We start from the raw sequence: 71,801 nt of genomic DNA, 5'->3' as shown, positions 1-71,801 counted from the left end.
CTTCCACTGTTTGACTGTGTGTTTTCTTGCATTTCTTTAAGGGATGCACTCATTTCCTCTTTAAGCATTTCTATAATCAAAGCTATTTTTAGGGTCCTTGTCTTCTGCTTCAGCTAAACTGCAGTTCTCAGAGCTTGCTGTGGTAGGGCTGCTGGCCTCCAGTGAAGATATATCACCCTGGTTGTTACTCACTGAATTTTCACACTGCCATCTGGGCATCTAGTTTGGGAATTATTGTAATTCCAAGTGCTTATATCTGTAGTAGGAATAATAAAGACCCAGAGTCAGATATAGGGGCAAAGCTGAAGATCAGAGAAGCAGAGCAGGAAGCCAATAGAGAGACCTTTTCCCTCTACTGACTGAAGGAGCGATCCTCAGACTGCCTAGACTACACTGTCTCCATCAAATTTCAGACTCCACACTCCAGAGAGTTCCTGTCTCTCCCCCTTTATATTCCTCTCAGCACCCAGTCATTTTGCTTCTGTCTCCACCTCCATAGTGCTGGGATTAAAGGTGTATGATTCCCAAACACTGGGATGAAGGGTGTGAGCCATCACCACTTGGATCTGTTTCTGGGTCGCTCTTGTGTAGCCCATGGTAACCTTGAACTCACAGAGATCCCTCTGCCTCTGTCTTCTAAATCCTGGGATTAAAGGTGTGTACCACCACTCCCTGGCCTCTAGAGGCCTAGCTTTGCACTCTGATCTTAAGACAAGCTTTTTTTTATTGAAACACAAATAAAATATCACTACAGATATCTGTTCTTGTCTTTGGTTGGTTGGTAGTCTACCCTTTGATTTCTGTTGCTCCCTCAGACTCCTTAGAGAGTGTGGAAGCCTTGTGTTGCCTGAAAGGGGTTACTTCTGGGAACCTGCTTAGTGTGGCCACTGAGCATTATGAGTACTGTGTATTTTCAGATATTGGGAGCTGATACTTAGGACTGGGGAAAGGCTAGAAGGGAAGCTGAAGGGATTCACAAGAGAAATAAAAACAGGGTGTTCCACAGGATCTGCTTAGTTTCCTAGGAATGGGAGCAGAGAGTGAGGGGAGGTTGCATAGGTGGTCTTCTACACAGATGGGATTAGATGGGGGTGGGTGTTTGGAGGAAGGAGGGAGAGGTAAAGACCTTCAGTTAGCTTACCTGCTTGCCCGGCTGGAGCAAGCTCAGGTTCCCAGGGAGTTCCTGTTGGAGCTGGGGCTGGGACAAAGCAGTGAGTGCAGAAGGAAGCTTGGAGGAAGAGCTGCAATGGGCCCACCTGCTTCCCTGGCCTGAGTCCCCAACTCTTTTATTTTCGTGTGTATTAACACAAGGAATGCCTCTCCTCCTTTAGAGACTTGTGTACAAAATATTGTGCTCCTGCTGGCATTTGAGCCAATGACCTTGGACTTTCATCAGTTTGCTTGTTTGTTTGGGGGAACACATCTTGACTCACACAGAGGATCACAGGCGAGGCCCACTGAGCTCCATTCTATCTGAATTTTGATTCTTTAGCCTGAATGTTGCCCCAGGCAGTCTCATATATCAGATATTTCTCTAAAGTCATGGCATTTTGACCCTTTAAAGTTTATCTCAAAAGGAATATTAATGCAGTTTGTTTGTTGACTTTACATGTTGAATAACCAGCAGAGAGAGAGGAGAGAAGAGAGAGAGAAGAGAGAGAGGAGAGAGGGGAGAGAGACTCTTTATCCACCTATTAATAACGAAGCATTAGCCCATGTATTAGCTCAGTAATGCATCCCACTTCTAGAGATCACTGAGATTCCCACCCTGCTGAGCAGAGGCCTGTGTTTCTCCTTCCTGGACCTATTTCCACCCACAGCAATGTCCTTGACAAGAGTTTAAAATGAATGGATTTTATACATTTAGAAAAAGGTCAGAAGATGGAAGAGAATGAGACAAACATAGCTGAGAGCTGAAGACCAAACACTTTGGAAAACCCTCTCTCTACCTGAGCACATGTGGAAATTTCCAGCCTAGAAGCCCAGGAGGACATTTCACAAAGTTCTTTTCTTCTTTCAATGCAAACCCTTCCCAAAGCTACAAGTACTAAGCCTAGATCATCTACTTTCCAACTAAAGCTTCCCTGAGACCTTAGCGATAGGTTTTACCTTCACAGTCCTTCACAGGGAAGTTGATCAGCAGATTCTGCCTGTTCGTGTCATCCTTTCCCTCTGATCTGTAGCCAGTCTAGCTCAGAGCATGTTCCTTGTCTGCAGTTTACACAGATATTCCTAACTCTGCTGCCTCCTCCTGCCATCGGTAGTTGGGAATATTTCCGAGGACCCAGGTTTGTTCCCTTCAGGCTAGCAGTGGCAGGAATGGCTCAGTGTAAGAGTATTTGCTGCTCTGCCAGAGGACCTGAGTTTGATTCCCAGCATCCACATCAGTGGTTCACAGCCCCTTGTAACTCCAGCTCCAGGAGACTAGTTATCCGCCGCTGATGTCTGCTGGGATAGAGGCAGGGATACTGATGTGAGTGATGGCGAGAGAGGGTGGGGGAGAAGTCTGCATCATCTGCTGGAGATGAGGGAGAGCAGGGGAGGCCACAGCAGGTGCTCTGCTACAGAGCTGGGGGTGAGTCAGAGGAGAGCTTTAATTTCAAACGTTAAAAAAGAACTATTATATAAAAAGAAAGACAGGAAAGTAAAAGAGAAGTGATACAAACTAGCTTCATGTGTGTATCTGTGTGTGTGTTGTGTGTGTATCTGTGTGTATGCAAGTGTGTGTATCTGTGTGTATGCAAGTGTGTGTATCTGTGTGTGCATGTGCGTGTATGTCTATATGTGTCTCTGTGTTTGTCTGTGTATATGTGTGTCGCTGTCTGTGTGTCTCTGACTATGTGTCTGTGTGTCTGTGTCTGTGTGTCTGTGTGTCCCTATGGAAGCTAGATGAGGATATCTGAGGCTATGCCGCAGGAGTTACAGACTGTGGGAGCATTGCAGTGTGAGTGCTGGAAACTAAATTCTGGTCCTCTACAGAAACACTCTCAACCCCTGAACCATTTTTTCCAGGCCTGGCTTGGTTATTTGTATATGACTGGAAATCGAAGGAAATAATTTTAATTATATATATATATATATATCTTACATATATATGTCTTACATATAGATGGATATAGAATGGAGAAAAAATAGATACAGGAGGCAAGATACAAACACAATATTTTTATGTAGGAAGTTGCCTAAAACAATGAATGTCCTCTGATAATCCATGGGAACAGGAACAAGAGTTGATGGTAACTTCCCACTCAGTGTGAGTTGAGAGTTAGCACTGGTTTATTTTCTGTTTAATATAAAAAGTACATGACCCCACATGACTAGGAGCAGGGGAATGGACAGCCCAGGGAGTGTTGCTGCTAGTGTGTGAGCTTCATCAGTAGGAAAAGTCATGAAACTGCTTCACAAGGTTGATTATCAATCAGGCGAATTTGTCATCTAGTCAATGGTGTCCCTGTAAATCCTAGATAGATGGCCTACTCAGTATCGGGGCTCTTGTCGGTCAGGCAGCTACTGTGACAAGGTGTCACAGAAAAGTGCCAAATGTAATTCTTTAGCAGTTCTGTAAGACAGGCATTTTCTCTTCATTCCATAGGAAAATGGAAACGCAGATCTCGAAAGTTTAACTCATCTATCTCCTGATGGAACGTGGAAGAACTCAGATCAGAGCATGGCTGTGGCCAGCACGCTGAATCTCACATCTGCCCTAGAAAGTGGAAGGTTACAGTTAGGAACACTGCGTACCCCTTTCGTTTTGAGAAGCCACAGTCCAGTTTTAATGATGCAAGGCTGATGCTGGGCTGGTGTGCAACATCTTCCTTTTTAAGAATTTTTAATTGATCTGTAATAACCATACATATTCATGAGGTCTGCTGTGGTGCTTTAATATACGCATACAATGTGTAGCAATCAAATTAGAGTAATTTGCATATCCATTACTTCAAACATTTATGTAATATCTCTACACATTTCAGGTCCCCGTCTGCCCAGCATTCACATCATATCTTCATATCTTGTGATATTTACATCATATTTTGTTCTAAGGACTCTCAGAAATCAGTTGTAGCATCCAGAAAATTAAGTCAAACTATGCTGACAGGATATAAGCATGGCAATTTATCAACTGCTTCATAATAGAGACCAGAAATCTCACTATCACGAAGGGTATTTTGTTAAGATCTGGCTCAGTATGGGAGCAATTAGCCAACAGAGTGCAAATAAAGCCTCTGATTACTCTCGGGGATAGACGGTGACTTGTTGCAAAGGCGCTCACGGAGAAGCTGGTGGCTGCATTGGATCCTGCACAGGGAGCCTGCTGTACTGCTTTCTACATGCGCTCCGCCCTAAACAGTATTTCAAACTTTGCACAGTGGGCTATGGGTCTCAGGAGCAGGAATCCATGTCCTGTCAATGGTGTCCAAGGGAGGAAGATGTCCTAAGAGGACACCTTCAAAAGATCAGTATGTAGGTTTACCATGGTGTGAGCTGTTCTTAACAACTAGAGACTGTGAGCTATTAAAATGAAGTCAGATGACCTCTGAGAGTGGGAATATACACAACTTTGGTTAATTTTTTTCTTATAAAGTTAAAAATCCACCTACCCAATTGCCCAGCAATTTCGTTCATTTATCCTTGAGAAACAAAAACATGTTTACAAAAAGTTGGGCAAAAGGGTTCATAGAGACTTTATTCTGAATGGCCATCAAAACTGGAAAGCATTCAAATTCCCAAGACGAGCTGCAAGGATAAACAAATTTGAATCACAATCTTCTAATAGGACAATATGAAAAATGAAAGCACACTCATGCTAACCACATGAAAGAATCCCAAATGCATTGTGCTGAATGAATGTATGTAAAAATAAACAAAGAAATATGTAATGAAATAAATATTTAAACAATTTAAAGTCATAGCATAGGTGTCTATTCTGGCAATAGAAATTCGAACAGCAATTCTCTGTGGAAATGAGAAAACAGTTGGGAAGAGGCCAGGAAGCTTTCTTAGGTGACGTAAATGTCAAAATTGTACACTGAAAATGTATAAATTATTCTCCAGTGAGACCTGTTTTATTCAGGTAACAGAAGACCAAACTCTGCCCTCCTCCTCCCCCTCTTCTTCTTGTTCTCATGTTTCAGACCACCAGTGATGGTGAATCATGTAGTCAGTCTTCACTGGGAGAACACCACTAACATGGGGACCAGGGGCAATGGGCGACCTTTGGTGTCTTATACAAACACGCGGTCAATCTCTGATTCTGATGTGGCTCAACAATATATGAAGCACTACTAATTAATGAAGTCATTCCCTACGCCAGGCCCTCGTATTAAATTGATACTGAACACAGGTTTGAAAGTTCTTCCCTTAGAAATCCAGACCTAAGACACAAACACTAAAGGAAGAACGCAAGGTTTAATTGGGAGTGCTAACAACTCAGGAGACAGACTGGTGTCTCACCCTTCCCCTTCAGATGTTTAGGGAGGAGGGGGAATTATGTAAGGACCAGAGAAAGAAATAGAAAGTGTAAAGTTTTTCCGGCCTGATAAGCCTCTCCGCCAACACAACAACCCAAATCAGACCAAATTAAACCAAATTAGAAAAAGCCCAGGTTTAATGAATGCCAGTGCTTTCAGGTGGCTCTTCAGCCCCCCCCTAGAGGAATATAAGAAAACCACGGAAATGAGGAAAGAGAACCAGAAAGACCTGGAGGCAGTTTAAATAGCCTGTGGGAGTGGTCTTGACCCTCTCTGGGGAGGGGTCACAGATTGGCAGACTTTCTCGGAGGTGGAGCTTGGACTGTCGCAACTCCCGGGGAAGGGGCTTGGGATGGAGCTTTCAACTCAAACATTCCAAAATGAGTATCAGGGGCTGGAGTGACTCTTCCAACCAAACATTCCAGACTCCTTGGATAAAGGGGTGTCAGAGAGCTGAGGTGATGCTTCTAACCAAACAGAAAGGAGTGTTGCCCAGGGCTTAAGAGAGATATCTGTGGACAAATGGAGATGATGAATGGCACGCTCTGGGGACATCCCTTTATTGAGTGCATGGGACCTTCTAGTTTCATATTGTATATGATTATTAGACAGAGTTCCTAAAATCAATCCAGAAAAACAAGCAAGATCATCTTGGCTGGCAAAGACATTTTCTAAGACTGAAAATGAGAAAAATAGGAAATAGGCTAAAATGGAGTTGCTGGCAGCAGCCTCTTACAGAGGAGCCAGGAAGTATGTCTCTTATGAGTTCAGGGGACAGCTCTGTGGTGGTTTGAAAGAAAATGGCACCTAAAGGGAATGGCACTATTAGGAGGTGTGGTTTTGTTGAAGGAAGTATATCATTGTGGGGGCGGGCTTGGAGGTCTCTTTTGCTCAAGCTTCCTTCACTGTGACAATCAGTTGATTTCCTGTTGCCTGCAAGCCAAACCATATCTACCACATCTGCCTCCATGCCACCATGCTCCCCAACATGATGATAATGAAGTAAACCTCTGAAACTGTAAGCAATCTGCCCCAATAAATGTTTTCTTGTCTCTTCAGAGCAATGAAAATCCTGGGACAGAAGTTAAGTGCCAGGAACGGAGTATTGTTGTGATAAGCCTGACCATGTGTTTGTTTGGAGGAATTTGGACTTTGGTACTTCAGGTTTGGGAAGCAGTAGAATGCTTTAAGCACTGCAGAATGACTCATACAAGTAGGAAGACAGAGGTTATTTGAACTGTCAGGAGCTCACTCAAGAGGTTTCAGAGGAGAAAATGTTTACTATATTGCTTAGAGATCATTCTTGTGATATTTCAGTGAAGAAAGTGATTGCCTTTAGCCCTTGTCTGATGCTAAAGTGAAGAGTTTGGATTAATTCCGTTGGCAGAAGAAATCTCAAAACAGCCTTGTATAGACTCTGTCATGTGGCTATTAGTGGTTAATTCTAAAGCAGATTTATAATGGAAAGGAGCAAGCTGAGCAGGGTAATTTATAAAGAGTAAATTTTGAGGAGAAAAAGAGCACCAGAAAGTAGAATAGAGCTAGATCCCTTCTAAGAAGAACTGTAATAAAGGGAGTGGTGACCTCAGGGCAAGATCACACCCAGCTAAATTTTCAAATTTGTGGAAAGAAACTAAAGAAAATCTTCTTTAATCCCAGCACTGGGAAGGCAGAGGCTGGTGGATCTCTGAGCCTGAGGCCAGCCTGGTCTACAGAGCATGTTTCAGGACAGCCAAGTTTAGGCAGTGAAGGAAACCATCTATAAAACAGAAAGCTGACGAAGATGTAATTGAATGAGAAGGCTGTATTCCAGTCCCAACAAGCAGCAGAACTGGGCAGCTTCAGCTATGTGGTCCTGGCTTTAGGGTTAAGGAGAGAAGAAAGGAGTTATGTAATAAAGCCTCTGAGGCCAGGCATGTGTCAGGGGTGTCACTGAATGGGGGCCTAGTAGAGAGGCCATCACATGAAGCTGTGAAATTGAAGCCTGGATTGTCTTGGGGAACCCAAGATGTCAGAGATGCCAGAGTTGTGGGACACCTGCTGAGGAGAGCTGCTAACAGGAAGTGGAACCAGCCCAAGAGAAAAGTGTGGTGCAGTCAACAAATCTGAAAGGAGTTGGAGATCTGAAGAGTGTTTGAACATCAGACATGGAGACGTAGAGCTTGGAGTTTGCCCGGTTGGTTTTCGGTCTTGCTTTGTGTTTGGATGGAAATTTCATCCTAGTCCCTAGCACCCACATATCCAAAGAGTCTGAAATGTTTGGATGGAACCCTTACCACAGAACCTGGCTTCCATATGTCCAAAGAGTCTAGAATGTTTGGGTGGTACCTTCAACCCAAGCCCCCTTCCTGGAGTTGCCTCAATCCAGACTTCAGTTCTGAGAAAGCCCTCCAAATGATGACTCCTCCCCCAAAGACGCTCAAGACCACTCCCACAGGGTATTGAAATGGCCCCCCTCCCCCGGAGAACAGACTTGTGGTTTTCTGGTCTTCGTTTCCCATCTCCTCTCTAGGGGACTGGAAAACAATCCGGGAGTGTGGTATCCATTAAACCTGGGCTTTTTCTAATTTGTTTTGATTTGGTCTGATTTGGATTATTGTGTTGGTGGAGAGACTTTTTGGGGTGCAGAAACTTTTCACTTTGGTCCAGTATTTCCTCACTATGCTCCTTCCCTGTGTTTTGGAATGGTAATGTCATTATATGTTACAAGAATGTGATCTGATTTTTTTATTTTGATTTTAAAGCTGATTACAGTTAAGAGATTGCCATGTGTGTCTCAGAAGAGACTTTGAACTTTGGACTTTGAAACAACTTTGAGACTGTGATAGACTACAAGGACTTTGGAAGTTGGACTGAATGTATTTTTGCATTATGATATGGCTATAAGCCTTTGGGGGCCAGGGAGTGGAATGTGGTGGTTTGAAAGAAAATGGTCCCTAAAGGGAGTGGCACTATTAGGGGATATGGCCTTGCTGGAGGAAGCTGTCACTATGGGAGTGGGCTTTGAGGTCTATTTTGCTCAGCCTTCCCTCAGTATGACAGTCAGTTGACTTCCTGTTGCTTGCAAGCCAAGATGTATCTATGGCCACACCTGCCTGCACGCCACTATGTCCCACCATGATAATGGACTGAACCTCTGATACTGTAAATGAGCAATTAAAATTAAAATTAAAAACAATTAAATGTTTTCTTTATAAGAGTTGCCGTGGCTATTCACAGCAATGAAAACCCTAACTAAGACAAGTCCTGAGCATATTCAGAGACATTTGGGAGGAAAACTAGATGCAGTGTCAAGGGTTAGGCGTGCACTTGGAGGCAGGCACTTTACAGAGCCAACATGGGTTTTGAATATCAAATAGAACAATAGGCTTATGTTTGAACACTTGGTTCCAGTGGATGGCACTGTTTGGGAAACTGGAGATGGATTGCTTTGTTGGACTCCTAACAGGATGAGTGAGATTGTCGCTGACTCTTTTCTGTGCTCATGGGATCCTTTTCTTCATACTGAGTTGCCTTGTCCAGCCTGAATATGTGTTGACAGAGATTTCTGTCCCACCTGGTCCCATAGCTGTTCAGTTCCAAAGAAACACACAGAGCCTTACATTAATTATAAACTGGTTGGCCTATTAGCTCAGGCTTCTTATTAATTCTTTTTTTTTTTTTTTTTTTTTTTTTTTTTTTTTTTTTTTTGGTTTTTCGAGACAGGGTTTCTCTGTGGCTTTGGAGCCTGTCCTGGAACTAGCTCTGTAGACCAGGCTGGTCTCGAACTCACAGAGATCCGCCTGCCTCTGCCTCCCGAGTGCTGGGATTAAAGGCGTGCGCCACCACCGCCCGGCGTTAATTCTTATAACTTACATTAGCCCATAATTCTTGTCTGTGTTAGCCACATGGCTTGGTACCTTTTATCAGTGAGACAGTCTCATCTTGCTTCCTCTGTGTCTGGGTGATGACTGCAGACTGACTCGTTCCTCTTCCCAGAATTCTCCTGTTCTGGTTGTCCTGCCTATACTTCCTGCCTGGCTACTGGCAAATCAGCATTTTATTAAAGTAATACAAGTGACAATCTTTACAAGGTACAAGACCATTGTCCCACAGCAGATATGAGGTCTTTCTGTGCCTACCCTTGTTAACAACGTGTTTGTTGATAACACTGGGAGACTTACTCTTTTCTAAAGGGAAACAGAGGAGTCATAGATCTGGGGAAGAAGGGAATTGAGGGACTACTGGGAGGAGGGAAGCAGGGGAAGTTATAGTCAGGATATATTGTATGAGAGAAGAATAAAGAAAAACAAGGTGTGATAGTCTTTATGATCACCAACAATAACATATGAAAGCATTTCTTTGACTCCCTCAGCAATTATTCTACAGAGCAATTCACAGCAGGTTAAATACACCACACTTAGTCAAACGAACCTTCCTAATGTAAGTGACACAGAAAATTAGGATTTAATGCCCTAGAGAATCCAGGATAATTATTCTGAAAAAACAGTGTACTGTGGGTGTCTATTAAAGACAGGATGTCTGCTTTCAATGGTTCCAAGATGAGTTTGAACTTCATCAGCAGAATTAATGTGAAATAAACACAGCAGGGTGTGTGTGTGTGTGTGTGTGTGTAGAAAAGAACAAACCACTCCTTGTGCAACTAGGACTGCATCTACAGAAATGCAGATATGGAGTACAAATTGAACTGAAAAATCCCACTTCTGATGAGCAGAATTGGCCCAAGATGTTTCATTCCTAAGTTCCGCAAGGTGCTAATTTTCTAATCATACACACATGGGCTCCCATCTCCCATCCCTGCACTGAGACAAGAACATCCTGATGGAAAGAGACCCAAACCCATCTTCCTTAACCCATAAAATTTTACAATTATCTTGTAAAAATTAAACAGACCTTTTCTCTGGGGTACCATCATTTCCATGCAGGTCCATAGTTTGGAAACAGACACTGCCCAATTTCCCAGACCTTTGTCCACAGCTACGATGAAGATTTTTCTCAGTTGCCCAGGTTTCATAGCCACATGTGCCCCCAACCAACCCCTCCTTTAAAGATGTTCTTCGACCTTCCAGAACTTTAATTGAAGGCATCTGGCATGCACCAAGATATCTTTTAACCTCCCAGATCGCCGTGCTGTAGCTTTGGATTTATGCTGACCCCTCCGTGCATCTCCAGCATAGATCTGTCTCTATGACCCCGGAGCCCTGCCCACAGAGAGAAGGGTCCGACATGACTCATAATCCAGAGAAACTCTGGAACCAAATTTCAGAGCAGCCACTAATTCAACCCAAGTTATTAGGAGTGCAGTCAGGCATCACAAAATGACTTCTCCCATCTCTTGGTGGCCTGCTTCTGTCAACAGAGTAAAGTCAATCCAGGATAAAATACCACTGCCCACTGATTCTCCTGTTGGCAGGCAAAGTAGTCACAAGCCATCTGGGTGGCCAATTTTGTAACTGAAACAGGTTTGTCTCTTAGTAAGTACAAAGTCCATAAGTTCAGCGAGGGAAGCCACAACATCCATAGGTGACTGAACCTCAGCCTATCCATCTAGTTGCCAGCAGAACTAGCTCTCATTTAAGGCGCGTTTTCTGCTACCACGCACAGGGCAGGCCCTTTACATATTCTCTCCTTGCTGAGCTGTGAGGCAGTCTGCTGTCTCTACACAGGATTCCTAGTACAATGTGACGCTGCTGCTTCTTAACGAAAGAACTTTCTTTCCTGCTCTAAGCATTGGCTCCTGACACTTGATTTGCATTTAGTTGAGTTTGATCCTGGATCCTCACAACCTCTTGATAAACCCACACTCACTCTCACTCCAAAATGCCAATGGCTTTCACATCAATGGATTTGAGGAAGGCTCAGTACGAGGTCCAGATGCCTCATTTCTTTCCAGACTGATCTGGCTATGTAGTGAACTCAGCAGCTAGAGGACAATTTTGACTCTCTAAGATAAGGAGACATAGGGCGATCTATATCAAAAGTCATTGTCTGTACCCAAGATCTCCAGCAGTCCCTCTCTAGTCTTTCTCCCTATATGTCCTTGTAGCTCATGCCATGCCTCTGGCCCTACCGATAGATAGCATAGCCACAGTTGAAGGTCCATAGCCCCTAATGCAAACTATTAGAACTATTAGAACTATGCAAACTTCTCTTGATGTGACTTAGCCTTATCCATGACTGATTGCCTTCAAAGGTCAAGTGTCACTCTAAGCTTCATGGTCTTAAGGCATGAGCAACCAAGTCCAGAGTTCATCCTGACTTGCAAATCTATCTCAAGCGAGACACACCACAGAACAGAAGCAGAAAGATCATGAGGACCAGACGGTCCCTCATCCATATTTATTGAATTGCCCAGGACTCCATCATTTCATGATGGGCAACTGCTTCCTGCCTGGGTCACAACTGCTTAGGATGCATCTCCTCATCACTCAAACTACACAGGCACATTGCTCAACAGGTAGTAATGGCTGCCTGAGAAAGACAAACACCACTTCTCAGTTGCATCCTAAGCACACTCAAATCCTATTAACCTGGTCTGTAGAACCCAGATGGATCCAAGACTGGCTTGTTTTGTCATGGATCAATTCTCTAGAACTTAAGAGGTATTGTCAAGTTGCCACTCCAAATGGCTCTATCTGTGACTCTATAGCTAGCCACTAAGATTAATTCCCTTAGGTGAGGGCAGTGGATACTGATATAAAATGTTCCATCTTGGAAGAAAGATGGCCCTTGGCTCAGTTCAATGACCCTATTCCTAAAGTTTCTAGGATAGTAAATAGTTCAAATTTGGGAGTCTCCCATGAGAATTCCCTCTTCTCTATCTGCCACCAGTGCTTACATACATCAGCTCATTTGCTTCTTATGCCAGTTAGATTTTTGTCCACTTGGCACAAGCTAGAGTCATCTGAGAAGAGAGACTGAACTGAGGAAACATCTAATCAGGTGGCCTCTAGGCAAGGCTGTGTGGCATTTTCTTGATGAATGACTGAGGTAGGAGGACCCAATCCCCTGAGGACAGATGGTTCTGTGCTGTATTCAAAAATCAGGGCAAGCAAGCCACAAGGAGCAAGCCAGTAAGCAGCATTTCTCTGTGGCTACTCCCTTAGGTCCTGTCTCCAGGTTCCTGCCTTAGCATCCCTCAGCTATGGATTAGAATTTTTGAAGCCAGAATGAACACTTTCTTCCCCGCAGTAGACAGAAAACAAACTGGGACCCTTCTCATCACAGTGCAAAAAGTTTCGTGAAGAAATGAGACACAAAGAATTCAAGTAATGTGTAAAGGTCACTAAACATTTGATATAAATTGAAGCTTAAGAGTCATCTTCCCAGGCTGGAGAAAAGGATCAGAGGTTGAAGCACTGGCTGCTCTTCCAGAGGTCCTGAGTTCAAGTCTCAGCAACCACATATATGGTGGCTCACAATCATCTAGAATGAGATCTGATGCCCTCTTCTGGCATGTAGGCGTGCAGGCAGGCAAAACATAATAAATAAACCTTTTTATTTAAAAAAAAAATCATCTTTCCATAAGCTGCTTTATGGAACAAAAGACTGTGGTCCAAGAGGTAATGGGAGATGTCAATCAAAACACTGCCTACAGTCCAGGTAATCAGGTATCAGAGCCAACAGCCCGTATACTCCAGAGCTCTTTACAAAAGGCTGAAATTGCTGCGGGAAATTCCCGGATTAACAGCAGGCTGCTTTGAAAGCATTTTTAAGATAGGATTGCCATCTAGTGGTCAGAAAGTTATCATTTCCCCTCCAAGCAGATAAAGGGGAAAGCAGGTAAAGTAGGGAAAGTTTGGGAAAGCCAGCAGGAAGTGTTTCTTTTTCTCGCACACTGCAGAGGCAGAAGAGGGTCAGGTCTCACTGCTATGACCATCAGAAGATCTTGAAGTTTTGCTATGGTCGTGTGGGGGAGCAAGGTAGGTTTAGCGCCCAATTTTGCTTACTAGTGTATGTGTCCGTCACTTTTTTTTTTCCATTGCTATGATAAAATATCTAGCAGAAACAATGTAAGGAGGGGAGGCTTTGTTTGGGATCACTCTCTAAAGGGGGTTACATTCCATTATGGTGGCAGCAGAAGGTGGCTGGTCACGCCGCTGTATCCACAACCAGGAAACAAAATGGTGAATGCTGGCGTCCTCTCTCTCTCTCCCTCTCTCTTCCTATCCCTCTCTCCCTCTCTCCTTTTCTCCCCCTCTCCCCCCTCCCCCTTTCTCTCATTTGGTTTGGTTTTGTTCTGTTCTGCTCTCTTCTGTTTGAACAGGGCTTTACACTATTGCTATACAAACCTTGACCTCACTATGCGGTCCAGGTTGGCCCTGAAATTCTGACAACCCACCTGCCTTGGCCACTGGATTACCAACATTGCAGGCAGGAGCCACACATCCAACTTGTTTTCCCTGTTTGACTGAGTCTGGGGTCACAGATCTCCAGCCTTCTGGACAGATTCCTTCACATCACTTAAGCTTCTGTGGAAGCACCCATATACAGACACACCCCGAAGGGCATCGCCCAGGTGAGCCTAAATCCCATCAAGTTGAAGGTCAAGATTAATCCCAACACTGATAGACGATTATGAGCAGGTTAATTAACCTCATCTATTGTTCTGTGAAATGGGGAAAACAACCACGTGCCCGGTGAGGCAATCAAATAAAACATTTATAGAATGTGTCTGGTGTATTGTAACCACTTAAAATGGTACATACTCCCGTGATACAAAAACAGCTCATAACAACTGGGGTAGAAGAAGAGAGGGAGGACCTGGGCAATCGATGAGTTAATAAATCAATAAATCCTGAAGGAACCCCCCACAGGACTGTTCTGAGGGAATCAGCCTTTCTTTTCTGAATATAGTTTCATTTCCTCTTCAATCTGTCACCCTGCTTCACCAAGTCATGTTGTGCACACATGATTTCGCCCTGTCTCCTGCATTAATTTGATTGTCTAGTTCAGTATGTAGAACTCAACACTGTTCTTCCCTTGCTCTGTCCTGGATCCTCACTACCTTCCTGCCCATAGGAAGCTATTATCTGCTCTCCTATCTGCCTACCACCTCCCAGGCAGAGGCCTCCTTTCTCCAGTGCAGGTTTTTTTTTAAAGCCTCTCCATGTAATCACCCCTATCTTTCCACTAGCCATCTCTGAACAGGTGCTTGAAAGCAAACAAGCAAACTTTATCTCAAAGTTTAATCTTACAACAAATTTCAGGATCCTTGTAACACTGGTAAACAACTAGTTTGGGGAGCAAACATTACAAAACCACTCGAGATCATGTCAAACTCAACTTTGACCTGGACTAGTTATTTAGTACTTCCCTGATAACTGTTTCACTGAAAGGTTAATATTTATTCTTGAATATCATTTACCCCTGCGCTGGGCAGTGAGCCACCATACCAGGCTCTGCATGGCTACCTCTCCATACTGCTATTCCTGGTTATTGGAAGACCTTAGAATCAGGTTTGTCTTGGGTTATTGTCTATGTGCTTGGAACCTGGGGAGAAGACAGCATAGCAGGTGAGATTCTACCTAGGGTTGGCATTTGCGGGAGGCATATTGAGAGCTTGGCAATGAGTGGAACATCGAGATAGGTGGCAGAGATCCCTTCAGGCATTGCCAGAGGAAGCTGTAGCATCAAAAAGTCTGTGGGCAGAAAAGGTTCAGTCTGGTTAATTTAAACTTGGAGATGGTAGAATGTGTTTGGACCCTAGGGACAAATCAATCAAAATATGTTCACGTAAAAGGATTCTGATAACCCATAAGGTCCTTGTCCTTAGATGTGCTTAGGAAATGGAACATTGGCCACACAGTAACAAGACTAGCTTGTTTGGGTTGCACTTAGCTCCCAAATAAATCTACAGATCAATCTGGGAAGATCTAGAAAGAACAGGAACCAAGACAGGGTGCTATTGGCATATAGATAGCCAATAGTTGAATGGAATTGATGACTTGAGGATCAGATCAAAAGGAAAGGTTTTTTTTTTTTATGTTCTTTTGTATTTCCCAGAATACAATCTCCCAAAGCCTTTACTAGGAACCAGTCTGTAATTCTGTATTTTACTAAATCCTTTTGCTCTCACGAGAACCCTGAGGTAGATAGTGATGTCCTGATTTTATACCTCAGTAACTACCAGAACTTGTACAAATGATAGCGGTCAACACCCGAGGTCCCGTTTGAGAAGCAATGGAGATTTCCCCCATATGTCCAGTAGCTTCCCCTAGAAAAGAACTCATATTCATCTCTAAACTGAGATGAAATGCTCCCATCTTCAACCTTGGCTGTGAATGTCTTGAGAGCTGAGACAGAAAAACTACAGTTTTTCAATTTAATTCCCAGTACTTAGGACAGCACTTAGATATCTAGTTTAAAGCTTGTTGCTGTTATAAAAATATATTCTGAACATCAGTGAATTAACACAAAAATGTGTATGTACAAATAATACAGATTTGTTCATTTAAAATTATCTTACATACAAGATTGCCCCTTTCCAAATAGAGATTTGGAAACCCAAATCTCTGCCTTTATCTCAAAGCTGTGGCTTTTGGAAGACGGGGCCCCTTCATGGCTGTCTGTAGCAGCAGAAAAGAAGTGTACTGAATCTTACCAGCGACCTAGCACAAGTCATGCCTGTACCAAGCCTGTTTGGCAGAGCTAGCCATATAATCCCAACTCTTCTTAAACAACTGGGAAATGTTAGTAGTCTAGGAAGCAATAAGTGATACAGATACACTAGTGGAATATTAGTGGATGTATTATAGGACACCCTGGGGGTGAATGTCAGATCTGAAAATAAAGTTCACTTGTACCTTGTTCATAGTCTGAAGGTCATTTTGTACATTGTGGTTTGACCTGCATGCCACTGTGTGACATCGGGAATGGAATAGCATCATGTTGGCTCTCAGTTTTAGGTTTTGGAGCATTTGGGATTTCTAACTCCTCAATCTGTGATGAAGAGAAACCATTTGTGTAACTTCTGTCTGTTTGCACACCCTATCCGGAGCAAACAGAGGCCAGGCAGCGATCTCATGGACACGTCTCCCAGTGGCTTGAGTTTGTGAGAACTGACCAAGTTCACCACGTGCTAAACAGCAGGTGCCCTGTTTCCTCCATTTGCTGGTCCATGTGGCTTCAAGGACAAGAGGAGAAAGTCATTTTTTGAGATCTACAATTAAACTCTTACATCACGTTGTATAGTGAGCATCAAATGCAGTGACATGCAGAAGAAGGTTTTGTAAGGTGTTGAGATGGAGCCGGATGAGTGTTTTTGTTTAGTTGGTAGCTTGGCAACTTGTCTGCTTATCTAGTAGCTTCTACTTCCTGATAGAGTTGTGATGTTGCCAGGTGAAGTGAGATGCTGTATATGACTATGACATTTCAAATATCTAACCAGTGAGTCACATAAAGTGTACATAAAGCGTATGTGTACAAATAAGGTATTCGCCAACACCTTCACTATGAACCGCTTTTGGCAATAGACATTTTCTTCTTTTCAGAGTGATCAGCAGCCAGGAACTGAAGTAAGAACTAGCTACTAGATGTGCGGTTTTGTAAGGAGTCTTTTGTTCTTTCTCTCACTTGCAAAATGGAGGATAATAATATTTTCTTTTGAGAATGGCAAAAAGCATTGAAACACTAGTGAACATTAGCTACTCACACAGTGTGCTGAGTGTCACGGAGCGCTAGGAAAACTGCCACAATGTATTGCCAACATCATCATCGTTGTTGTTGTTGCTGCTGTTGTAAGGAAACCATCATATTGTTCCAAACACACACAATAAAATTCTCTCATTGCTTAACTGAATCAGGAAATCCCCTCAACATCCTAAACATGCTATCTGTGTCTCTAATACCTACAGGAAGCAAACAGTTAACAACATACATGGGCATCAACGCTCTACTTGGGAGATATTCCTTTGGAGCTCAGAACATATTTTTCCCATAGACAAAATGATGTTAAAATAGTGATTGGATTCTAAGTGACAGAAAACACCCACTTGATTAGCAAAGTTTCTGAAAAAGGGCATAGTCGCAATACAAAATGCTACAAAGCAAGGTTGTTGTGTTGGTAGTCATTATTCAACACGGAGAACAATAAAAATTATTTTATACATAATTTATTTCTCATGAATGTTGATTGCAGAGAACAGCAATCTTAATTGCTGACACCACAGAGGGAAGGAGAAGTTAACAGAAAGGTAAGTAAGGACTGCAAAGATGCTCCTGAGAGTGTGTTCTAGGGCTCTGGGGTGAGCGTGTCCCAGAGTTGTGATATGCAAGCCCCTAGAGCAGAATACAAGCATGAATCAGTGAGTTCGTTGCACTGATTCTCTCTGCAGTGCAGAGAGAATTCAGAAACACCCAGCTAGCACACTCTCCGAGGCAGCACACGGTCACAGGACAAGAAAGGAAGTGACACGACAGAGGTGTACAAGACAATGAGCGTGGTTGAGGGTCACTGGGGCGAAGGGGAGAAAGTACCATCTTATAAAACAAATGAGCATCATGGCCTGAGAGGGTCCTGTGCCTTTAACATGAGGGCCTGGAGATTCGACCAGAACTGCTTTTATGGTCTCTGAAACCGCTGACTTAATAGATACCTCTGCATCCTCATTTTCAAAGAAATGTGACATTCTGTTTTCCTGTGCTGGAACACTCCTTCGCTGTTACTACTCTGAGGGCAGACCTGTTACTTATCCAGTCCTTCTCCTGTTAGTTACTCTCCTGTTTTCTTGTCCTGAGGCTTCCCTTGCCTAGTTTCAGGACTATTATCCCTCGTGATCTTGTGACCCACGCTGTTTCCCCAAGGGATCAAGCCCTCAATCATAGGGGGCTTTGTGCCTAAAGCGTGCAGAGCCCCATCCTGCTATCTTCTCCCTAAATAACTCAGCTATGAATTTATTGCTGCTCTTTTACAAGATAACTGCTGTGGATAAAGGCTTTGAAGATCACCCTGCCTTTTGCAACATCTATCCTTGAGGTTGAGACAGAGTTTTAGCCAACCTTGGACCCTATAATCTTCCAAACTGCAGCCTTGATTTTATCTTTGACATTCTAAATCTTGGCCTAAATTCTAAATTCCAAGAGACCAGGTCAAAGGACCTTGAAGGACAGTTCCTGAATTACCACAGAAGCCTTCAGTGAGGTAAACTGTTCCCCTCCACTCTCTCACCCCATGTCTCTCAGTATCCCCATGATTCTAACCTTGTTCCTCACAGAGAACCCCAGAGTTTTCCATCCAAATGCAAAATCTGACACTCCAGTCTCTCAAGTAACAGCAACTCATAAAATCTTCAGAGGCTCTGTCTAGGTTGATTGACCCAGTTCCCAGCGGCAAAAGACGCATGGTCTAGGATATGGATCAGATCCCATTATCACCCTAACAAAACAAGGTCTTCCTCCTCAGGAGAGTCAGCTCCGGTTGGCATCTTGTGTCAGGGATCAGCATTTGAACATCAAACCAAGCAGCAGGTACCCTGAACATCCTTGCTCTTGGATTCCCATGTCGTCACTCATTTCCAACATTTTCTTAAATGTAATTTAACATGTAATTTATTTTACACTAAATTCATATTTCAAAATACTTTAATGACAATGTTGCTCTTTACTGTTGAATTGGAAGTGAGCATCTCTCTTTGGGGGACTAGCAGGAGATAAAGTTCCCAAGTCATTCCCTGCACTATTTTACTGTCTAATCATCCACAAGTTTTCTATTTTCTGAGCCTCAGTCTGTCTGAATCCAAAAGAAAGAGATTAATAGCCCCTTAGCTTTGATGCCTCTGTCTGCTCAACAGAGATGCTGACAGCTCCTAGTAGACAGAAAGATCAGAAGGGTATGTGAAAACAGACAGCTTTGCTTACACTGAAGGATGCTGAGACTAATGTGTCATTGTCAAACAGTTTTCAAATTCCATAATCACCGTACTATAAACAAGTAACAGAACTGCTTCTCTTGGATTATACTCCAGCTCTGTGCAGTTTCTATGCTAGATATGTTCACAAGAACCCGGCCATGGGCATTTAATGTGTAAGATGCCAACCATCAAAATCTGCTGAAATTTTACCCCCCGTCAAAGCAGAGACATGGCTCACAGAGGGATTCTAAATTGAGGTAATTTTCAGTCTACACAGTAATTTGGTGCCGTACTATCCTAAAGCCAAGAGGTATAGTACGTAGATGAGTGGATTCACCAGGAGAATGCACAGAACTCAGCATAGAGTTGAGGATTTGAGTTGTTTTAGTGAAAAGAAGCAAAGGGAAGTTAGGACAGGGAAAGGTCTGGAAAGAAATAAAACAAGTATAAAGATCCAAAAGGTGCATTGAATCCTCTAATGCCATGATGAGATGCACTCGGGATTGGCCTACAGGCTCATGTTGGGGGCTGGTCATATGATCACCTTCCATTCCAAAGTCCTAGGTTCCTAGTAGGAAAGCATGTGTTTAGCATAAATCATTGAAAAAAACAGTTCAGATACACTAAATCTCTCTTATCAGGCCTTGCTGATATAAAAGCTTCTAGCTAGCCATAAACCAAGACCTAACCTTGAAAGCAGGTCTTCTGAGCAATAACATTCTAGGGGGCTGCTATCTTCACTTTTCTATGCACGCAGAATTACGAACAAGAAAATGCAAGTTAGTTGGGTGTTAATTCATCGGCCAAGGGTTTCTGTACTGTTTTTGTTTGTTCGTTTGATACATCAGTGAGTGAGGTAGGTAGGGCTGAGTTAACTATGGCTGCTGAATTTTGTCAGATTAACTCATACTAAGTAGCTTCCCACCCATCCACTGACAAGGTCATCTATGCAAAGTTCTCTAAAGGCCAGTGCCTCTTCCTAACCTCCACCTAAGGCTTCCACTTCCCTGAGACCCTGGTCTTTCACAAAACTTCTCTTCAGCCTCTTAGGTAGGAATTAGGTGGTACTTCTCTGTTGGACTTGCCCAGTCTCTTTCCTTACTCCAATTGCCCTCAGGCCAGTTCTGCCTCATTTCTACCCAAGTCAAGGTATTCAGCACCCCATATTTTCATCTGCCTTATTGGTCCTTTGCCATTCTGGTTGAAGAGTGAGTTTCTGAGAAGTATACCTTCCCCTCAGCCTATAACTTAAAAGTCCTTTGGTTTCTGCCTTTAGGCTTGGGGTAATTTTTACACTATTGTGTCCCGCATTAGGGTTAGCTAGAGCTTTAAAGTTTGCCTTTCCCCTCCTTTCCTTCTAGAATCTTCTCACATGAGAGCCCTGGATGCTGCAACCAACCCCAGAGTCTCAGCATCTTTGCAGCTACTGATCTCACTGCCCTTGTTCCTATTGGAGAAGTTACTGGCACCCCCTAAAGTCTGTACTCTCGGCCCCTCCTTTGTGTTTGTATCAGAAGTACCATGTACTGTTTGCAGGGTTCAGATCATGGATGGCAATAAATGGGAATAAAATGTCTCCTTGGCAAAGAGGTAGAAGGTGGTGACACTTTGGCAACTTCCTAATCACCCAGGCAATAAGTAACTAGAGTCAATTGCTTTCATTACGTTGTCCACACCTTGGGTAATTCAGATATCCTGGGATTCCTGGAAGTTCTCACTTGATCTCAGCTCAGACAGGAGTTTTCAAACAGTGATATGAATGCCAAATAAAAGCAAGGCCACTGAGACGTGAAGCTAATCAGGCTGTTAGGAGGCAGTTCCTGGTCAGGGCAAGTGAGGTGAAATGGGCACCTGGAGACACAAGGAGCGCAAAGAAACTTGCATTTCAGGAAGACCCCAGCCACCTGGAAGGAGATGAGGAGGCACAAGACTCTTGGAGGAGGGTGGTAATCTCTTAAGATGTGGGACAATCTCAATACAATCTCCATGTCAGCCATGGTAGACATTTAGAAGAACGAATAATCAGGTGTTGGGAGTGACCCTGAAAGGATGGAGGTCTTCCGGTTGGGGGGTCAGCAGTAAAGGCATGCAGTTAGAGAACACCAAAATACAGGTGTTACATCTAGACGGCTTCACACTCTGGTCTCCCTTTAGCCTCCCTTTTATGGCCAAAGTGTTCTCACTGGGTTTGTTCGGGTTTTGTCTTTCGAAGGTCCGGAAATGTCTTTCGTGTGCTTGGCAGACTTTAAGGCACATGCACGTGAGCAGCTATCGAAGTCGTCGTGGGACTTTATTGAAGGAGCAGCTGATGAGGGCATCACATACGAGGACAACATCGCCGCATTTAGAAGGTCTTCCCTTTGCCCTTTCTGTTGTCACCCTGATGTGCTTTGCAGGAGAGCTCCTTAGATGGTGACCATTCTAGTGTCTGCCTTTAGCAACACAGCATATACAGGAACTCGGCTGGCTTCTGTCCTGGTTTATTGTGGTGTGGGGATGAGGCATAGGGAGCGGGGGAGATGTTTTGTGGAGAGAATCTGTCTTACAGCTAGGGCAAGTGAGTTATCAGTTCTCTGAGTGCCAGTAACTTTGTGACATGTCAAAATGGAGCAGGACCTGCCTGCGTGCCCAGCAGGGAAACCTGCATGTAGTTCCAGAGCTCTCGAACTCCTAAAACCTCCCCGCCTTGGAGGATGAAAATGTGAAAGATGGAAAAGGTCTCAAGTTTGGAGAAAATAAGATCAAGGGGTGTCTAGGGATGATGGAAGATTGCTTCCGGTGAGAACTGGACTTGCAAACCAAGGGCAGGAGCATATGTCAATTGACAATAGCTAAAGCCAAGTTTCCATTTGCCATAAAACAATGTTTTAGGTGTTATTTGTGAATTAGTCTACCTTCCCTAAAGCAGTATGTAAGTCAAATGAATTAGTCTCCTGGGGCAGCGGGGGGGTGGGGAGGGGGAAGGGATGATAACATGATTGTTTTCTAGGATTTGGATGCTTTCAATTGCCTTGTGATGCCTAAAATTCCTTCCCTCCTTTTCTTTCCCTGTCTAGTCTTTGCTGATAAAGACTAAATTAAGTATCTAAGCACTGAGTGGCAAATCAGCCACAGAAACAGGACTCTTAACAGAGCAAGACAGGCTAAGGGGGACCTCTGGTTCAATGACATCTCAGAAGTTACCTGGTTAATGTGGGGCAAATGGTTGCCTGGCAATTATTCTCCTCCTGAGCCTACACTGGCTTATTCAAGATCAGCCCACTGATCCCACGAAAATCTAAGCTCCAAGTCTGCTTAGGCCTGCATTGGGAATCAGAGTCCCAGCTGCAAAAAGCATCACCATGCTAGAGAATAATCCACCGCATTGTCTAGTGCAGAATCCGCCTCCGCCCCCGATACCTGAGAGATGTGTCAGTGGTGGACACCAGGACCACAATCCAAGGGCAGGAGATCCAGGCCCCCATCTGCATCTCTCCCACAGCTTTTCACTCCATCGCCTGGCCAGATGGAGAGAGGAGCACAGCCAGAGGTAGGAATCATCCCACAGGAAGGCTTCCTTTCCAGGAGGCCACAGGAGGCCACAAGAGACTGGGGGGTGGGGGGACTCACCCAGAAGAAGTGGCAGGAAGCATCAAAACTTCTTACAAAAAGGCCTTAGGGGCATCAATCTTGTTGGAATTAAGTGGGAAATGTCTTTGATCTCAGCTCTTGGAAATAAGAAACAGGAGACTCTCTGTGAGTTCAAGGCCAGCCTGGTACAGAGTGAGCCAAAGCTACACAAAGAAACCCTGTCTTTAAAAAAAAAAAAAGATTGTAAAGGGATTGCTTAAGCCATTACATAACATTGCATGTAGATTGTAAAAATACATGCATTGGCATTAATTTTTGATTACACCAAATTCTCTGGTCAGTGATATACCTTCATAATAAGATTACCCTGCTGGGGAGACACCCTGAAATGAAGACAGCAGGAAGTGAGAAAGAATAGTTCAGTAGCCATGATGTGTATTAATACCTTTCCATTTGACAAACAAAGCCACATAGAAGAGGAGGAATGGGGCTGAGTCTTCTCCCTCTCAGATAGGCATGTCTTCCACTACAAAGCATGGGATTTCGCAGTGGGGCATCTTCCAGGTCTAAATCGCCTCCTTTCCACAAAGGGATTCCTAGGAGGTTTGCTTTCCTGCTCGAAAGTGTAGCACACCCAATGGTAGCTCTGGGGGATTCATTGATGTCTCCTGTTAGAAAATCCTCAATATCATAAACAAGATTTACAGAGTAGCCTATGCAGAAGAGAACACAACACCAGGCCTCTCTATTGACCCAAACCCTGTGGGGAGGTAGAATGAACGGGGCAGTCCCTCCACTCACCGGGAAACCTGGCCAGTGGCTAGTTCAGACAACTCTGCTTTCCAAACTGGGTCCCACCTCCTGCTTTGCAGCTGCTCAGGAAGCCAACGTCTGCTATGTCACCAGCACTTATGCCAGCTGTCCCCTGGAAGACATTGTTGCAGCTGCCCCTAGAGGCCTCCGATGGTTCCAACTCTACGTACAGTCAGATTGGGAGCTCAACAAACAGCTGATTCGAAGAGTAGAAGCCCTGGGTTTCAAAGCTTTGGTGATCACTGTAGATGTACCAGTAGGTGCCAAAAGGCGACAGGACATAAGAAACCAACTCAATTTAGTGGCAAACTTAATGCGGATGGACCTCCGATCACCTGAAGAGGTGAGAAAGATAACAGACTCGGAGGGCATTACTTCTAAGCAGTGTTTACAATAAAAAGAACCCCTTATTGTCCCTCCCTTTTCTTCCTCCTCCTTCCCTCGCTCCTTCCTTCCCTCACCCATCTCTTCCTTTCTCCCTCCTGCCTTCTTTTCCATGAATATTTCCCCCTACCTGCCTTGTTGTGGGGGAGCAGGAGGGGACCTGATACCTGGTTTTAGCTGCCCACAGCTTCCAGGCAGAATTGAAGACCAAATGCGCATCTCTGAAGCTGTTCAGGCTGTCATCAGAGACTTCAGCTAGGCCTGATGTTGGGAGATTGGTATGTGTGTGTGGGGGGGGGGGGAGGGATCTTGGAGAGTTGTGCAGGAACTGGAAAGCACACTAAAGTAGTCATATAATATTTTCTATTTTGTATCTGAAAGTGTTTGTTTGGCACGGAATAGACAGACAAACTGACTCTCGGGAGAGGACCCTGCAGCACAGGTGCACAGCTAGCTTAGTCCAGACAGTTGGGACCCCACTCTGCTCCCTTGAAAACTTCAAACTCCTCCAGAAGCATCAGGGCACTGCAGCACATGTTTTGGAAGCCTCTCAATAAAGGACAACAAGGGACACTTCCTTCATTACATTCTAACTATTGAAAAAGATGTCATGCCCTTGAGAGTGAAAATCAGGGCCACAGCGATAAGGGCCTTTTCAGCCTGTGGGCAGCTATGATTCCTCTGGGTATCCTTGGATTAAGAGATGCGTCAAAATTTAAGGATATCTGCTGCATGCTGAGAGCCAAGGCCAGATAAAAGGCAATGCCTAGTTTAAGGTTCTAATTGCTTTGGTTTTATTAGTTTTCTTAGCTCAACCATAAAATGTCAAAGTCTCTCGGCAGTGGTGGTGCACATTTTTAACCCCAGCACTCAGGAGGAGAGATGGGCAGATCTCTGTAATTTTGAGGCCAGCCTGGTCTACAAAGCAAGTTCCAGGATAGCCAGAGTTGTTACGTGAGAAACCTGTCTCAAAAAAAAAAAAAAAGAAAGAAAGAAAGAAAATCTCAAAATGACCCATACTGTTTTTTTTTCCTTATCCATCTCACATACTAAACTCCACACCCTTTTAAAGTATAGATTTGTCTTATCTGTCATTGTTTCTTCATATCCTAGAATAATTATCAAACAAAGACATTGATTAACGGTCAGTGAACACGTCATTGAAGCAGAATTTCTTTATACAACTTTTGTGAGAAGAAGGAGCTAGAACCAGAGCTGGGTAGCTTTGCTCAGGTCTCACAGCTTACAAATAATATCGCCCCCAGTGCACTGATCTTCTGAGTGGCTCTGGTGGTGTGAGCATTTGGGACTAACATTTATCTTCCCATTCCCTACAGAGAAATTCCACGCTTCCTGCCCCCACATCTTTGCCAACTACATCTTTCTGCTGGAATGACCTCTTCTCGATTCAGAGTATAACTCGATTGCCCATTATCCTCAAGGGGATTTTGACGAAAGAGGATGCAGAGTTAGCAGTGAAACACAATGTCCAAGGCATCATTGTTTCCAACCACGGTGGCAGGCAGCTTGACGAGGTTCCTGCTTCAGTAAGTAGGGTGATTTCCGAGGGGTGTGTCTGAATGCTCTATGCATGGCTACATCAAAGCCCCCTACTAAATCTGCTGCACATTGTCCTCCCTTATCAGGGCTAGTGCTTATAGATTTGAAGGATGGTTAATAACTAATAACAGCCTAATGTACACATGACTATTTTTTTAAAGATTTTATTTATTTATTATGTATACAACATTCTGCCTCCATGTATGCCTACAGGCCAGAAGAGGGCGCCAGATCTCATTACAGATGGTTATGAGCCACCATGTGGTTGCTGGGAATTGAACTCAGGTCCTCTGGAAGAACAGTCAATGCTCTTAACCACTGAGCCATCACTCCAGCCCCCCTATTTTTGTAAATTGTATGTGTCACATACCTAAATTCTGTGGCACTGCTGCAAAATAGATATATCCTAATTTTACAGTTAGGATACAGGAGTTTACAGACATCAGCTAACGTGTAAAGTTCGCAGTAGTGAATGAGATGTTCAAAAGGCATTGAGGCCCCTGTCATCAGCCAGCAGTGATCCGATTAAAGCATATGTGTCTTCATGGATTTTTAGAAATCTCAAGACGTCCTATCTGATACAATGTAGGAAGGAGCAGCACCTCAAGTGGACACAAAAGTGTTTTTCAACATGGATCTGAAATGAACTGATTCACTAGTGCATAGCACACTGACGAATCCTTTATGCAAATCTCTAGCAGCTTACATTAGCCCGCCAATGTGTGTCTGTTCTGCGTGGTACTCGAGAGTGAGAAAATGAGAAAAGGGAAGTAGGGAAGGAGACTTTAAATGGAGATCAGCTGTTAATTTGTCTTTGAAGATCTATTTACACTCTTTTTCCCAAAGGCACTTCTCATTCAACAGAAGGAAAACTTTTTCCTCCCCAATTCCTTTTACCTCTTATAAAAATATCCATGAACAAAAGGAAATGATTTTTTTAAAGAACACCCCTATCAAGATATCTTTCATTGCTCTCCCACTCCATCCCTCCCCCAACCAACCATCCCATTCCCACATCTTCTTATCTCCTGTCCTTTCCCCTTTACCCCCACCCCAGTCCCCAGTGTACCCAGGAGATCTCATCTCTTTCCCCCTCCCAGGATGATCAGTGTGTCCCTCTTAGGGTCCTCCTTGTTATCTAGCTTCTCTGGAGCTATGGATTGTGGTTTGGTTATCCTAAACATCTAGTATCCACTTATGAGTGAGTACATACCATATTTGTTTTCCTGGACCTAGGTTACACCATTCAGGGTGATTTTTTTCTAGTTCTATCCATTTGCCTGAAAATTTCATATTGTCTTTGTTTTTAACAGCTGAGTAATACTCCTTTGTGTAAATGTATCACATTTTCTTTATCCATTCTCTAGTTGAGGGGCATCTAGGTTGTTTTCAGGTTCTGGTTATTATGAATAATGCTGCTATGAACATAGCTGAGCAAGTGTCATTGTGGTATGATTAAGCATCCTTTGGCTATATGCCCAAGTAAGGAATTTCTGGGTCTTAAGGTAGATTGATTCCCAATTTTCTGAGAAACCACCACACTGATTTCCAAAGTGGCTGTACAGTTTGGACTCATACCAGCAGAGGAGGAGTGTTCCCCTGACTCCACATCCTCTCCAGCATAGACTGTCTTCAGTGTTTATGATATTAGTCATTCTGACAGGTGTAAGGCAGTATCTCAGAGTCATTTTGATTTACATTTCCCCGGTAAGGATGCTGAACAATTTCTTAAATGTCTTACAACCATTTGAGATCCTTCTATGTCGGGAACCACCTTTTGGGGGTGACTTCTGCTGTGATCCTAGCCGTAGCTGGTTGGTATATTCCAGGGTAGGAGCTTGAGGATTAGAAATGTTAGGTAAGAGGAAGGGAGATAAGAAAGAAACACAAAGGCCAGCATCAGGAGGGTCATTCGGTGAACACTGAACTCAGGGAATACTCGCCTCATTTACCCACATGCTTGTATATTTCACTCCAAAATGGGAGGGGGAAGGCAACAGGCTTCATGACCATGAAGCAAGGAATAGTCTTGAACTCGCCAACCTTTGGTCCAGATGGAGCAGGTCTACTTCAACACTCAAAATACCAGTTAGCCACACCCTAGGCCAGAATCGCTCGTTTGTAGCCACACCTGTTGTTAATAACATTGAGAGCAAAAATCAGCTCCAGCTCTTTTACCTTCAGACAAGGTGGAATCGGCTCATGTCTTTCGGTCTCCACACTTCTGCTGAGATTTCTCTGTTTAGATCTGTACTCTGCTTTTAAATAGGATTGTTTGGTATTTTGATGTCTAGTTTCTTGAGTTCTTTATGTATTTTGAAGATCAACCCTCTGTCAGGTTGAGGAGTAGATGGGGGTGAGCTAGGGGAGGTGAGAGAGAGGGAGGAATTGTGGTTGGTATATAAAATGGATAAAAAATTAAGAAAAATAATAAATATACGTATGACCATTGATGCAGTGTGAGGAAGGATAGACTGGAATTTGATTTCTTAAATTGGTGCTAGTCTGGTTTTCTCTCTGGAAAAGCAGAATTGAATCAAAATTAAAATGGCTCTAAAGTTATATGCAGAAAATAAATAAAACTAAGGAAATGTTAGTTAAAACTGTTGGAAATCTACATGAGTGTAAGGAATAGAGTTTCAAATTCTATTTCAAATGGAATTTATAGTAGTTTCATCAAGTGACTTTCACTTTCTTCTCTTCATAGGCTTTGTTTCCAGTAAAATAAAAATATAAACACACACAAAAAATAGAAATAATAAAATATCTAATAAAAATAGATCTTTTGCTTTAAAATATATATATTAATATGTTTCATAATTTCCTTCTATTCAGTTGCCATTGTATTAGCCATGTACTTTTATTCATAAGTCTCTCTTCTTTTTAATGTTGTGTTATGTATGGACAATTTATATAATCAACCCCTTATAGTTGAACATCTGTATTAATTCCAGTATTTCCTACTTTGTTTTTTTTGGTTTGGTTTGTTTGTTGTTTGATTGAGATAAGGTTGCACCATGTAGCCCATATTAGTTTTGGATTCTCTGTCTTCCCACCTCTGTTTCCTGAGTGTGGAAATTACAGGCAGGCACCACTATATCTGACTTCGTTTTAAAAAAATATTCTAAACAATACATCGAACACACCTAAAACCTTAAGTGTGTTCTTGATTAATTCTTTAGAAGATAGATTCTAAGATTGGGGAATCCCAAAGCTGCTCTAGCTGGGCTCTGGGGCTTGTGGAGCCAAGTGACTTTAGTTGCCCATCACTCCTTCCCTAGCAGGCCCTGCCTATTGAGAACAGTGGAATGCCAGGCCTGTGTGGAGAAAGGCTTACTCTGCTGGGCCTCTCAGTGAAGCTGGATTGAGGGGTGTAGCTGTGCCTTTCAAGGCAGGAGATGATAATGGGAACAGGGGACTGGAAATGGGCCTTTCACTTCCAGGGTCTGGTGTACAAATCTGGCCCACTGGCTGAGTGAATAGAGCTTCATTGTTAATAATGGGTGGGTTTGGTATCTGCTTTTTTCGATTTCTCCTCATATATTGACTTTCAATGAGCAAAGCATTTGACGCAACTAACCAAGCCAAATCCTCAGTGGAGATTGCCTTGAGATAACACTCCTTTCTCTGAGCAGTGACTCAAGCCAAGAGTGCTGAGCCAACAAGGAGATTAGGTTAAGGACCAGAATGTAGCTTTGGGTTTTAACCTTATCAACACCTCTGTCTCATCAATAAGACTGAGCAAGGCCCCTCACAATTGCATCTTCAAAAGAAAACACTTCAAAGAGATGAGTAAGCCTGTTCTGTGAGTCTCCGTAGAACACGCCGTCCTTGCCCCTAACATGGAACTCTCAACAGACAAATCTCAAATGACCGAAAGACACATAAGGAAATGCTCAACATCCTTAGCCATCAGAGAATCAGAGAAATGCAAATCAAAACAACTCTGAGATTCCATCTTATACCTGTAAGAATGGCCAAGACCAAAAACACTGATGACAACTTAAGCTGGAGAGGATGTAGGGCAAAGGGAACACTCCTCCATTGCTGGTGGGAGTGCAAACTGGTACAGCTGCTTTGGAAATCAGTATGGCGATTTCTCAGAAAATTAGGAAATAATCTACCTCAAACCCAGCAATAATACTGTTGGATATATATCCAAAAGATACTCAATCATACCACAAGGACATGTGCTCAACTAAGTTCATAACAGCATTATTTGTAATACCCAGAACCTGGAAACAACCTAGATGCCCCTCAACCAAAGAATGAATAAAGAAAATGTGGTACATTTACACAATGGAGTACTACATAGCAGCAAAAAATAATGACAGCTTGAAATTTGCTATGGATGGATCTAGAAAAAAACATATTGAGTGAAGTAACCCAGACCCAGAAAGACAAATGTAATATGTATTCACTAATAAGTGACTTTTAGACATAAAGCAAAGAAAAACCAGCCTACAATTCACAACCCCAGAGAACCTAGACAACAAAGAGGATCCTAAGAGAGACATACATGGATCTAATCTACATGGGAAGGAGAAAAAGACAAGATCTCCTGAGTAAATTGGGAGCCTGGCAGTCACGGGAGAGAGTAGAAGGGGAGAGGAGAGGAAGGAAGGGGAGTAGAGGAAAATGTATAGCTCAATAAAAACAATAAAGAAAAATAAATGTAAGTCATATAAATCCTTCCCTCCCCCCACCAAAAAAAGAAAAGAAAAGAAAACACCGTCTCTGTACTTCCTCCTGGAATCAAGACACAGCATTTTCAGAGGAATTTAGTAAGTGGCCTGTTCTGACTTATTAAAAATGGACTATTCTACGCCCTAGGCTGAAATCAATTTCTACTTTTATTATTTCATGTATTCGCTTTTAAATTTAGTTTTTACATTTATTTATTTATTTAGTGTGTGTTTTCTCACCTGTGTCTGTGTGTATGTGTATGCGCTCACCTATGTGTATATGTGTATGTGTGTGCGTGCTCACTTGTGTGTATGTGTGTCTGTGTGTGCATGCTCACCTGTGTATGTGTGCATGCTTGCTTGTGTGTATATGTCTATGTGTGTACATGTTCACCTATGTGTATATGTGTCTGTGTGTGCATGCTTACCTGTGTGTGTGAGTGTGTGCATGCTCACCTGTGTGTACATGTGTCTGTGTGTGCATGCTCACCTGTGTCTACGACTATGGGTGAGTACAGCAAATGCCTTCACCTGCTGAAACATCTCACAGGCCCTGTTTTTGTTCTGAGAATCTTATGTAGCCCAGGCTGACCCTGAATTTCTGGTTCTCTTCGCCTCTGCTTCCTGAGTTCTGGGCTTCCAAGCACTATCTCTCTTGGCTTTTGCTCTCTACTTCTCAATTACTATCAGCTGCTCTGCTGTGGAAGACTAGAGGGGATTTTATAAATATGCTTATTTCCTTTTCTACAGCATCATAAAAATATTCCAGATCATACTTGGACATGAGTTTTCTCAAGTTATTTCATAGGTCTAGCATACATCCTGTGTTCCCTCCATACCAACATCAAAGGACAAAGTTATTTCATTCATTTTTTTTTTAAATTATGTCTTTACTCAGACTTGGGCAGTTTTTGATGCCTTCCTTTCATAGTGTCAGGGTCTGGTCATATTTATTCTTCTAAAAAAAATTAAAAGACTTGGTGTCAAAGCAGCAGAGGACATCTCTGACTTTGACATCTTAGAAACAGAGATAAGAGAAGGAATCTGAAGAACAACAGGTTCCCTAGGGCCAGGTGAATCCCATGACTGGGAAAACAACCCCCGAATATATAATCAGGAACCACGCAAATTGTCCAACCTGGAGAGGATTGCTAGAAGTCAGAAGCTGGACTGCAGGGGAGATGAAAATGGCTGCAGGAACAATGAGCGGGACTCTTGTTTTGGTCCTCAGGAGGCTCCAGGCCTCAGGAAACTGCAAGCACAGTTGGAGAAAATGTTGAAGGACTTAGAGTTTGCTCGGATGGCCTGGTCCTCTTCTACTTTGGGAGGACATTCATCTCACAACGCCACGAGAAGCTAAGCAGAATCACCTGAATCCTTGTGTCTTTCTTTCTCAGATCGATGCCCTGACAGAAGTGGTGGCTGCCGTCAAAGGGAGAGTTGAAGTGTACATGGATGGTGGGGTTCGAACCGGCAATGATGTGTTGAAGGCGCTGGCCCTTGGGGCTAAGTGCATTTTTCTTGGAAGACCAATCCTTTGGGGCCTTACCTACAAGGTAGGATTGCTAGCAAGAGATTCTGAACTTGGCATTCATTCCCATGGGTGTCTGCCACCCAACTTCCAGTGAAGACACTTGCAAAAGAGTTTCGGGTCGCCTCCGCTTCAGGCCTCTGCAGTGTTGCACATACTTCACCATCCCTCACCCTTCCTTTCCCGCTTTGTTTTCTTTTAGTCCCTACGTAATTCTGCTTTCACCGATTCTATCCTCTCTGCAACAGTACTGACCACACACACAGTTTGCCCCCAACAGGCGGTCAGAATGTTCTATCAAAGCTCTGTCTCTCCCCTCCTACTTTTCAGGGCGAACATGGTGTTCGGGAAGTCTTAAATATTTTAAAAGCAGAGTTCCACACTTCCATGGCCCTTTCAGGTACGTATTCTGTTCGTTGCCCCTTGCTCTCCATTCAGAGCTTCAGGTGGCTGGCTTCCAGACAGAAGCTGAAATCCTTCACTCTGCTTAACCCTGCCTTGATTCTGTAGTTGTCTTGAAGGAAGAACAGGGTAGAAATTGGGAGCTGCTCTCTGGGAGTGGAAACACTGTGCTGGTCTGTAGGTCATGGTCAGTTGCTAAATTAGTGCCCTCTGTGGCTGTCTAAGGCTCTCATCCCTGGTGTGAAAGTTAACCGTTTCCTAACATCTTTTAGGAAAATTATCTCTTGGTGGGTACATTTTTGTGGCACATATGGATGGAGGTGAAGGTGGCTACATCAATTCAGGACCACACAGCCTCTTCCTAAATTCTCTCAGGTTTGCCATCACCAGGGACTGCTTGATGCCCTTTCTCGCAGCTCCCCAAACCACCATGCTGGCCCTGCTGTCTAGATTCTTTCTCAATCCCCATGTGGAAGCCGGCTCTAATCTTCATGGTACATACTAATTAAGGTCTTCCAATAAAGAACGCTCTTTCCTTGGCAGAAACTTCCCTAGGAGGCAATTGCTATGTAGGGAACTCACCCGAACTGCTACGGTATCCTTGAGTCTATTCTTCCTCCCAGACTAGTACACACGGTCTAAGTATACCCACCTTTAGAACTGAGCTAAAGACCAAAGATGGCTAGTGCATGCTGTTAGGTTTTTGGTGCTAAAATAGAGGGGTGTGTGTGTGTGTGTGTTCTTATGTTTTAATCTGGTTATGTGTAAACTATGAGTAACTTGAGATCATTGATTCCCACTGCAACCATACAATGAGAATTCCAGTACTTATTCAATATGAATAACACTTTAGCAAGGTAAGCACAAAGATTAAAGGCTTGTAGCTGCTGCATATCCCATTCCTATGGAGAAAGAGAGGAACACAGGCACACATGGGGGAGACAGAGACAGTGAGAGAGACCCAGACACACACACACACACACACACACACACACACACAGGGGAGAGAGGATGTGCAGGAGCAGGTGTGAAGGCAGCTGCTTCTCTCCAGCTCCTCTTTGGAACGTACATCCAGGCCATCAGATCTACATCCAGTGACCACTCCCTGCTAAGCCCGCTCAGCTGCCTGGCAACAGGCTCACTAAGTGATTCTTTCAGGCTGCCGGTCAGTCACCGAGATCAGTCCAGACCTGATTCGCTTTTCCAGATTATAAAGAAATACTGAGTTGCCTACAAGGGGAAGACAAAACCTCAACGTGACATCCAAGGCTTTTCTTCTTCAGCCCCATCCAATCTAGGAGTTTGAGCCCTGTATCCTCAAAAATACAGAGGAATGGGGAAAAGATACCCAACAGCTCTCACCATCGTGTATGTGGATGAAGGAATAACATCTAATGTTCTATGGATACCTACAGTTGACAACAATTAATTGACTGTGTAAAATAGCCATGGAACAGCAAGAAAGGAGATAGTTAAGTCTGATGTGACATACCAGTTATCTTCATCTGATTATTATGTACATTATACATTATAAAATGCTATGCTGTACCATAATTGTGTGCAATTACTATATATCAATTAAAATAACAATATATGTTCAAAAAGAAATGGGACAGGGTTATCATGATGTCGTTTTACTCATTTCATCCTATAAGATATATTGGGAATTTTTAAACTTTAATCCATATAGTCAAGTCTGAAACATAAAACAGCAGAGACCAAATGAATGTTTGAATTATTCAAGGTTCTGACACAGGATATTATGGAAATTTTATGAACTATTTCCTAATGTCCATTCTAGTTAGTAACTGGCCTCCAAAAAAAATAACAAAAGGAAGATTTTGAAACTCATTTTCAAAACTCTGTGACTAAATTAAAATGAACTATCCCAGTCTTTCACCAATATCTTTATTCTGGCCATATTAGTTTTGTCAAATGAATGTACACCTTTTCAATAAAGTTTATAGACATAAGATAATTGCAAAGATTAAAGTCTGCTACCCAAACTCACACATAAGAAACCAGCCTTACCCATTTCCTGGAGGATATGGCCACGTCTAGACGGGCTTTGCTCCTTCGATCCCTTTTTGGACCAGTGTTTTCTGTATCACAGAACTGCGTGCCAGGCACCATATCTCTCATATTCCCCATTTACATCCCCATAACTTTAGTTCCACCATTCTCATCATCTGAGAATAAGAAGACCTCAGTACTGATCTGCTTCCGTGATTGCCGTACTTAACTTCAGCTCTCAACTTGACATAGACCTAGAGTCCACTGGGAAGAGGGAATTCCAGCTGAAGAACTCCTTCAATCAGATTAGCCTGTACCCATGTCTTGGAAGGATTTTCTTAATTACTAATTGATAAAGGGCCTGGCCTACTGTGTACAGAGCAATCCCTGGGCAGATGAGCCTTGGCTGTATTTAAAAAGCTAGCTAAGCAAGCCAGAGGGCCAAGTCAACCTTCACCCTCTAACTACCTCATAACTAATGAGTAAAACTTGTTCGTGCACCCCTGCTGCTGAATATGCTGTGAAATCTCCTCCATCTTCCCTGATAATAGTCATGCTTTCTGTAATAACTTCAATTTGGCACAACATAGATCATCTCTTCAATCTCAGATTTAGTAGCTGGAGGTTTGATTGAGTTATTGTAGATTTGTTTGCTTCGAGTGGGGAAACAAGGCCAAGCAAGGTGGCACATGCCTTTAATCCCAGTCCTTGGGAAGCAGAGGCAGGCAGATTTCTGTGAGTTCCGTTCAAGGTCACCCTGGCCAACAAAGTGAGTTCTAGGACAGCCAGGGCTATACAGAGAAACACAGTCCTGGAAAGAAAGAAAGAAGAAAGAAGAAAGAAAGAAAGAAAGAAAGAAAGAAAGAAAGAAAGAAAGAAAGAAAGAAAGAAAGAAAGAAAGAAAGAAAGAAAGATTTTTTCTTCTAGGCTCCAACAGATAAATTGAAACTTCTAAAGAAAAAAAACCAAGGCGATTACATAAAGAGAATACCAACTGAGTGCCCCTCATTGCTCAGGAGATGAGCATAAGATGACACCCTGATCCAGAGGGTAATCCTTTCATTTGAGAAAGATATAGCTACCACACTAACGAAGCCAATAAAGAGCATGAGGGTCCTTTAGTTTTAGCCAGTGACCAAGAGCAGGCTCATGACTCAAAGTCTCTGGCACTGAAGCTCAGGGGCTCAGCATCTTTAAAAGCAAAAAACACAATTACATCAATATTAGATAAGGGCCAGAGTAAACTTGCAATATTGGTTTACTTACAACATAAAAGTTATTTCAGGCATAGCATACAATTATTTTTTACTTAAACCCTTTTTGATTATTTTAAGCATTAATTATTTCTATTCATGCATCTGGACCATGGTTATGTGTTGCTAAGGCAAACATGACTGTTCTAGGGTAGAGGGAAGAAGATATACAATGAAGTCACGACAAGATGGCGTTACTTTTGTCACTTCAAAAGAATACATAATGTATCTCAGAAAGAGACAGTTTAAAACTTAGAGGTACTCTGCATCACAATATGACCTGATATAAAGTAGACAAAAGACACGATCAGATACTTCAATAAGGAAAGTATGGAGATAGAAAACAGACACATAGAAAGATGCTCAGTGCCACGCGTATTTAAGGAACTACAGATTAAAGCAACAATAGGATACCACAGTATACCTCCTGGAATATGGAAAAGTCAAACTGCTGCGTGACAATGGTTTCACCCTGTAGAGATTTGTTTCTTGTACTTGTTTAATAAAATGCTGATTGGTTAGTAGCCAGGCAGAAAGTATAGGCAGAGCAACCAGGCAGGAAGTAGAGGCAGGATGACGAGAACAGGAGAATTCTGGGAAGGGGAAAGATGCAGTCTGAAGCCATCACCCAGAAACAGAGGAAACAAGATGAGACTGCCTTGCCGAAAAAGGCACCAAGCCACGTGGCTAACAGAGACAAGAATTATGGGCTAATATAAGTTATAAGAGTTAATAAGAAGCCTGAGCTAATAAGACAACCAGTTTATGGTTAATGTAGATCTCTGTGTGTTTCTTTGGGACTGAACAGCTGTGGGATCAGGCAGGACAGAAAACCTCTGTCAACCACCACGGACACCAAATTTAGCAAGGATGGGTACTGCTGGTGAGCATATAAACCAGCACAGCCACTCTGTAAAACAGTTCGCCAGTTTGCACAAAATGAAACATCTGAACGAGCTGACAACTACGAGCTATGGTGTTTACCCAAAGACATTTAAATCTATGTCCACATTCATAGAAAACAACTGCATGAGTCTTCACAGCAAGACGCTCCATTGGCAACTGCCCACACTTGGTAACTGCCATGATGTTCTTTAATAAGCTCTCTGATAAATGTTGGTACCCCTGGATATTACCCAGTTCCCAGGAGGAAAAAAAAAACTACCAAAACCAGGAAATAACTGGGAGAAACTTGTACGTCAGTAAGTGAAAAAACGGTGGTTATAAAAAGCTCAATATTGTAAAATTTCAAATGTTTGACACTGTGGAAAAAGCCAAACCTTGGAAACAGAGGGCCAGTACAGGCTCATTGATGTAGCAAATGCATTCTTTGAGTTCAGGATATTGACACGAGGAGTCTGGGGCATTTATGGGCTGTTCAGCTATGGGAACCCTGTACCTCCTGCCCAATTTTTCTCTGAAACTCAAATTGTTACTTAAAATAATCTATGTAAATATTAATCCCCACTGGAGGAACATAGTTCAGTGGCAGAGCATTTGATTGTTGTGCATGAGGTTCTGGGTTCAATCCCAGCTGACAGTGGACACATGGGTAACATACTTGATTCACAATGACAATACATGCTATATGTATTACGGTTCTCATGTCAAGATTTTTATGGGCAAGATGACTCTTGACCTTCTTAAAAATATTTGATTTTATATATGTGTATATGTTAGTGACATGTATGTACACATAAATGTGCATTGTGTGTGTGTGCTGTTTCCAGATGCCAGGAGGAGCGTTGGAACCCCTGGAACTGAAGTTCCAGACAGTTGTGAGCTTTCATGTGGGTATTAGGGACTGAACACAAATCCTCTGCAGAAACAATAAGTGGTCTCAAAAACAGAGCTACCTCTTCAGTCCTTCTTGGCTTGATCCGAACAATCTACACCTTATATTTTTGAGTGGACTCCTTGGGTCAAGTAGGTGACTATTTAAATTATTTTTGTCAGACACAGACTTGCTTCAATTTCAGTTCCCACAAATCGAAAACTTGTCTCCCCATAGCTTCACCAACACCTAATGGCTACAACTGTTTATTTACAAAACTAGCTGTGGTTGTCGAGAACCTCGTTTGAACTAGGTTTAGTGGAGGCTTAATGTGCTTTATAACTCAAAAGAAATCCACAAGAAGGGAAGGTAAGTGACTGGAAGACATGACATGTCTTCTTTTCAAAAGAGTGGAATTAGAAGAATCAGAATATTGGCATATATAGATCATACCTGTGTGTGTGTTTTCTTTCAAACTTCTCGTGAGGTCAATTCAATATTATTTATAATTATTTAATAGTAAGAATATGAAAAAAATCAGCTAAACTTTCAACACTAAAGAAAAAGTTGTTACTTGTAGTATATTGAGGTGAGGGACTGTCACAAGATCATGCTATCAAAGAATACCAATACTATGTGAAGCCACTTTTTTGCTCTTGTTTATCTTTTCTGAGATAGGGTTGCTCTGTGTAGCCCTGTCTGTCCTAGAGCTCACTTTATCGACCAGGCTGGCCTGGGAATCACAGAGCTCCACCTGCCTTTGTCTCTAGAGGGTTGGGATTAAAGGCATTCACCACCACCGCCCAGCGAGAAACTACTTTTAAGTATATCCAGGTGCCACAAGCAGGATATAACACTCTATCTGCCATTATCTCAGTGCAACACACCCACACAAATACAAATGCACGTGCACAAGTCCACAAACTCACCCAAGAGGTGAGAAAGAGGCACACCCATGTGTGAGCAATGCTATCTTGCAATGAGACTTTGCTTTTTACTTTTCTTCTTTGTGTTTTTTTTTTCTCATCTCTAAAGTATTCTCAAAAAAGAAAAAAGAAAAACGTACTGAAATATGCTACAACCTGGGTAAACCTTAAAAATTACACTAAACAAAAGAAGTTGGCAAAATAAACAAATACTGTATAAATCCCTTTAATATGAAATGTCCAAGCAGACAAAACCATGGAGACAACATTCGCCTGGTAGGGATGGAAATGGGGAGCAAGTAGCAGCTACTTATGGGTGTGTGTCATTTCCATGGGTGAGAAGCATCCTAATTTATGGAGTGCTGATAGTCACAACCATAGATATAAAAAAAAAAAAACTTTGAATTTTGTACTTTTAATTATGAATCATTTGGTACATAAATTATGTCAATAAAGTTACCTAAAGAAAAACACGATAAAAGCTTTGTAAATAATATTTTGCTAAAAATATTCTTGAAAGATTTTGCTTCATTATTAAATTTTTAATTGTGCATATCTACGTGTGTCCATGTACATGAGTGCAGGTGCCCATGGAGGCCAGAGGAGGATGTTGGAGTCTTTAGACCTGGAGGTACTGGTGGTTGTGAGTCACCAGACATAGGGGTTGAGAAGCAAGCTCTAGTGTTTGCAAGAGCAATAAACAGCATTCCCTTAATCCGGGAGCCATAGCTCCAGTCTCTGAAAATATTTTTAACTTTCTTTTTTACTTATTCTTTGTGCCTTTCACATCATACATCTCCATCCCATTCATTTCTCCATCCCTTCGTATCTGCCCTCTGCCCTTGCAACCTCCCCTCAAAATAAAATGAAATAAAATTTAAGAGAAGAAAAGGACAAAAAGGAAAGAAAAGAAAAATCAATCCCTCCATGGAAGCTGCAGTGTGAAACAGAGAGTCACACAGTTTACCCTTTGAGCCATACATCTTTACTTGCAAATTCTCATTGCAAAGAGTCATTGGTCTGGTTCAAGACCTCTGATTTCGTCACATTATCCATACTGGAACCTCATTGGAACTCCTCTTGGTTATTCTGTTGTGGCCCTGTGTTGTGGAAATCCTGCAATTTTGGGTCTACAGGACCAGTCCCTTCATGTGCTGTAGCAGATCACTGATGGTGTGAATGTTGGGGTGGGCCAACTCTTATTCCTGGTCAGCCCACGAGCCCACCAGCTTTCCCCTGTCCTCACCACTGTGGTGAGCTCTCCTACTTTGCCCTGGCTAGTTCACCCCTTGCAGTGATGAGCAACGGGCTGGGGCAGTTCTCTTGCTTTCAAGTCTTCAGGGTTGGTTCTCCCTAACCTACACCTTCACGGAGAGCTCCACTGAGCTGTGCAGGCATAGTGTCGGGGTTACTTTTCCTAGTGCTGCAGTCAGTGAGGGGTGGGAACAGCTCTCCAGCTCTTGACCTCAGGGCCAGCTCTCCACTTGCCTTAGGCTTTGACGGGAAGCATCTTCCCTGCCACATCTCTGATGAGTAATAGCGACAGCTCTCCCATGCTCACGACTACAGGGCTGGCTCACCCACACCTCTGCCAACATGGCTCCCTGTGTTGCCCAGGTGTGGTACGGGGCCTGCTCTCCCAGGTGTTGCAGCCGGTGGGGAACAGAGGCAGCTCTCCCACCAGCCTGAGGCATTGATGGATGGTAGGGTAGGGGTGGGGGAAGGTGTCTTTCCCTACCCATGCCGCCACTTGATTAATGATCAATGTGGAGGTGCGGCTGAGCCAACCCCAAAGCTGTGAGCATGGGAGAGCTGTCCCTGTTACTCATCTGTCACATGGCAGGGGAGATTCTTCCCATCAATCTTATCTGTCATGTGATGGCAAGGGAGAAATCACCCTCGTCAATGCCAGGGGCAGGTGGGAGAGCTGAACCTGAAATCGTAAGAACAGAAGAGTTGTCCTTGCGCCTCCTCAACTGCCACACTCAAGGGAACAGGCTCTGCACCTCACACCCGGACAGCACAATGGAGTCAATCAATCCTGAAAACATGTTTTAAGGAAGAGGAATAAAAAAGATAGAAACAAGAGCCAAGCGGAGAATGTGACTACCCGGCTACTCCGTTCAAAATATTAGCCTAGCCTTGACCCAGGACCAGAGTAGGCAATCCTGTTGTTTCTTTAGGGAGCAAAATTTAGAGGTGTTCTCCGAGAGTCCCTCTACCCTGATATGAGGGCAGTTACCCATGAAAAGGCTATAACCTGGAGCAGAAGTAACCGTGCCCTGAAGACACCTAAGACACCCTGTCTGATCAAGCAATGCACACACCTCAGACTACCCTGTGGAACTGGAGCTAGGATAATCATGGCCAGGACCACATCTTGACCAAGACTGTTCGTTAATTATGCATTCATATTATCCCCTATCCCAGTTCTTCCTCTATTTAAACCCAAATTCCATGTCAGTATCCCAAAGATAAACAGAATCACTGGATCCCGTTATGAACTGAAGTTCCAGGAAAGGAGAGGAGGGGCAGAGGAGGTTGGAAAGGGAACAGGGAGAGAAGCTAACCTTGTGTTAAAGATTCTATGATATCAAATGGCTAAATTTCAAGAGTTACATAGAGTTAAAACATTACAGACCAGATTCAAAATATCATTGGCTATTTTTGGTTCCTTTGAAAATTTGACATTTCTCAGCTATGTATGAACTGACATCCTCGTGATTCTGTAAAAAGAAGAATTTTTGAAAAGTCATGTGTAAACTTAGCACTGATGACACTTGCTCAACAATGTTCATAGCAGCCTTATTCATAATAGCCAGAACCTGGAAACAACCTAGATGCCCCTCAGCCAAAGAATGGATAAAGAAAACATAATACATTTACACAATGGAGCATTACTCTCCTGTTAAATGACATTATGAAATTTGTAGCAGATGGATGGAACTAGAAAATATCATCTTAAGTAAGATAACACATACCCAGAAAGACAAACATGGTGTCTACTCACTTATAAGTAGACATTAGCCATAAAGTAAATGAAAATCATGCTATAATCCACAGACCCAGAGAGGCTAAGTAACAAGGAAATCTCAAGGGGGGACATATGAATCTCTCTGGGAAGGGGAAACAGACACAGAAGATTTTGTTGGTGGACTCAGAAGGTGGGGATGGGAACAGGAGTGATCGAGTGGGGGTGTGAGCAGTGGGGTGAGTGAGTACTGGGAGAGATGACTGGTATTAGGGGGCATGTGGAGGCAATGGAATCTAAAAGAGTGACCCTAGTGGAGGCTCCTAGCAGTGGGAAATATGGACCTGGTCATCTTCTGTATAACCAAGCAAGCAAGGCTCCTAGCTAGGGACTGAGACAACAACCCAGCCACAAAACCTTCGTCCTACAATTTGTCCAACGTGCAAGGTGAGCTGGGGTAATGGTGGTACAGAATGTGTGGGAGTGGCCAACCAATGACTAGTCAACTTGAGGCCCACACCTGACACTGCCTGAATGGCCAGGAACCAGAAGTAGGACAGTCCGGAGACTCAGAATAGAACCAAACACAACTGATAAAACAAAAAAACAGTCAATGAAAATTGTTCCTAATGATATTCTGCTACACTCATAGATCGTCTGACAGCAGAGGGCTCTCATCCATTGACTGATGGGAGCAGATGCAGAGACCCACAGCCAAATACTAGGTGGAGCCATGGGAACCCCAACAAAGAGGGTGAGGAAAGATTGTAAAAGTAAGAGGGGTTGAGAACATGGCCCAAAGAATCAACTAACCTGGGTAAATAGGGGCTCACGGAGACTGAGGCGACAAGCCCAGACCCTGTGTGGATCTGAGCTAGGCCCTCTGCATATTCCTCATGGTTGTGTAGCTTGTGAGACTCCCAAAGGGGGAAGTGAGGGGATGTCTCTCTCTTTCGCCTGCACTTGGGACCCCTTTTCTCCTTCTGGGTTGCCTCAGCCAGCCCTGATATGAAGGTTTGTGCCCAGTCTTGTATCTTGTTAGGCCATGTTCAGAGGGTATCTCTGGATGTACGCCTTTTGATTTTTTCAAAGGAAAACAGGAATAGATCTGGAGAGAGGGGAGGTGTGGGGAAGGACTGGGAGGAATGGGGGCAAGAGAAACTGTGGTCAGGATGTAATGTATGACAGAAGAATAAAAGTTTAGGAGAGAAGGGGGGGAGGGAGAGAGAGAGAAAAGGGAGGAGTCATGTAGAAACCTATCACATTAGAATCTTTCTGAAACACACAAAGAGGAGGGAGAGAGAAAACTGGTTGAGGTGCAAAGAATAAAGGATTGCAGAATATCCAGCTCTAAATAAAACAAACATAATGCACTCCCTCCTAAGGTCCAGCGTCCACTTCAGAAGAGGGGTGGAGAGAGTGGGAAAGCCAGATGCTATTGATGACAACAAGAAAAGAGTCTTTTGGACACAGCTGGGCAGCTGCATGTTTGAACTCAGTGGTTGTAGCAACATGCTCATAACCTGTACAAGACCAAATCCCAGGCTGGAAATGGGATGTGGACACAAAAATCACCTCTAGCTGAAGAGCTACTGGCCTCTGTTAATGTTTGAAGATGGAGGAACAATTTTCTCTAAGAGTATAGCTCCCGGTAAGTCTACCATGTTCCAGTGGAAGGCCACACTTTCAAGAATATTTGGCCAACACATTGGTCTCGATGGATTAAGAAGAAAGGAAAAAGGAAGAGGAAGAAAGAGGAAGGGAAAAGGGAAGAGGAGGGAAAAGAGGAGGAGGAAGAAAAAAGTTGTTCTTGCTGCTGTTGCTGTTGTTGGTATTGCTGCTACTGCTGTTGTTGCTGCTGTTCTTGTGCTGCTGCTACTGTTGTTATTGTTGTTGCTGCTGTTGTTTGGTGGGGTAGAAAGGAGGGTAGACCTGAGAAAAGTTGTCTGGGGTGCGGGAGTTGACTATGACCACAACATGTCTTGTGAAACTCTCCAAGAACTAATAAAAAACATTTTGAACTATTTAATCCAAGCTTTATTTGGGTTATACATGGATATTAAATGAACTCTTTAATAAAAAGTTACCTTACAACTCACACATAGCAGACTACGAGCTTTCACCAGACTGAAAGCTAAGAACGCCTTAATATTTTTGTTCTACAACTAATAAAATCACTTCCATGGCAGGGTATTGGTATTCAGGAAAACTTGAATCTTTATTCCTTGGCCATGATCACCGGTTTATGGTTCTGGAGTCAACTGTCTCTTCAAGCTTACTTTTCTGTTGCTAGGATGAAACATGATAACAAAAGCAGCTTAAAGAAGGAATAAGTTTATTTGACTTAGACTTCCATGGCACAGTCACACTGTGGAAGCCAGAGCAGGAACTCCAAGGGTGAACCTGGAGGCAGGAACTGAAGGAAGGACCATGGAGGATGCTGTTTACCGGCTTACTTTCCATGTCTCACTCAGCTCGCTTTTCTTTTTTTTTCTTTTTATTGTTTATTTTATTAAAGATTTCTGCCTTCTCCCCGCTACCACCTCCCATTTCCCTCCCCTTCCCCCATCAAGTCCCCCCCCTCATCATCCCTAAGAGTAATCCGGGTTCCCTGCCCTGTGGGAAGTCCAAGGACCACCCACCTCCATCCAGGTCTAGTAAGGTGAGCATCCAAACTGCCTAGGCTCCCACAAAGCCAGTACGTGCAGTAGGATCAAAAACCCATTGTCATTGTTCTTGAGTAGGGCTAATCAACCCAATTAAAAAATGGGGCACTGAGCTGAACAGAGAATTCTCAACAGAAGAAGTTTGAATGGCCAAAAGACATTTAAGGTCATGCTCAACTTCCCTAGCCATCAGGGAAATGCAAATCAAGACAACTTTAAGATACCATCTTACACCTGTCAGAATGGCTAAAATAAAAAACACCAATGATAGCCTTTGCTGGAGAGGTTGTGGAGAAAGGGGTACACTCATCCATTGCTGGTGGGAATGCATACTTGTGCAACCACTTTGGAAAACAGTGTGGCGGTTTCTCAGGAATTTCAGCTCGCTTTTCGTATACAACCCAAGACTACCCGTTCAGGTCTGACACTGCCCACTGTGAGCTGGGACCTCTTATCTTCAATCATTAAGCAAAATTCCTCATAGGCTTGCCTACAAAGCAATCTGATGGAAGCATTTTTCAACTGAGGCTTCCCAGATGACTCTAGCATGTGTCAAGTTGACAAAATTAACTATCATGGTATCTTTTATTCTTTTGAGGGTTAAAGAAAAACTGTCTTTACAATGACTCTTCATTTTACTTTAAAAGAAAACCATATAGTTCTTGACCCCCCTCTTGTAAATGGAGACTGCTTGTTTGTTTCTTGGCAGCTCAAACCCAAATATTCACAGAGAAACTATAGTAATTACAACACTGTTTGGTCAATGGCTCAAGCATATTCCTGGCTAACTCTTATATCTTTTGTTTGTTTGTTTGTTTTGTTTTGTTTTGTTTTTTCGAGACAGGGTTTCTCTGTAGTTTTGGAGCCTGTCCTGGAACTAGCTCTTGTAGACCAGGCTGGTCTCGAACTCACAGAGATCCGCCTGCCTCTGCCTCGCAAGTGCTGGGATTAAAGGCGTGCGCCACCACCACCCGGCTTAACTCTTATATCTTAAATTAACCTATTTCTATTAATCTATGTATTGCCACGAGGTTGTGGCCTACCAGTAAAGTTCTGTCCAGTGTCTGTCTCCTTCGGCAGCTACATGGCATCTCCCTAACTTTGCCTATAGTCTTTCCATACCTCTCCTCAGATTTCCCACCTGACTTCACTCTGCTAAGTCATTGGCCAAAAGAGCTTTATTAATTAACCAATAAAAGCAACACACATAAAGAAGGCCTTCCCAAATCACTGTCTGATCAAAACTGAGCTGTGGTTAGATGATGGGGAAGCTCAGCCAATCACATTTGGCTAGGGTGTGGCCGCCTGGGGCCAAGGAAGAACAACCTGAGGATCCAGGTGCCTGCCCATTGTATTTCTCTCTTTCTCAGCTGTGCATGGTGCTCGAGGGACCCCGGTCGTGTGAGTTTCTTCTTTTCCCAATGATTAAATTATATTCCTTGTTTTTGAGCTGGTCTGGTTAATTCTGACTGCCAGTAGACCACGCCCGTCAGCTAGAGCCTTAAAGTCTGCTCCTAGCCTGCATCTAAGAGAAGCGTGAGGGCTGGACTGGGGGATTGTAAAAGTCACAGCCAGGGCCCTCTGAACTCTTTTCAGTCACCTTCCCTCTCCCACAGCAAAAGGAAAATTATTTTTTCAGTCAGGGCTAATGATAAAACTCTGACCTTCTCAGTGGTGACCAAGTCCTCTGCCACTTTCCTATACTCCAATCTCAGCAGGAACATTTTCGATGGTTTTATAGAGAGGACAGAAATGGGGAGACGTAGCCCCATCAAAAATAAAGAAATATGGTGACTGCACAGCTTGGAAGTTTCCATTATGAGAAAACTTCAGGCCACAGATGAGATAGTTTATCTTGAATACTCAGAATGCTTGAAGACTGGGACCAAATAATCTCAGTATTTGTTACAAGTGTAACCACAGACAATTGTTCCCAATAGTTAAAATGAATTCTAAGGTGGCACAGAGCTATGAATCCAAGCTTTGAAGTCAACAGAAGAGTATTTATTACAGCACTACAAGAGGAAATGACACACAGAGAGATCAGTTGCAACCATCAGCTCAGCATGCCATCATCATCCATCCCTCCAGTTCCTCCCATCCCATTCCCCCAATGCTGACATCAGCAGAGACTCCTCTCTGAGTCCCAGAGGATTGCACATTCTCATCACCCCTTAGTCCCATATCAACTCAGCCACAGCAACACCACACAGAGCCCAGGGTTATTAAAGGGAAAGAAGTTGAGTCTGATTTATATTCAACTTGTAGAAATTTTAGACCTGGCCTTTTGCTATTGCTTAATGTGTCTCCCCTACCCAAAGCAAAAATGTGCTAGAAGCTAAACTCCAAGCACAAGAGTGTTGGGAGATGAGGCCTAATTAAAAGTGATTAGACTATAAGGTCTCTGCCCCCATAGATAAACTAGTGTCAGTATTTTTGGAGTGGGTCCCTTACCAAGGCAGTAATTTCTTTACGCGAGGTCGAGTCTAGCCTCCTCTTGCTCTCTTCCCACCCATTTTGTTATGTCTACTATGCAATCATGCAGCAAGCTAGACCCTGCCAAATGCAGCCACTCAGTCCTGGGCAGCCAATCAGGCTGCGACACATTTAAATTCATTCTAAATTACCTCATCTCTCATATCCATGTTATAAGAGTACGCATCATGCTAGGACACCTACAAAGGCACAGACAGAAGTATCTACCATCCACATGTTCACCACTCATTCATTAACATGTGCAACACAGACCCATTAAGCTTCTATATACCATATATTCGGGGTTGCAAAGTTAATGAAGCATGACCGTATCCCTGGGGAAGCTTAAGGACAATGTTTGCCAAGTAAACCCAAGGATTCTGAGTAACATCATGAATTAAAGATCAGATGGGTAGCTGAAATTGGTATGTAATTCTCAACACTGGTCCACAGAACAATTCTCATTAAAACCTCTAGAAATTTGATTTCTTTTTTTACTAGATTTTCTGGGATTTTCAGACTTCCAAATTAATCACTTCATATTTTAGATGAAACCTAGGTAAGGTCTCACTCTAAAAGATGTCACTAAACAAGAAATACCGAAGACCACATCTAGAATAGAATCAATAATTCAACCCAGATCTCTCCTGACTTAATACCCTTAGGATTTTACTCTGAACACCTCATAGAGAAAAAAGATGACTGTGACTCTACAATGATCTCTTTATAATGATAGCTTCTGCTTGTTCTCAACCATCAGATCAATAGTCCATCTTCCCCAAAGACTCCACCTGCCTTAGTTTTCTACTGTTGTGTGACAAGCTGTGTCAAACTTAGCACACAGTTGCTACTGCACATTTCTTCATGTCAGACACTGGTGTAAAACTTTTCTAGTGCCTTTGCTCTAGGGCTTCTTGAGACCACAACCAACAGGATACTGAGGGTTGAGACCTTATCTGAAGACTCAGCTGGAGAGAGATTTGCTTCCAAACTCACTTATGTGGTCACTGGAAGACTTAGTTCCTTGAATGTTATTGAATAGGAACTTCCACTGAGTTCCTCATTGACTACCAGCTAGAGGCTAACCTCAGTTCCTCCCTGAAGTGTCCTCCACAACACAGCATCCTACTTCATCATAACTAATGCAAGAAAGGCATCCAGCACGCTAGATGAAAGTCACAATCCTTTCTACCCTCATCATGGAAGTAGCTTTTTTTCATGTTCACCTCACAATATTCATTAGAAGCAAGTGGCTGAAGTACAGTCCATGCTCAAATGGAAGGGATTACATAGGGTGTGAATATTAAGAGGTAGAGATACGGGAGCCACTCTAGTAGCTGGCTACCACACAATCATGCTGAAGCACACACTTAAGAACAACCATGTCTTCCCCAGGGAACTAGTAGGCAGAGTCATAGATGGGAGGCAGGAACTAGACCCATAGCCTTCCCTTCCCTTATGCCCAATTCCTTGCTAACAAAGGCAGCCAAGCTGTACACAGGGAAGTTCAAGAGACATGCCCCTAAGCCTCCCTTTTCACTGACAGGCACAATGCATCCTCCTCTATGCTATCTTCAGACAGAGTTCAAATGTTGATGCTCTACTGACAATGGTCTTAGAAGTAGGAATGAAAATGCTTTTCCTCCACGAATTATTTTTCCCTTAGACAGTAGTTCCAGTCAGCAATTAGAATGGAAGTCTTGAAGTCTTGGAGTATTTTTCTTTTAAAACTCAACGCTGATTAAATTTGTTCACTGTCAATGTCATGCATGTGTATAGTGCATTCTGTTCATGCTAACCTCTCTGCTCTTCCTTCCCTCCTTCCCACCCTTACTACCCCACTCTTCCCTGCAAGTCCTGTCCACGGTCAAACCTTTTGTATTTGTTTTGTGAGTCTGGTTTAACCAGTGCTGTCTGTGTGGCAATGGGTTTGGAGCTATACCCACGGGAGCCTGGTGAAGTCACCATTTGGTCCACAATTAAAGGCCATGACTGCGTACTCCACAGAATCTATCAATTGACAAACAGCCAATCATGAAGCCAGTACTTTTTTTTTATTTTTGTGGCACTTCTTTCTTCTATTTACTCATAAGTGTTAGTGCACAGATTTTTTTTTTATAAAACACTATTATGGGGGCTGGAGAGATGGTTCAGCTGCTAAGAGTATGCATTCCTCTTTCAGAGGGCCCAAATTTTGTTCCCAGCACCCATATGTTTGATGACTCTCAACTCCCTGGAATGCAAGCTCCAGGGAATCAGACATCGTCTTCTGGGTTCTTCAAATGTCTGAAGAACATATATACACATATACACATAGCCAAGTACAGATGCTCCTAATAAAAATAGAATAAAATCTTTTCTTTTTTTTTTTTTTTTTTTATTTATTTATTTTTTTATTTATTTTTTTTTCTTGCTGATTTTTTTTATTAATTAATTAATTTAATTATTAAAGATTTCTGCCTCTTCCCCGCCACCACCTCCCATTCCCTCCCCCTCCCCCAATCAAGTCTTCCTTCCTCCTCAGCCCAAAGAGCAAGCAGGTTTCTCTGCCCTGTGGGAGGTCCAAGGACCACCCACCTCCATCCAGGTCTATTAAGGTGAGCATCCAAACTACCTGGGCTCCCACAAAGCCATTACATGCAATAGGATCAAGAACCCATTGCCATTGTTCTTCAGTTCTCAGTAGTCCTCATTGTCCATTATGTTCAGCGAGACCGGTTTTGTCCCATGCTTTTTCAGTCCCCGGCCAGCTGGCCTTGGTGAGTTCCCGATAGAACATCCCCATTGCCTCAGTGTGTGGGTGCACCCCTCGCCGTCCTGAGTTCCTTGCTCGTGCTCACTCTCCTTCTGCTCCTCCTTTGGATCGTGAGACTTCAGTCCAGTGCTCCAATGTTGGTCTCTGTCTCTGTCTTCTTTCATCGCCTGATGAAGGTTAATATTCAGGGGGATGCTTATATGTTTTTCTTTGGGTTCACCTTCTTATTTAGCTTCTCTAGAGTCACGATTTATAGTCTCAATGTCCTTTATTTATGGCTAGAAACCAAATATGAGTGAGTACATCCCATGTTCCTCTTTTTGGGTCTGGCTTACCTCACTCAGGATAGTGTTTTCTATTTCCGTCCATTTGTATGCAAAATTCAAGAAGTCATTGTTTTTTACTGCTGAGTAGTACTCTAATATGTATATATTCCATACTTTCTTCATCCATTCTTCCATTGAAGGACATCTAGGTTGTTTCCAGGTTCTGGCAATTACAAACAATGCTGCTATGAACATAGTTGAGCATATACTTTTGTTGTATGTTTGGGAAGACAATAATCAACTTTATATGGAAAAACAAAAAACCCAGGATAGCCAAAACAATCTTATACAATAAAGGATTGTCTGGAGGCATTACCATCCCTGACTTCAAACTCTATTACAGAGCTACAGTACTGAAAACGGCTTGGTACTGGCATAAAAACAGAGAAGTCGACCAATGGAATAGAATAGAAGACCCTGACTTTAGCCCACAAACCTATGAACACCTGATTTTCGATAAAGGAGCTAAAAGTATACAATGGAAAAAAGAGAGCATCTTCAACAAATTGTGCTGGCAAAACTGGAAGTCAATCTGTAGAAGAATGAAAATAGATCCATATATATCACCATGCACAAAACTCAAGTCCAAATGGATTAAAGACCTCAATATCAGTCCAAACACACTGAATCTGATAGAAGAGGGGGGGGGGGAAGGGGAAGGGGGGGGGAGGGGGGGGGGGGGGGGGGGGGGGGAAAGTGGAAGTACTACAACACATGGGCACAGGAGAACACTTCCTACGTACAACCCCAGCAGCACAAACACTAAGGACATCATTGAATAAATGGGACCTCCTGAGACTGAGAAGCTTCTGTAAAGCAAAGGACACTGTCACTAAGACAGAAAGGCAACCCACTGACTGGGAGAAGATCTTCACCAACCCCGCAACTGACAAAGGTCTGATATCCAAAATATACAAAGAACTCAAGAAATTAGACCGTAAAAGGTTAATCAATCCAATTATAAAATGGGGCACTGAGCTGAACAGAGACTTTTCAACAGAAGAAGTTCAAATGGCCAAAAGTCACTTAAGATCATGCTCAACTTCCTTAGCAATCAGGGAAATGCAAATCAAGACAACATTAAGATACCATCTTACACCGGTCAGAATGGCTAAAATCAAAAACACCAATGATAGCCTCTGCTGGAGAGGTTGTGGAGAAAGGGGCACTCTCATCCATTGCTGGTGGGAATGCAAACTTGTGCAACCACTTTGGAAAGCAGTGTGGCGGTTTCTCAGGAAAGTCGGGTTCAACCTACCTCTTGACCCAGCAATACCACTATTGGGAATATACCCAAGAGATGCCCAAACATACAATAAAATCTTTTCATAAGAGAAGGAAGATATTCTAGAGTTCTTGATTCATATTCATAAGCTAAGCTATTCAATAAGCATTTATTAAGCTTCTGTTACGTGTTAGATACAATGCTAATTCTTACTGTGCTAAAAAGATGAGTAAGGACCAAGTGTTACAGTGAGACTGTCCCAAACAAAAACAAAATGAGAACAGAAAAAAATAAAATAAAAAAATAAACTACAAATAGATGAGCTGTAGATACTTTAGTCAAACACACTGTCTTAGTTAGGGTTATATTGGGGTGATAAAAGCCTATGATCAAATATCACATTGTGAAGGAAAGGGTTGATATGGCCTAAGCTTCTATGTCACTGTTCATCTGAAGTCAGGACAGGAACTAAACAGGGCAGGAACTTGGGGGCAAGAGCTGATGCAGAGGCCGTGGAGGGGTGCTGCATATGGGCTTGCTCCTCATGGCTTGCTTGGCCTGCTTTCTTATAGAACCCAGGATCACACCCAGGGTTGGCACCACCCATAATGGGCTGAGCTCTCCCCCATCAATCACTAATTAAGGAAATGTCTACTAGGTCTGATTATAGCACTATCTTATGGAGGCATTTTCTCAACTGAGATTACCTTCTCTAGACTTTAGCTTGTGTCAAGTTGATTTAAAAATGAACTGGCACAGTTTACCCTTAGTCAACATGACACATAAATACACCACTTCTTTGCTGGCTAGTCGTATGCCAACTTAACACACAGGCTAGAGTTATCTGAAAGGAGGGAACATCAATTGAGAAAATGCCTCCGTAAGATCCAACCTGCAGTGCTGAAAGTTCTGTTCTTAACAGGAAACTTTTAAATCTGAGCTATTCTTTTAACCAGTACCTAGCTCCTAGTGTTGTAGGTGGCCAAAATGAATCATAGAGAATAGGAATTCAACACAAAGGGAATGTTGGCTTTGGGAACAGCATGCTCATTAGTAATTTGACAGTAACAACTTCCATGAAAGGTTGTTCTGCAAGTCTTGGGTGTTTTGGATGTGTGCTGGCTAGTTTTTAAGACAACTTGATACAAGTCGAAAAAACTTCCATTGGGGAAAAAATGCCTTTATAAGATTTGGCTTTAAGCAAGCCTGTTGGGCATTTTCTTAATTAGTAATTGACATGGGAGGGCCCAGTTCATCATGAGTGGGCCACTCCTGGGCTGGTAGTTCTGGATTTTAGAAGAAAGCAGTCTGATCAAGCCATGAGGAGCAACTCCATAAGCAACACTCCTTTGAGGCCTCTGTCCCAGCTCTTGCTCAGGGTTTCTGCCCTGTTTCTGTGCATATCCTGACTTCCTTCGATGATGGAAAGCAATCTGGAGGTATAATCCAAATAAACTCTTTTCTCTACAACTTGCTTTTTGGTTATAGCGTTTCACAGCATCAATAGAAACCCTAAGACACTTATTAAGAATAACCCTTCCTTTCTTGTCCCCAACAACTTATATTAATATTAATATTACAATCTAAAACATTATAAACTTTAAAGGTCTCACAGTCATTACAAATTCAAATGCTTTAAAAGTTCAGTCTCTTTTTAAATCTAAGGTCTCTATAAAACTCCAAAATCTCTTAACTGTGGCCTCTTACAAAATCAAAACGATTTTTGTTTTTTTTATTTCAAGAGGGAAGAACCAGGGCAGAGTCAGAATCCAAACAAGCCCAACTGTGTAAATAAGTCCATGTGTTCAGTGCCTGAGGTCTACTAAAGATTGTCTGGGTTTCTGCACAGAGCCTTGGCCACTTCTGGCTCCACCCTCTGCAGCACACACAGATTACCTCCTAAACTCAGACAGGCTCCACTCCACGGCTGCTCTTATTCTTGGTGCTCATCCCATGGCATTGGAATCTCCTAAGTGCAGGGGTCTCTTGCTACACCCAGCTTACCCTTCAACCAGTACCTTCTCCTGGGCTCTCTTCAGGGACTCCAGTCCTGCCACACAGTGCCATACATCACCTGTTCTCCATAAATCCTTCATGCCTTCAAAACCAGTACCATCTAAATGACTCTTAACCCTCAGATGCCAGCAAAAGATAACCTTGGCCACCCTTAGGACACAGTTTCTGTATGCTCCCCCAGTGTTTACCTCAACCATGCATGTCTCTTCTTAACCACTGATAATTTCTCAGTTCCAGCTGCCCATCATCAATTAGCCAAGCAAAGCAAAGGTTTCACTTTTGTGGTTCTGGTCTCTTGCTAATCGCAGACAAATCTTCAGTCCCAGCTAACCAGAACCACAGATTATCCAATTTCCCACCAGGATTTCATAAGCCAGCCTCCGCTATCTGTGTTTCTCTCAACACTCTTATCTTTCAGGCTCCAACAGAACAACTCATCACACTTGGAACACGCAATAGCTTCTGCAGCCCAAAGTTTCAAAGTCCTTCCACAATCCTCCCAAAAACATGGTCAGTTCTGTCACAGCAACACTCCACTATACTGATAACCAATTTCTGTCTTACTCAGGGTTTCTATTGCATTAATAAAACACCATGGCTAGAAGCAAACCGGGAAGGAAAGGGTCAATTTGGCTTATACTGCTTCAGCATTGTTCATAATCTGAAGAAAGTTAGAGAAGGAATTAAATAGGGCAGGAACCTGGAGGCAAGAGCTGAGGCAGGGGCCACGGAGGAGTGCTGCTCACAGGCTTGTTCTTCATGATTTGTTCAGACCACTTTCTTATAAAACCCAGAACTACCAGCCCAGGAGTGGCCCACTCACAATGAACTGGGCCTCCCATGTCAATTACTAATTAAGAAAATGCCCAACAGGCTTGCTTAAAGCCAAATCTTATAAAGGCATTTTTTCCCCAATGGAAGTTTTTTCGACTTGTATCAAGTTGTCTTAAAAACTAGCCAGCACACATCCAAAACACCCAAGACTTGCAGAACAACCTTTCATGGAAGTTGTTACTGTCAAATTACTAATGAGCATGCTGTTCCCAAAGCCAACATTCCCTTTGTGTTGAATTCCTATTCTCTATGATTCATTTTGGCCACCTACAATACTAGGAGCTAGGTACTGGTTAAAAGAAAAGCTCAGATTTAAAAGCTTCGTGATAAGAACAAAACTTTGACCCTTTGGCCTTCAAAAGTTTTTCTTTAAACCAAGATCTTCAACATACAAATTCTTAAATCAGATTTTTGTGCATTTGTTCATTTTTTCATTTTTTTTTATCTGCTCCTCCTACCCAGATGAATTTGTTGTTGGTTTCCAAGTGGATTTCACCCCAACTTTTTGAGGACATTGCTCTAATAATGAGTTTTACATTAAGTAAACCAACAGCCAATTCTGTCTTCTTGCATTAGACACCTTAATGACACCCAGCACACTCCTCTTAGAGATACTCTTCCTTTCCCTAAAATTTACTTTATTTTATTTATGTATATTATGTGCATGTGCCACTACATGTAAGCAGATATACATGGAGGCTAGAAGAAGGAACTGAAAACCCTAGAGCGGGGTCACAGGACATAGTGACACACCTAACATGGGTGCTACAAACCAAACTCAAGTCCTCCGGAAGATCGCTGTACACGCAGAAACACTGAGCCATCTCTCTGACCCAAAGCACTCTTTTTTTGTCTTGACCTCCATGGTGTCGTGCTATCTTCATTGTCCTCCACCTCCCACCTCCTGCTCAATCTCCTTGACTGGATCTTGTACTTCTGATCAGGCTCTGAATCTTGATATGTCTGTCCAGGATTCTATCTTGGGATTTAGCACTTTTATCAATGCCTATTTTTAGACTATTCCATTTAGTCCTATAGCTTAAAAACCTGTCCTAGATTGCTCCTTTCCAAATTTGCCTCTCTAGAGCATTAGAGGACAGGGACACAATCATTCAAAACTGATGTAGAAGAGGGAAAATTTTTCCATAAGTCTCAAGAACTCCAGATACTGAGCACTACATTTCCCCATATCTTCCCTGTAGACAGCTAATACATGCAGCCTGGACTACCTAGCAGTACCAGCCTAAGTGTTCCTCTGTTAGTAAAGCTTCTCTGGTTGTGCTTTCTTCACATAAAAACATAACAAAGAAGGGTAGTGCTCCAACCCTGGAATGCAGTAAGAGCTCAGAAGGCAGTACTGCTGAGAGTAACATGTATCGTATGTAGAAGACCAACTCAGGAATATTTCTGACGGGAGCAATAGTAGGAACTGGGCTGTAAATGGAGGCTTTCTCTGTCTTGCTCATCTCTCTGTTCTCCCTGAATGGGTTTCTCTCCACCCACCAGGTCCCCGCTCACTAGTTCCCACAGTCACTTATAAATAACCACTCTGAGGCTTAATATTAGTTACAATTGTTTGGTCAATATCTTAGGCATTTTATTGACTAGCTCTAACAATAAATTAACCCATTTCCATAGTTTATATCACCATGAAGCTCATTGCTTATTACCTCATGTCTTGGGCAGCTACACGTCCTTTCCTCAAGCCTACTCGCTCTCTGTATCTTTGTTGAACTTCTTGCCTAGCTTTACTCTGCTAAGCCATTGGCTGAATTAGCTTTATTTATCAACCAATAAAAGCAACACATATTCACAGCCTACAGGAGGACATCATCCCCTATCAAGGGACCATTCTTGTTTTAGTTCAGAGAAAAATATGGCTGCTTTTGTCCTTTATCCTAAGAATTTACTTGAGACTAAATTAAAAGTATTAGACTAATTTCCTCTTCAAAGTAGTTTTCTAGACAGCTTAAATTAATGATTCTGTTGCATGGTCATTAGCGATCAATTTGAAATAGGCCTACAATTTAAAAAGAGCCAGTAGGGCAAAAAGGAATTAAAAAAAAATACAGTTTGAAGCAAAAGAAAAGAAAATAGCAGGAAACTTAATGCTAGAGCCAAGGATTGTATTGAAAGAGATAAAGAAATCAAGGAGAGGCCTGGTGTGCATTGAGATAAAGAGAGGGTTGCCCTCAGAGTAAGATCCCACCCACCTAAGTTTCCAACATGTGGAAAGAAAAGACCTAGGAAATCTTCTGCTCCTAAAAAGCAAAAGGCAACAACTCAAAGCTGCTATAAATGTGGTTCTCAAAGGTGTCCTGCCTCACCCCAGGCTGGTAGATGAATTTGGCAGTATCTTCTGCACGATTCTGTCTGTAGAGACATGAAGGATATGTAAGTCAAAGGAGTTACAGAATCTTCCCCCACTATTAAGGAGAGCCACTGAGGCCAGGTAAGTGACAGGGGTAGGCCCTACATGAAGGCCTGGAGAGGCCATTGTGTGAAGCTGTGAGATGGAAGCCTGGATTGATTTGAGATTCCAAAGATGTTGACTATGGCCATGAGACATTTGCCAAGGTAGAGAGGGAGTGGAACCATTCCAGGAGAGAGATTATGTTGTGGGCATCAAAGCTAGAAGGGAAAGAACCATCTAAGTCCTCTGACATCAGACATGAAGTTACAAGATTTGAACTTTGTCCTGCTGGTTTTGGATCTTCTATGCCATCACATGTTGGAAGAATGTAATTTGCTTTCTCATTTTACAAAGCGTTACAATGAAGAGATTGTCTTGAGTCTTGGAAGAGGCTTTTGAACTTTTGGGCTTTTAAGAAGTGTTGAAACTGAAAGACAATGGGGATTTTTCGCATTGGACAGGATGCATTTTGCATTATGGGATGGCCAAAAGCCTTTGGGAGCCAGGGACTAGAATATGGAGATCTAAATCAGAAAGGTTCCCATAGGCTCATATCTATGAATACCTAGTCCACGTTGGTGGAACTGTTTAGGAAGGATTAGGGGTGGGGTCTCTCATTAAGGGGTGGGCCCCTGGGGATGTGCTGTGATGCCTCAAAAACCCACAGTCCTCCCAAGCAGTTTTCTCTGCCTACTGTTTATGGATCAAGCTGTAAGCTGTCAGCTGCTCCTGCTATCATGCCTTTCTCTATCATTATGGACTTTAACCCTCAGAAACTCTAAGTCCGATTTAAAACATCCTTTCATAAATTGCTTTGGTTGTGTTATTTTGTCACATCATTAAAAGAGTAACTAAGCCGGGCGGTGGTGGCGCACGCCTTTAATCCCAGCACTCGGGAGGCAGAGGCAGGCGGATCTCTGTGAGTTCGAGACCAGCCTGGTCTACAAGAGCTAGTTACAGGACAGGCTCCAAAGCCACAGAGAAACCCTGTCTCAAAAAACCAAAAAAAAAAAAAAAAAAAAAAAAAAAGATAAAAAAAAAATAAAAGAGTAACTAAGACAGTTTGTGATACAGATGTCCCATTTAAAGCTGAGTGCTCACCGGGCGGTGGTGGCGCACGCCTTTAATCCCAGCACTTGGGAGGCAGAGGCAGGCGGATCTCTGTGAGTTCGAGACCAGCCTGGTCTACAAGAGTTAGTTCCAGGACAGGCTTCAAAACCACAGAGAAACCCTGTCTCGAAAAAACCAAAATAAATAAATAAATAAATAAATAAATAAATAAATAAAGCTGAGTGCTCTACAGCCCCTTATTCTAGACACATTGATAGGATGCACGTCTCTGTATTAATCCGCATCTACTGTAAAAAAGAAGCTTCTCTGATATGGGATGGCATTTTAAAGGTATATTTTAAAATAGGCTAGAAGTTGTCTCGAGTGAGAGGATGAGAATAAGGACTGGTAGCTATGTGACGTGAGAGATCTTTGTGGGATTATAACAATGCCCTCAAGCAAGATTATGGCGGTGGAGGCACAAGTCTAAGTTTTATTGCAAATCATTAAACGGAACAATTAAAACCGATGAGTCCACACAAGTCATAGCTCAGTAAAACAGTGTGAAGACACGAGCTGTATGATAACCCCTTCGCTTTGTTTCTCAAGCTTGCTTAAGTTTGTCTGTAACTATTTGGGATCCCAAATGTTTATTCTCCCAGCTCCCTTAATCAAAACAATTCTCAGGGAAATACTAGCTTCAGTCTCCCAGCCTCTGACACTGGTACATAAACAATTAGAACTACAGAATTAATTCCCTAGTCTTAGGGCAACAGAGGAGTCTTTAAGGTATGCTAGGATGTTAGCTGTAGCTGGCAAAGGTGCAGTTCACCTAGGGGGGTGCTGAGAAAGTCTGAAGAGGTCATTAGAACAAAGCCCTTTAACTAACAGCTGCATGATACACAGGGTCATCCTTCCCTGAGCAAGTGTGCCTGAAGCACAGGGATTCAGGATCCAGGGCGGAAGAGAAAAATATCGACAAAATGGCAAGGAGGTGGTCCAAAGTAGAATGTGAAACTCTTCAAATAAAAGTTATCCCCAACCATTTCAGAAAAAATCCTTTAAAAAAAATCTCAATAAGCATCCAAGAGTCAAAAAACATTCAGCGATCATGTTATGGTCACATGACTACTAAATTAAAAACCAATAACAATAAAGCTTAGAAAGCTCCTCACTTCCATTAGCGTAAGAAACACACTTGTAAACAGTACCTGAGTGAAAGAAAGGACTACTTGGGACAGTAGGAAACAGATTCACTGAGTGCGGATTACAGTTGAAGAAGGTTTTAATCAGCTAAGGTATTACCTACCGTAAGATGCCAGAAAAAAGAAGAGAGTAAGTCCAAATTAAATCAGCAGACGCAAATAATAAAAACAAAAGAAACAAATGAAACAAGGAAGGAGACAAACTGAAGAAAAATCAAATCCTTTTTTTCCCCACTCTATGAACAAAGCTTAATTTTAGTTTTGCTTGTATATTTCCACATATATTAAGAATCAAAAGTAGCTTAGAAGTTCCTGTGCACAAAATCAGATGGTAGTCATCTCTGCAGTAGACTGGGTGGAGATAGTCTGCTCTGTAAAAAGGCAGGGAGGAGTTTCCTAGGGTAGTGGACATGTTCTGTGTGTGTGTGTGTGTGTGTGTGTGTGTGTGTGGTATCCACGTGAAGACTGACTGACCTGAACAGTCTACTCTCTGGCCATTTTGGCGTGTGCTTACACCCACCGGTTCTAAAGGTAGAGGAAAGAGCTATGTCCTAAGTAGCACATGCAGGGTGCTAGAGTACTCTGAGCTGTGGGCTTCAGAAGTACCCCTTCTACCTTCAGTTCAAACTAGAACAAGCCCCCATGAGGAGAGCCACTGTGGCATAAGCGTACAATCTCTCTTGTGACCACAGCCACTTAAGAAAGTGGCTGCTGTTAACTCACCTCCTTCAATGAGAGCCCAAAGGTCTTGGGACGGAGATTTTGGAATCTATGTGCATTACTTAATGACTAAAAGTGCTACCATTGCAAGTTTCTAACGTTTGCAAGCAAGGATGGGCATTTCTTGTCGTACTCAAAGCTCTAGATAAAAGAATCTGCCAGGGTTAGCATTCTTCTCAGACATGCTTACTTCACGGAACAAACTCCACCATTGCATCTGGAGATTTATCTATTTATTCTAGTTTAAGTTCACACCCTGAACTCTAGTCCATTGTGTGAACCGTTGGCTTTTTTGTTGACAGAAAACCCATTATCTGTACTGGGAATTGGTCTACAAGTTAAAAAGTAATCCCCTTGATTCCAAGAATTCTTGAAAAACAGTCACAGAACATCCCCACTGCTTTAAGTGAACTTTTTAATCTGTATTTTATTGGATTCTTTTTCCCTCACTGTTTAAAGAGACCAAGATCCAACTTCAAGGTTACACAACCCTTGAAGCTGTCCTACCATGGTTCTGGTCTACTGCAGTCATACTCAGACACTCCTTCGGGGCTGTCTGCAAATTGCCATTTCCTACAGTCTGAAGTGAGAAGTCTCTGCGCTTGTCCTTTCTCATAAAGTTTGTTAGCTTGTAGCTATTTGTATGACTTAATAAAGTCATACAAATTATTCTAAGAAATAAATATTCTTAATAAAGAATATTAAAGTAGTCTCAATAAATGCTTACTGTGATACCTTGTAGGTATTCATGAAACAAATTCTGGTTTAAAAAAACTTTCATATAATGATCCTGAGATGTCACCTAGTAATTGGTTGCATCTAGTCTAATTATTTTTGTTTGGTTCTTTTTGGTTTTGTTAGAGACAGGGTTATCCAGCAGGAACTCCTTCTGTGGACTAGCCTGGCCATGAGCGCACAGAGATGTACCTGACTCTACATCCAAAGTGCTGGAATTAAAGACATGAACCACTGTGCCCCTCATTTTTTCTAAAATTCTTTAGTATTTTATGTCTATTGGTCCTTTGTATGTAGGCAATATTCCTGTAAGACGTGAGCGCATATCCAAGCAAAATAAAGTCTTTGTCACAATATAGCCTTGAAGCAGGCTTTTCTTCCTGTGTCAAACACAAAGGCTGTAACATTTATCAGTCTCCGGCGGAGGAGGAAACCACAGAGAAAGATAAACAATGATCTCAAAGTGGGCATGAGTCAAGGTAAGATGAATCAAGAGATCAGAGCATAAAACGCAGGTCCTGAGGGCTGAGACGACCAGCAGCCTAATTTCCGACTCACTTATTAGCAGTTCAGAAGGTTGGGGCACCACATTTACCGTAGTCCCTCAGTGCTGGTGAGGACATCGAGTGTCTGCAAAAATCGGATAGAGCGAATCTGAGGGACTACTGGAAAACGGGTTTCATCGCACCTCTCTTTCTAGCCCTTTCTAGGGTCTCCTACATCGCGCCTGCTCCCTCGGCTGTCTGCTTCCTGTGTTGACCATGCCCGGGTGGAGCTGTCTGGTGACAGGAGCAGGAGGGTTTCTGGGCCAGAGGGTCATCTGCATGTTGATTCAGGAGGAAGAACTGCAGGAGATCAGAGCCCTGGACAAAGTCTTCAGACCAGAAACCAGGGAGGAATTTGCTAGTAAGTAAACCAGAGGCTCTGTTTGTGTGACAGCAGAGAATGTTGACTGGGCATTGAGAGGGCTTGGTGTTTAGCAAATATGAAGCACTTGGAGCCCAATGTTTCTTCTGTGCTCACGCTCATCAGGAAGACTCACAATGACACAGCATAAAATACACCATGCAATGAGGCCAACGTCTGGCTTGTCCCAGATCTACACAAGGTAGTCATGGCGGCAACTGATGGAACTCCAGGCCTCTGACCTTCTGCCCATTTGGAAATCTCACATCTGTTCTCTCTTTTTTAAAGTGCATTATAGATTTGTAGATTTGTGCTACCATAGATTTGCCTATGGCTCCACAGCATAAGCAATGTCATGGGGTTGGAGACCTTATCAGTAGATCACTGCCTTCCTACTGGTCTTGGCTGTTCCTTTTCTCATTTTGTTTTACAGAGAAAAGCCATTTAGCTTTCTCTCATTGAATTGGAAATATATGTGTGTGTGTGTGTGTGTGTGTGTGTGTGTGTATACACACATATATATGTGTATATATGTATGTAGAATCTACGAGTGAAGGAGAGACAGAGACAGCAGAGAGTGAGAGACTACAGCAGAGAAAACACACACAGAGCAGTATAAAGGACAGAATCAGAACCAGGGTAGGGCCAGCAAGGTCACAGGTGCCTCCCCTGAATTCCTCTGCTCCTCTCCGTCTTTCACCTTGACAAAGAAAATGCCAGCAGACTTTGCAGGAGGAGCATTTCTTAATTCTTTGCTGTTATCACTGTACCTGGGGCAAGGCCAAGGTCTGGTTTGAAAGTGTAGCAAGATAACCCTGCAGGGAAGTAGAGGCTCAGTGTCAGGGATGGGTGTAAGTTGCCCAAGTCACGTTGCTCGTAATTCAGCTGATGGCATGATGGCCAGTGTCATCGTGTGGGTGTTAGAGAAGCGGGCAGATACTGCCTGATCTACTGCCCTGGCTTCATGTCTGCTATGCAGGTCTCTTAGAGGGTGACTTGTGTGCAGTGCACACTTCTGACATCTGCCGTATGCTTACAGTTGTTCAATCACAACCATCATTGGAGCCTGTTTTGAGTTCTCTCTCTGCCACTCAATCTTCCTCTTGTAATTGAGCTGACTCTCAATTTGGACTCAGCACAGACCCAGAAAGCATCCAGTCCTAAAGGCGGGCCTGAATTTCCCATCTTTGTGCCTCCCTCTTCTGGGTCCTCCTCACTGTAGCTCTGGTAGACACAGTCTGAGTAACCTGTTCCTTATCCAGGTTACTCTTATGTCTTCAATGCCTGGACATTCACAACCTGAGACTGCTGTTACAGCTTCCCACTCAGGACTCTGCCTCTGCTTCTCCCTCAGTCCAAATCCACAAGTGATTCCCCTTCTCTGTCAATCAAATCCTACTTCTCCCATTTTACATTTGACTACCACCACTTCTCCGATTGGTTTAATGAGTTTATGAGTTTCCATAACTCTGTTTTCATGTGCAAAGCACAAATGACATCTTACTGCTCAGATTCATTTCCGCAAAAGGATGGGGATGCTCTTTCCTTCCCTACAAATGCTGCATTCTGACTGTTGTACATCTATTGTTCCTTCAGTAGAAAGGTCTCCTCCCCAGGATCCCCTGGCTGTGACTGCCCTTGAAGGCCTGGGCAACTGACACTGTGTCAGTAATCTTCCATCCTGTGCAGAAAGGTTTCCCAATGACCTGCTTTGTGCTCCTCAGAGCTGCAGACAAAAGCCAAGGTGACCGTGCTGGAGGGAGACATTTTGGATGCCCAGTGCCTGCGGATTGCCTGCCAGGGCATCTCCGTCATCATTCATACCGCGGCCATCATTGACGTCTCGGGTGTCATTCCCAGACAGACCATCATGGATATCAATCTGAAAGGTACAGTACCTCAGAAAGATATGGAGTGAGTGAGAAAATGAAAACAGAAAAACAGGTTTGCCGGGGGGGGGGTGAAGCGGGACCCTTACTTTGCTATCCTTGCTCACTTCTTTCAGAGAGCAGAGCCCATAGCTTCTATTCTCAGTATTTCTTTCTATTTTTATTTTATTTTTAGTTTGTATTTGTATGCATGTCTGAGCACCATTTGCATGGGTGGGCTGCCCATGGGGTAAGAAAAGAGCATCAGATACCCTAGAATTGGAGTTACAGAGGTTGTGAGTGGCCATGTGGGTACGAGGAATTGAACACAGATCCCCTAAAAGAGCAATCAGTGCTCTTAAGTGATTTGCCATCCCGCTGACCCCTAGTCTCAACAGTTTCGGTGAGGAAAACAGGCTGAGAGGGAAAGGAGCACGATGAAGACCCCAGAGACAGGAAGAGACTGAAGATTTAAAGTCACACTCCTGTCCTTTCAAGTGCTAGAAAAGCAGCTCTCCTCCTCCACGCCAGCGCACTGGACTCCAACTCCAAATCCTTCTTTTCCCTCTGGCCCCCTTGCAAGTCAGATCCAGACCTGACAGGTGTTAGACAGCCCAGCATGTGTTATTTTAGTTCTGGGTGAGCCGCCCTGTCCACCTGAAGGAAGGTGTCTTCTGCACAGACTATAGGAAAGCTTCTCTACAGATGTCGGCAAGGAAGAATGACCCAGCACGTCCCTGGCCACTTTGTTTACTTAGGAGCCATTATTTTCCTTGTCTTTAGCACTAGCTTCTCAGGCCACTGTGGATCTCCTCTGGAGGACGTGGGTAATTCCCCGTACTCAGTGGGCCTTTCTACATCATGGCTTAAAAATTTAAGTTAGGGCGAAACAGGAAAGTTTGCATAGAATTTCTCTGAAATGCTCTTACTCTGAGCTCCGAGGACCAATCTCTCTATGACTCTCACACCCTCTGCAAAGCCCCCCTGTGTGTTCCTTATGCTGATTTTTCATTTGGTCACTCCAATACTCCTTTACAAAAGAAAATAATGGATTTAGAATTTCCAGGAACATCTAAAAAAAAAAAATCGTTTCCAGTTTAGGAATCCACCTCCATGTCCCTGACATGACACACACATATTTGTAAGAAGGTGTCAAAAGCCTCTGGTGTTCCTCAACCATCTCTCACCTATAACAATTACCTGTTGTGTTTCCCAGCAGGAATGCGAAATAAAAGGGATAGTGATTAAGGCATTATTTTACTAAATAATTGTCACAGATGGGGAAAATATTTCACAATGAATGCTATCCACCCTCCCCCCAAAATTTAATCATCAAAGTCCAAATTTAATTAGGAAATATATTTAACTTAAGATAATGAAGTGATTTCTCCAGGAAACCAAGTTGCAGAGGGACTTATTAATAAATGGGTGAATGGTAATAGTAATAATATCTCCTTGCCCAGGACATTTCTTCCTCAAGGGATGGTGTCCTTGCCTCTCCTCCAGGATCTGCAGGATCTGCAGGTCTGCACTATGTCTATAGTAGTCTGCCATTACAGGAATGACCAGCAGTAGATACATATTCTTTTTCAGTTCTCCAGCAGGCTCAAGAGAAAACAATGAAATGATACAAACAGCAAATTCTCGCTGGGTGATGGTGGCGCATGCCTTTAATCCCAGCACTGGGAGGCAGAGACAGGCGGATCTCTGTGAGTTCGAGACCAGCCTGGTCTACAAGAGCTAGTTCCAGGACAGGCTCCAAAACCACAGAGAAACCCTGTCTTGAAAAACCAAAAAAAAAAAAAAAAAAAAAAAAAAAAAAAAAAAAAAAAAAAAATCTCATTCTTAAAACTATGTTGCCAAAGTACAGAGTAGAAAGCCTTTCTTCTTCACCAGAATCAAAGTTCGCAGGCAGAGAAAGACAGAGATCTGTAAAGGCTGGAAGGCTAGAAATCATGATGAGCAGATAGCACACGTCACCATTTTCCTTTTTTATTGCTCTTGAGCCCAAGCCCCTGCTGATCCAGAAACAGCAAAGAATGCAGCAGGGAGCTGGGATTAGGGTGGAAAGGAACAGGAACCACGTGAACTCCTTGGTTGGTTTTATGACCCTGACAGAACGTTGTCTGTGCTTAGGTACCCAGAAGCTGTTGGAGGCCTGTGTCCAGGCTAGTGTGCCAGCCTTCATCTACACCAGCTCGGTTGATGTTGCAGGGCCCAACTCCTACAAGGAGATCGTCCTGAATGGCCATGAGCAAGAACAACGTGAAAATAAATGGTCTGATCCATACCCATACAGCAAAAAGATGGCTGAGAAGGCAGTGCTGGCAGCCAATGGGCGCACACTGAAAGATGGTGGCACTTTGCATACTTGTTCCTTAAGGCCTATGTACATCTATGGGGAGAAAAGTCCATTTATTTCTATCACAATGATCAGGGCTCTCAAAAATAATGGTACTCTGGATGTTTTGGGCAAATTCTCCATAGCCAACCCAGTATACGTAGGCAATGTGGCCTGGGCACACATTCTGGCTGCCAGGGGCCTACGAGACCCCAAGAAGTCACCAAACATCCGAGGACAATTCTACTACATCTCAGATGACACTCCTCACCAAAGCTATGATGATTTATATTACAATCTGAGCAAGAAATGGGGTTTCCACCATGATTCTAGCTGGATCCCTCCCCTTTCCCTACTGTACTGGCTTAGCTTCCTGCTGGAAGCTGTGAGCTTCCTGCTGCGTCCAATCTACAACTACCGGCCTCCCTTAAATCGTCACAAGATCACACTGTCAAATAGCGTGTTCACCTTCTCCTACAAGAAAGCTCAGCGAGACCTGGGCTATGAGCCGCCTGTCAGTTGGGAGGAAGCCAGGGAGAAAACTTCAGAGTGGATTGGGTCACTAGTGGAGCAGCACAAGGGGACACTGAACACAAAAACTCAGTGATGTGACAATGGCAGGGACATGGCCCTGGGTGCCATCAGAAAATATTTGTCAGGTCCTACAGAAAGAACAAAGGCACAACACAGGTCCTATTGCCTTCTTTGACATAGAGACCAACATAGTGTCTTTCTCAAGTCACCAGAAGCTCTGCTAATCACTGGCCCAGCCACAGACTTTCTCCCTTTAGCACCTGCCCTGTGACGTGCAGCTGCTGTGCCTCAGCTGCTGTGACTAAAGGTTTTGACACTTGCAATTTCCTGTCACCTGGATCTCAGTATTGGTTTCTTTCCATTCTTAAGTCCTGTGTCACATCCTGCCTTTGAGAAAACTCCTTGAAGCTCAACTGAAATAGCAATAAATATTGCAATGCCTTACATGAAGACAGCATCTTTCTGTTATTGGGCGTTGTTATGATTTCCCTTCCATAGCCAGGTTTGGCCCAGCCAGATCACAAATGGAACCTAGAACTGGCATTTACTCACAGGAAGTACAAGTTCGAGACTGGGCTTAACCAAATGTGTGGGCACTGACTACATGACTGTCACATATTACCTCAATTCACACTTCCCAGACAGGAAGCAGGTATTCCCATTCCCATGTCATATATGAGGGATCTTCCTCTCCATCCCCCTGATGGGATGATGAAAAGTTCACTTCACCAGAGAGACTGACGTGAAATGTCGCATCTTCCCACTAAACCTTGAAGCCCGTACTTGCTTTCTATAGGGACAGCATCCCTGAAGAGTGGGATGACTCCTCTTTGGAAGAGCTCCAACTCTCTTGGCCTCCTCTCTGCCTACCTAGACTGACACACAAGACTCCCCAGAACCTTGAAGGGTACCTTGGAAACTGTGTACTCCTTAATAAATGGCCCTGGAGAGAGAGGGGCAGGAGAGGGAGAAGCCCTCTCACCCACCACCTCCAATGTCAAGGTCCTGGAAGCTTGTAGAACACACCTGGATATATTTGTGACAGCTATTTTAGTCATTAATTACCCCATAACTTATACACTAGAGACAAACCTAAGTTCCTGGAAGGTTAAAAGGAACAGAACAGATTCAATCAAACATGTGTTCCTTCTCAACCTAGAATCTCAAAGATATTATTATCCCAACTCCAGATTTGATTCACTCCTGTCATATTGCATGTCTCCATTACCCTTCCCCAGGGACTCCTCTTTACTTCCATTTCTCCCCTTACCCTTTTCCATATTCTCCGAGGAGAGGAAGCCAATCAGGAAATGAGTAGTAACCTAAATGCAAACACAGCTATTAACTAATAGTTAACCCACAGTTGTCAGCTAGTTTAGGTAGAGGTAAATACTCCTAAACACAAGCCTTTGAAACACAAATAAAGCACAAGAAGGGGCAGCAAATGGAAAATGGCAGCTGCCCCAGCCTGTGAGCCCCCTTCCCTTTTCCCCTGGATTGTGCAGTCTGTGGTCATGGAATAAGAGAAGCACAGGGCAGAGCTCCCCCACGGGTTTAAGTGTGGTGTGCATATGACTGAAGGAATGGAACTGAGCAGAAGGTGTCCCGGAAAGCTTTGGGAAATAGGTAGGACTTGGAAAGGTGAATCAGGTGGATCCTTGCAGGGTGGACAGCCCGAGAGATGGTGCAGAAGAGGAATGGGGGAGAGTAAAGCCCCAAAGTGAGTAAAGACACTGGACTCTGCTTAAGCAGGGTTTGTTGAGAGATAGTGGATGTCCTAGGTGCCGGTCAGAGTCAGGCACTAAACAAGGGTGGCTTCTGGGGACCCAGCAGACCAGTGGATGGTCTGTTTAAGAGGTCATTCCAGGAGTGTGGTAGAATATCAAGGACTTGATTTTGATCTCCAAATACTGGAGTGTGTGCTTTGGGAAGCTCAAGGAAGAGGGTGGGTGTGGAGTCATCTTTCTCGGCAAGATGGTGACATATCTGTTCTTTCGTATTGCTTTGACCCAAGAATACATTTTACCACGTTTTAACCTACTACATGTTTTCAGTTGACTGAAGATCCTTTTTAAAAAGTCAATGGGGGGGGGGTTCAATGTGAAGTATATAAACTAAGAAAGCCCATCTATGGGCTGATCACTTACCTCTGGCCTCCAGTTGCATCTCTGCTCCTAATTCATGGTATAGTTTGGAGACAAAACATGAGATCTGGTCTTGGCTGTAGACAGGAAGGTGTATAATGCTTGAGAAAGGTCATGTCTGAGGGCAATACCCTGTCTGGACAAAGACTTAAAAGCCCTTGTCACTGGGCCGCATGATGGAAGATGTGTGAGATTTCACCATTGTAAAAGGAAAAATAATCCAGGTATGCTGTCGGATGGTCTTTTTGTATGCTTTGAATATGTGTTGCTCTCATTGGTTGATAAATAAAGCTGCTTTGGCCCGTGGTAAAGCAGGACAGAGAGAGTTAAAAAAAACCCAAGCAGAGATACAAGAGAAGAAAGGCAGAGCCTGGGAGATGCCAATCATCCACCAAGGAATCAAGACAGGTAGAAAATGAGGTAACAAGCCACAAACCAGGTGACAAAGCACAGACTAAAAAATATGGATTAATTCAAATGTAAGAGCCAGCTAATAATAAGCCTGAGCCATCAGTCAAGCATTTATAAATAATAGTAAGTCTCTGACTGATTATTCAGGAACTGGGGCAGGAGAGAAACCTCCCATTACACAGTTAGATGCATTGAAGCCTACAAAGGCCCATGTGAGAAGTGCATGATCCTGAGGCAGCAATGAAAACAAGTCTGAAGCTGGGCGGTGGTGGTGCACACCTTTAGTCCTAGTACTTGGGAGGCAGAGGCAGGTGGATCTCTGTGAGTTCGAGGCCAGCCTGGTCTACAAGAGCTAGTTCCAGGACAGGCTCCAAAGCCACAGAAAAACCCTGTCTTGAAAAACCAAAAAAGAAAGGAAGGAGGGAAGGAAGGAAGGAGGGAAGGAAGGAAGGAAGGAAGGAAGGAAGGAAGGAAGGAAGGAAGGAAGGAAGGAAGGAAGGAAGGAAAGAAGGAAGGAAGGAAGGAAGGAAAATAAGCCCAAACAAAGCAGATATTTCAGCTGCAGAATTGTAATGGCATAAGGAACACAGATGTTTTATCAAATTGGCACTCCAACAGGTACCAGTTAAATACATGTAAATCCTGAGAAAGCTTAAAAAGTAAATTCAAACACAAAAGACCAGAGCTAGGCAAGGAAACTAAACCAAATGCTGGAAGAAAGGAGGCGGAGTCAGGAGAAGCCCTGGAGCTGCCGCCAGAGACAGACACACTGAAATCTTGCAGGTAGGCCATGAGCCTCATGGCAAAATATTAAATAATAGAAATGGGTTAATTTAATATGTAACAGTTTGCTAGGAATATGCTATAGTGATTGGCCAAACAGTGATTTAATTAATGCAGTTTCTGTGTGGTTACTTCAGGAGTCTGGGTGGCCATGAAATGAACAAGTAGCCTCCAACTTCAGATGATAATATAAAAATGCTAAGAAGAAAGAAAAAGGTCACTATGTAACAATTAAGGTAAAATTGTAAAAACTGATAATCACATGATGCCAAGGCACACAGACTTACAAAAGCAGTGAGCAGACCTAAATGTCTCCATGGATTTGCTCATTTCTTTGAAGTGTTGCAATCTGCTGCTAAGTCATCTGTAATTGTATACTGTATTTCTATAGTATCATTTATAGTATCTCCTTTGGCATATTCAAGCACAGCACAATTTGGTGGAAAATGTCCTGGTAATAAATAACTCAACCTGTGTGTACAATAAAGCTTGAGACATGACTGCACCGAAACTCTTTGTAAAATGCATATGACATCCACCATAAAGATGAGTTCTATAGATTGACTACATGTGACATCTTCCATAAAGATGAGTTCTGTAGATTGAGAAGCTCTTGATAAGGGTCTGGGGGAGGATTTGGTGTGGTCTCAGCCACACAGAGAGTGCAAAGGTCACCAGGTTATTAACCACGTCCTCTCCCAACCTTCAGGTAGAAAACAGATCGTATATCTTTTTCTTTGAAGAGGCAAGTTTGTGTGCTTGACATTCATAGTCACCCTAGTGCTCATTTGTGAGCACAAGGACCTCCGTGCCTCCCCCAGTTGTGAGCTGCCATGTGTATTCTGGGAGTCTAATCTGGGTCCTACAACAGAGCAATAAGTGATCTTAACTGCTGAGTCATTACTCCAGCAGTTTTAATTTCCCTTGTTTTAATGTACTGGGACGATAACTTATGTTGTAATAGGAGCGGTGGGCTAAGTTCCTGGCACCCGGCCACCCGCATGGCTAGCTTTATGCTCCGAAATAATTACATGGAAACTGTATTCTTTTAAATACTGCTTGGCCCATTAGTTTTAACCTCTTATTGGCTAGCTCTTACATATTGTTCTAACCCATTTCTAATATTCTGTGTAGCACCACGAGCTGGCTTACCAGGAAAGATCTTAACCTGCGTCTGTCTGGAGTGGGAAAGTCATGGCGACTGTCTGACTCGGCTTCTTTCTTCCCAGCATTCTGTTCTGTCTACTCCACCTATCCAAATTCTGCCCTATCAGGCCAAGCAGTTTTCTTTATTAATTAACCAATGAAAGCAACAGATAGATAAAGAAGTCACTCCCACATCAAACTTAGATAACCTAAAGTCAAAGAGACAAAAGCAGTGCTGAGACAGAATGTCTGGCTCTCATTCTGCTTCTAGTTGCCTCGTGAATTCAAATGGGAAGAAGCGCTTAATCAAAAACAGTTTTTAGGTATCTGTTAATACAAGGTAAATCTTTTACAACTAGCTTAGTTAATGATGCCAAGAAAACTGGAAAAATGACTTTGAGTGAGCTAACCCAGACCCAGAGAGACAAATGCTGCATGTGTAAGGTTCAGAACTAAATCTTTAGATTTGTGTGTTTAACTTGAAGTAACACTTTGGGCCACTGAAAGGGAGGAAGAAAGACAGTATGTAGAATATGGGTCATAGAATGCAGGTAATATGAAAGAGAAAGGATACAATGAAGAAAAAGAATTAAAGTGAGAAGGGGATTAGGAAGATAGAACAGAAGAGGTTGGGAAGGGATAATTAATACTAAGATACTTGAAAAAGCCATTTGGAAACCTGCTAATTTGTGTATGTACAAGTTTGTTGCTCCACTCAGGATAATGCTGTTCCTCTCAGGAAACACAGATTGCCAAATTATGCTATCGCTCCTGGTTGCCCATCAGAACTTATTGTAAGATCCTATGGCTGTATGCATCATACCCTTTGGTCACTGGTTATAGAACAATTAAGTTGGCACTATCCAGGAAGCTTCCTGCCTGCTGGCTAGCTTTCATAAGGTGTCATGAAGTCTACAGGGAGAAAGAAAGCATTGCCATTCCTATACAACTGTGAATGCTGTTAGCTACAATAATAACCAGCCTGGAAACATATGTATGCCTTTGATGCAAAGCTGGTGCAAATGGTACGGGAGTAGCCAACAACATTGTTGTGAGATATAAGGACCACACACAAGCGGAAATGCACACCTTGTCCTGTAGATCTGATGAAGAATCCTTGGTTCTGGAGCTCATGGGATTGGGGGAAACTGCTACTATGACTTTGCTAGATAGACATAGTATCAAACTGTTCTCTAAATACGCATCTCTGTACTCAAGGACGAGTTCAGCCCTTAGTCCTCATCAGAGAAGTTTTGTTGTGCAGTGGACAACAAAACAGAAATTCAGAACTGGTCAAAATACAGAAAACAGGTATTTGTGGGACCCTCAGCTGTAAGTGGGACATCTATGTCACACGCTATCTTAGGGTTTCTGTTGCTGTAATCAAACACCGTGACCAAAAGCAAGGTGGGGAGGAAAGGATTTACTTGATTTGTACTTCCAAATCATCATCATCAAAGGAAGCCAGGACAGAAACTCTTAACAGGGAAGTAACGCAGAGGCAGAAGCTGATGCAGAGGCCATCTCTCAAAGCCTCAGAGGACACCGGGGAAGAGGGTAAGAGCCAAGGTCAGTAAGAAACCAAGCCAAACTGTTTCCTGGACGTGACAGGGCTATTGTACTTATAATGTCATATCAGCTGTGGTTGCTTCTACAAACCTACATGAGATTAAGTCAGTTAACATCACATCTTGGAATGGGGAAGGGCTCAGAGCCCTCACCTCTAGCTGAGAAGCTTTTGACAGCTGATGACTGCTAGGAAAGACAAAGTCAGTTTTCTTTGGGAATGTGGTCCCCAGTAGCTTGACCGTACTTCATTGGGTAGCGTATTACCCATAATTATATGGGCAGCACAAATTGAGTGCGTAGGGCTTTTTCTAAGAATATGACATTGGAAAGAGGTGGGGGATAGGGAGTTAGAGCCTGAAGAAGTTGGGTAGAAGAGTGGGGGTGAACATGATCAAAATACATTGCATACATACATACAGTCCCCAAATGATTTATTTAAAATAGTATGTTTTTCAAAGGATGATTAAGAGAGTCCAAAA

General features: G+C 43.1%; 2 protein-coding genes across 2 annotated transcripts; both read left to right on the top strand.

Annotated features, from left to right (window-relative positions):
* The first annotated feature begins 13,331 nt into the window (after window positions 1–13,331).
* Hao2 (hydroxyacid oxidase 2) lies at window positions 13,332–33,803 on the top strand. The gene is made up of 8 exons (XM_057793779.1): window positions 13,332–13,390; window positions 21,531–21,669; window positions 22,696–22,847; window positions 23,761–24,044; window positions 25,423–25,632; window positions 31,728–31,886; window positions 32,192–32,261; window positions 33,422–33,803. Exons 2-8 carry the CDS (start codon window positions 21,539–21,541, stop codon window positions 33,475–33,477), a joined length of 1,062 nt encoding a protein of 353 aa, XP_057649762.1. The 5' UTR covers window positions 13,332–13,390; window positions 21,531–21,538; the 3' UTR covers window positions 33,478–33,803.
* A 26,363-nt stretch (window positions 33,804–60,166) lies between these two features.
* On the top strand, window positions 60,167–65,687 carry LOC130889665 (3 beta-hydroxysteroid dehydrogenase/Delta 5-->4-isomerase type 1). Its single transcript, XM_057793542.1, has 4 exons — window positions 60,167–60,233; window positions 60,321–60,526; window positions 62,251–62,415; window positions 64,531–65,687. The coding sequence occupies exons 2-4, from the start codon at window positions 60,382–60,384 to the stop codon at window positions 65,340–65,342; spliced, it is 1,122 nt and encodes a 373-aa protein (XP_057649525.1). The 5' UTR covers window positions 60,167–60,233; window positions 60,321–60,381; the 3' UTR covers window positions 65,343–65,687.
* The last annotated feature ends 6,114 nt before the right edge of the window (window positions 65,688–71,801 follow it).

The sequence above is a fragment of the Chionomys nivalis genome, chromosome 18 (genome assembly GCF_950005125.1).
Source record: "Chionomys nivalis chromosome 18, mChiNiv1.1, whole genome shotgun sequence".
NCBI classification, from domain to species: Eukaryota; Metazoa; Chordata; class Mammalia; order Rodentia; family Cricetidae; genus Chionomys; species Chionomys nivalis.
Note: the sequence above shows the minus strand (reverse complement) of the source record. Positions and strands in the feature narration are given on the sequence as shown.

Coding starts and splice junctions, on each gene's coding strand:
- LOC130889665 (XM_057793542.1), top strand. CDS start 60,382: ATGCCCGGGTGGAGCTGTCTGGTGACAGGAGCAGGAGGGTTTCTGGGC. Junction 60,527..62,250: donor AACCAGGGAGGAATTTGCTA/GTAAGTAAACCA, acceptor TGTGCTCCTCAG/AGCTGCAGACAAAAGCCAAG. Junction 62,416..64,530: donor CATGGATATCAATCTGAAAG/GTACAGTACCTC, acceptor GTCTGTGCTTAG/GTACCCAGAAGCTGTTGGAG.
- Hao2 (XM_057793779.1), top strand. CDS start 21,539: ATGTCTTTCGTGTGCTTGGCAGACTTTAAGGCACATGCACGTGAGCAG. Junction 21,670..22,695: donor AACATCGCCGCATTTAGAAG/GTCTTCCCTTTG, acceptor TGTCTAGTGCAG/AATCCGCCTCCGCCCCCGAT. Junction 25,633..31,727: donor TTGACGAGGTTCCTGCTTCA/GTAAGTAGGGTG, acceptor TTTCTTTCTCAG/ATCGATGCCCTGACAGAAGT.